General features: G+C 45.6%; 1 protein-coding gene and 1 pseudogene across 1 annotated transcript; one reads left to right on the top strand and one right to left on the bottom strand.

Moving 5' to 3' along the window:
* Positions 1 to 645: 645 nt before the first annotated feature.
* On the bottom strand, positions 646 to 26,211 carry Klf9 (KLF transcription factor 9). Its single transcript, XM_021151710.3, has 2 exons — positions 25,707 to 26,211; positions 646 to 2,174 (listed from the first exon to the last, which is right to left on the bottom strand). Exons 1-2 carry the CDS (start codon positions 26,209 to 26,211, stop codon positions 1,945 to 1,947), a joined length of 735 nt encoding a protein of 244 aa, XP_021007369.1. The 3' UTR covers positions 646 to 1,944.
* On the top strand, positions 26,210 to 28,350 carry LOC147000158 (uncharacterized; annotated as a pseudogene).
* The last annotated feature ends 43,739 nt before the right edge of the window (positions 28,351 to 72,089 follow it).

Below are 72,089 nucleotides of genomic sequence, written 5' to 3' on the forward strand. Positions count from 1 at the left end.
TTAAAAGCAGTTCTGAGAGAACTACTGATACAACTACATTGGTTAAACAGAAAACACTGCGCTAGTGATGGCTGTCGTATTGGAAGTCGGAGTCAGCTGTGCCCTGTGCCCACTGCAGGAGCAACCACGCTGAGATGGGGGTGAGCATGCGCTGGGTGAAATGTGGAGCTCACTGCAGGTGGGAACCCCAAGTTTACACACCATGTCCAAACTTGAGTGCACCATAGCTCCCTGTTTTAAATATCAGATAAAATCATCAGAAAGTGATATTTCTGAAGGAAAAAATGTAAACATTTCCCCATGATCACTGCTGACTCCCCTCAAATGAGGTTTTTGTTTTCATTTTTTTTTTTGTTTTCTTTTTTTGTTTTTTAACTATGAAAACTGAGTTTGTTTTTCTGGCCATGTAAAAGCCAAAATTCAGTTTTTCAGTAAATGGCAAAGGATGGATATAGTGGTTCAGGCCATTGTGTAGACACCTAGATACAAGCTAAGTAGTGGTAGGGATACTGATGCAGACAGTGATGTGATGCCATTCACGTGTGTTTCTTTGACCTACGTTCACCAGAAGGGACTGTTCTGTAGAGTGGCCTCTGAAGTCATTCACTGTGGCGTCTTCCTTCCCTAGACACTTACTACTTACAGGGGCAAACTTTTTTTTTTTTTCATATTTCAGCTTCCTTTGATATAACTCTTGCACCTCATAGTGGGAATTTCATAGAACATAAGGAGACCAAGAAGCACCCCCCACCAAAAGGGGGCGCACTTCCAGGCCTGGCGATGGCTATACACCCATTCATCAACCAATGCTACAAAGAGCCAGCCGACCGCTCTCTCTGTCCTAGTCCCGCGCATGGAACAAGACGGCGTTATCAGAAAGCATGGGGGAATACAAACAAATTCATGAAGTTAAAATTGTTTGCTCATTTTTTGTTATCTTTAAAAGCACTCCCCTCCTCCTCCCCCTCGTCAGCATGTGTTTCATACGTTCTGCCCTCCCATCTTTGCCATAGGTTCTCAGGGAAATGTGTATACTGTTAAAATAAGCAGATTATAACGTGGTGCCAAACAGAACGTCGGCTTCTACCCTCAAAGCATGTATTTACCGTATTCACCCTCGGTATTAGAAAATAAAAGTGCAGTTTATGTTCAGATAGTACAATTCATACGAAGCAAGGCTTGAAAAAGTTCCGGACTTAGCGTGACCCCCTCGAAGGTCTGTCTTGATTAGTGTAAATTCGGACTCTGCTTATCCATTGACTATAAGTAACTTTTTGTTGTTGCTGTTGTTTTGTTTTCAAGTCTTTAGATGACAAATCATGCTGGAGTAGGTGTGCTCTTGCTTGCATAAAAGACAGCTGTGCTATGGAGGGTTGGTTTGTTTGGGGGTTTTTTTTGTTTTTTTGTTTTTTTGTTTTTTTTTTTTAATCTCAAAAGTTAATGTGATTCAAGAGAGTGGTTCTGCTAAACAAACTGAAGCACACCGGTCGTTACATTAAATGAGAAGAAAACACAATTCTGAGAGTCAGCAAGCATCAAGGATCCAGAGTCACTGTGGGAGGCCAGGGGTCAACTCACCCAGTCAGACGTATGTACACCACCAGCCTGAATCTTCAGAATCCTACCCCTCGTCTTGGCCTTTCCCCCTCCCCCCTCCCCCAAAAACAAAGGAGAAAATACCAAAAGCATTTATTTGCCTGCCCTCCAACAGTCAGAGACGGTTCTGAGTTGCCTCTGCAAGGGGACCAAATATTGACTTTGATCTTAGGCTACCATGTGCTTTTTGGAAACAGTGCAGGGAGATATCAGAATATTGGCCAAAGAAGCCGTGACCTCCTGTGGCCAGCGCGCCTCTGCTGTGGCAGATTTCCATGTGTCCGTCTGTTTCCTGGGAGCTCTGTCCTTCCGGGGACCCATCTCTGCCTGGCTGCCGTGGGGAGCACCTCACAAGGGGCTGGCAAGAGCCTTTTTTGATCTCTTGATCATGCTGGGGTGGAACTCGGTGTGACGCCGGGCATGCTTGGTGAGATGATCGCTCCTCATGAATCTCTTCTCACACAGCGGGCAACGGAACTGCTTCTCCCCAGTGTGGGTCCGGTAGTGGCGGGTCAGCTCATCCGAGCGCGAGAACTTTTTAAGGCAGTCTGGCCACGTGCAGGGAAAGGGCCGTTCACCTAGGAGAAGGAAATCAAGACACAACACTGTTGAAAAGGGTATGTCAAAAACATTCCGAAGACCACCTATGGGTGACAGTCCCTAGGACACTCAGGATAAACTCTGTCGTATTCCCCCGCCCCACCCCAGACCCCCCACACTCTCAGTTGACATCCTTTTCCCAATACACACATCTCAGAATGTGACTGTATAGTTGTCCTGCCTAACCATGGGGTCAATATCTGGATTCAACTAATCATGGATGGAAAAATATCTGGAAAGGAAAAAGTGTCACATGTACCGACGTTTTTACTGTTACCTTCATGTCAGACTGCACAACATTTACACCATATTAGAAATTGTAGGCAATGTAGACACATTCATTCTATGCAAATACTTGAATTTTTAAAAATTAAGATTATACATGTGTGCACATAGGTATATGTGTGTCTTGACACTCACATGGAGGTTGAAGGACAAGTTTGTGGAACCAGGTCTCTTCTTGTTTTTACTGGGGCTCTAGGATTGAACTCTGATCACTAGACCTGCAGGGCAAGTGTGACCTGCTCAGCCATCTCACCAGCCTACTCACTGACATTTTTGGTTAGGACTTTGCACCTGAGAATCCTGGAGTAGAAAGGGGCTTGGTCCCCTAAATTGAGACCTTAAAGAGGTGATGGGAATTAAATGAGGTCCCTGCGGGGTGGATCTTCATCCCATGACCGGTGTTCTTGTAAGACGGGAACAAGGCAGGGGCGTGAGAGCACAGTGAGCAGCTATCCTGAGAGAGACCTTAGTGAGTTTCCAGACTCCCGGAAACTACTGTCCACTCAGTCAGAGGATGTCTGTGGTCCCTTCTGGCAGCCCTGGCGAGCTAAGCAACGGGAAATTGCTGAGAATTCTCTAAACAAAGAAGCGTGGTACTTTGTACCCAGTGACCACTCAGAAACTCTTTCCTCCTCTTCTTCCTCCTCCCTTCCCCTGCCCCTCCTCCTTCTAATTTTATCCTATACAATTGTCGGTTTCAGGAGATCTTAAGATCAGGCCAAAGGCCAAGACCTTTGCTACATTTCCTGGCATCACAGAGATGAAAGGAGAGGACTGGGAGGCCCCCCTCGCTCCCAACAACAGGCAATTTCCCTTAGCCCTTGCCAGCACTGTAGCTCTACCTGGGGAGGCAGCCTAGCAGGGCTTGAGAATACACTGCAGTGGCTGTGGACTGTGCCCTCCTGCAAAGCCATCTTACAAGTCATAGTGTCTCAGGACCCAGCTTACACTAGCCATCTCTTCCTCAGATCACATGACACCCCCCCCCAAACCTACATGTTCCTCCCATTAAATTAAGTACAGGGATCGAGCTAGGGCTACCCATTCACCATTCCACTGGCTTTTCAGAGTCCCACACACTGGCCATCGTACAGTGGAGAAAATGGAGACTTGGAGGGTTACATTACTTGCTGGAACATACCATTCAAAAGCAGAGCCATGAGCTCACTGTCTGCCTAATGTCAAGCCCTGGGCTCCTAGCTGCTCAGCTGTCCAACCTCTAGTGGGTCAGGAAGACTTAACACTCTTCCCATATCTCTCCTGGTTCTGACTGCTTTCCTTGGTTGGAGTCACACCATGCTATGTCACACACTTAGAATGCAGCTAAGTCCCATCTGGAACATATATGCTCCTGTAAGAGAAACCATTACACGCATGCACGCACGCACACACACACACACATGCACGCACCAAGATGCCAGCCAGGGGGATGGGACTGTGTCAATCACCCGAGGACACATACCAGCACAAAATCAGACTGTGCTGACACAGGGACCTCAATTGCTCTTGCGAGTACCTGTCATCACCTTGCTCTGGGACCACCTGCCTGCCCTTCACTCTGTTCCAAGCACAGCCCCAAACAGCTGCTTCCTACACACAGGACACACAGGCTCCACAGCACTCAGCAGGCAGGCTTTACTTTTGGTAGGTGTGAGGAGCGATCATTTTCTCACTCCTGTCCCTGGCTTGCTGGAAGCTGGAAAGACACTGCAGAGGCTGGGAGCTGTCCAGCTCGAGGCGTCTGAGTCATCGGAAAGTCACTCTCTCCTCTCTTCACCTGCACCAGTGAGATGCACAAATAATGGAGGCAAGCCAGGCAACTGTCCAGCATTGCAGGAATCTATACATGCGGTGTTTGCTAAGCCCGGGTCCAACACTGCAAAGCCTACTCAGTCTTGAGGAAAACTCTGCTGGGCAAAAAAGCAAGGCTATGTGCAAGCTTAGGGCTAAATCCTCACAGCTAGAGCGTCGGAGCCAAGCACAGAAGGTGGCCAGAGAGCCAGGAGAGACACTGCACAGCGAGTTCCTGAGGGGAGAGCCCAAGAAGAAAGGCAGCCAGAAAGCTTGCACTGAACAATCCAACAAAGTCGGGGGCTAAAACTCCTGCTGAACAAAAAGCTTGGCCCCGCTTCAGCAGATCTTTGAGCACGAGCTGAAATCCAGATTGTAAGAACTCTCTTATGACGGTGTCTTATGGCAAGGAAAATAACTTGATAAATAAAATTGTATATTTTATATTTCCACATATCATGAGCACATCGTATATGCTCTAAATGATCCCTAGGCTACTTAAAGAGCTGTTTATTTCATTGTTTAGGGACTAATGACAAGGGGGGGGGGAGTCAATACGTGTTTAGCAGAAACACATTCTTCTTGAATTTTTTTTTTTATCTGTATTTGAATCAACTGACCTCGAACCCACAGACGGGGCCAGGTATGTAGGTGTGTGTGTGTGTGTGTGTGCACGTGTGTGTTTTCAGACCATTAATATATGACCAAAACCACCTCAGAAGTTAGGTCACTAGAGCAGACTTCGAACCATTCTGGGATTGGCCTGCAGCAGCCCTTTCTAACCCCAAAAGACAATCTAAGGGAAATGTTTTTCTAAACAATGGTGTGTATTAAAGATGTCACGCTAACAGAGAGAGACGATAAAAATCAAGCTGGCCTGGTATCCCAGCAGCCAGGAGATTGAGGCAGAATTTAGAGCTCAAGGCAGCCTGAGCTACAAAGTGTTAATCCTGTCTTCCAAAATGTATACACACACATATATTATATATAATATAATACATACTTTATATGATGGGGAAATATGACAGAATCCATAGAATAAGCTGCAAGCAACAGGGACAAAGCTCTTGCTTTTACTCTTGGAGCCTCTATCCGTGGCTCAGGAAAACGATGAGAAGGCCTCGAGCAAAGCTTTCTTCTTCCCAGAGCTTGCTGGTGAAGTGGCTTTCTTTGCACTGTACCATACGGCTTAGCTTCCTGCCTGGCACCTGTAGTCACGAGTCAAGTCAGGAAAGGGAGGGGTGAATCCCAGTATCCCTATCTGGAGCCAGGGAACAATGGACCCCAAGGGCCACTCTGTTGGCAGAGGTGCCAAGGAAAAAGGGACTGCCCTCATTTTCAAAGATGGCTTCATATAAGTGTCCCAGTGGAGAGTGTCACAAAGGCCACGTCAGCCATGGATGCTCACACTGACATATAGAGAGAAGTTCAAGGATGCTTAGGGTTCACTCTCTGAGAACTCGATTCCAATTTAATTTATGGCCAGTCACTGTTTGTGATTGTTCCTAAGTTCAGGTACTGTCCCTGGGGAGCTTTCTCATCCCCGAGGGTTTCAGAGAAGAGAAAGGCTAGCCCGGAGTCCAGAGCTAGCCCAGAGCCAGGAAGAGCCTTCGTTGGGGTCATTTAACTTGTACACCAGAGCAAACAGTCTGTAAGCAGTTAGCAATGCTGTTGTAAGTAGCAGGTTTGAACCTTAGGGAGTACTTTGGAAAGGCATCAGGCAAAGCCGAGCCCCCTATAGCCCACAAGCCAAATCTGGCCTTGCCAGAAGCCAAGACCAAAGGGGTAAGAACAAGAGAAGAGCAGCTCATGGCAGAGCAAGTGGGATGAACTCAGGATTCATGGCTAACTCCATTCTGGGTTGTGGTAAAGTCCACAGTTCTGACAGCCATGCAAACTCAACACCAGCCAGGGGTGTATATGCAGGCCCGACTTTGCATGGGAACCTATTGTTTGTTTCCCTTCAGCCCAGGGAGAACAGGCGTACTACCTATTATGGGATATATAAGGATATGTGAATGGCAAACACAAGGTGTCATTGACAGTGATATAAGGTTCACACCTAAGAAAGTGTAAGACAGAAGCCCAGCATGGTGGACAAACCTGCAACCCTGACTATGAGGAGGCTGAGGCAGGAGGTTTGCCTTGAGTGAGGTAAGCCTGTGTTATATAACAAGACCCCATCTCAAAGAAAACAAAACAGAGAGGCAGAAGAATGGAAAATCATGCCAAGAGGAGAACGAGGCTGAAGGGAACAGAGACCTTGCGAAGAGAAGGGAAGAGGGCAGAGGAACTGTGAGCTGTCATGTCACAGTTCCAGTCTGAGAGGGACACTAAGTGAGGTCCACTCTGAACTCAGAGCTTTTGAGGTCAAAGGGCAATGGCCAGCCTTTTCCATGGCGTTCACGGCCAGGCAAGCATCAGTCAGAGAACCTTTAAGCCCAGTCTGCAGTGTTAATGAGAGTTATCATTCCTGTCGGGGAGAAAAGCAGGCTTGTGCTACAGTGTAGTTTCTGGCCTTCTCAGGAAAACGCACCCAGAGGCAACAACACCATAAACTCTGCCTTACTGGAGCAGAGCTGCTAACAACCCAGGCTCCGGAATTCTCATTATTTACGCTGCACTCCCGCCCCTAGCAGCACAGGCTAAGCACCTCTTTCCGACAGACTTTTTCAGAGTATAAAAAATAAACTTGACCAAGAAAGCGACTGAACTTGGCACAGCATGAGTAACAGACTTGCTCTGTGGAGACAACCAGGCCTCCGGAATGCTCCCTGGCCCACCAGGGCATGAGACAGGCCCAGCTGTGCCTTCCAACTACAGTCACAAAGGGCCCATATCTGGGAAGAAATTTCCCGGTTACTAGCAATTAGTCAGCCCTGATGGACCCGATTTCAAATGCCTGAGGCTTCCGTGTTGAAGGCTTGGTCCCTAGCTATAGAGCTGTGGCGGGGGGGTGGTGTCAGCTAGGAAATGGAGCCCCCTGGGGAAGAAGTTAAGCTACCCACAGGACATCCTTGAAGGGCATATTGGGACCCTGGGCCCTCTTCTCTCTCAGTTTCTTAGCTACTACAAGATGAACATTCTCCATAATCCCACCTTTCCACCATGATGCACTGCCCCACAGGCTCAAAGAAAGGAACCCAGGCAAGCAACTATGGGCTGAACCCTCTGAAATCAAAAGCCAAGATAAACGTTTTCCTCTTGAAACTGACATATCTCGAGTAGCATGTCCTGGTGACAGAAAGCCAATTGACACAGGTGAAGCTAAACATAGCTCATTCTTATTGGGAAAGTGCTGAGGTCAGTTGAACTGAGAGACTCCATACGTGACAGGAGGCCAGAGTGCTTTGTACCTGCTAAGCACTCAACTTCCCATGCAGGATCCCCTAGGTTCTCCGAGTCGAGGCTGCCACTGAGATCTGAACCCAGAGTTTTCAATACCTCATTCTTCCTGGTTTTTCTCACCTTCCTTCCCTTCCTTAGCCAGAGAGGGCTCAAAGGAGATCCAACCTGGTCACGTCAAGGTTCCAAATCCACAATCAAATAAATGCTCTTGCTGCTTCTGGCCAAAGCCAACCATTTTAGTAAGGAACAAATCTAAGGGAAGGAAGCTTTGGTTTCAGGAACAGAACTCTCCAAGCCTCAATCAAGAATCAATTCCTGCAACGGGGCAAAACCAAGTCTAAAATTCTATGGATAAAGAAAAGGGTTACTTTGGTATTGGAAAGCATGTTATTGCTTGTGTCCTTACCAATGCACACCTTAAATATATGTGAAACACTTGATAAAACTTAATATTCATCCCTAGTAAAGGAAAACAAAGATCATCATTTAGCATCAAAGAACACAAATCTGGGGGCTGGTGAGATGGCTCAATGGGTAAAAGCACTGGCTGCTCTTCCGAAGGACCTGAGTTCAAATCCCAGCAACCACATGGTGGCTCACAACCACCCGTAATGAGATCTGACGCCCTCTTCTGGTGCATCTGAAGTCAGCTACAGTGAAGTTATGTATAATAATAAATGAAGCTTTGGGCCGGAGCAAGCAGGGACTGAGCGAGCTGAGTTGACCAGAGCGAGCAGAGGTCCTAAAATTCAATCTCCAACATCCACATCACAACCATCTGTACAGTTACAGTGTACTCACATACATAGAATCAATCAATAAATAAATATTAAAAAAAAAAAGAAGGGGGCTGGTGAGATGGCTCAGTGGGTAAGAGCACCCGACTGCTCTTCCAAAGGTCCAGAGTTCAAATCCCAGCAACCACATGGTGGCTCACAACCATCCGCAACGAGATCTGGCGCCCTCTTCTGGAATGTCTGAAGACAGCTACAGTGTACTTACATATAATAAATAAATCTTTAAAAAAAAAAAAAGAAAACAAAAACAAAAAAGAAACATTTAAAAAAAAAAAAAAAAGAAAACAAATCTGAAACCCTCCTTCAGCAAGGTCAATAGTAAAATAAAAATAAAACTTCCTCAGCGACATCTGCCACTTACAAGAGGCCCAGTCTCTCTCTGTTCAGGAGATGGGGTGGATGCAGTTAGGAGAGAAAATGGAGTCTGTGATTGTCAGTTGAGAATCTCTGATTGAGAAGTCAAGATAACGGGGATGAGGGTGGGCTGCAATTCCCATATAAAAATTTTTAAAGAATTATTTATTTATTGTATGTATGTGAGCACACTGGAGCTGTCTTCAGACACACCAGAAGAGGGCACCATCGGATCCCATTACAGATGGTTGTGAGCCACCATGTGGTTACTGGGAATTGAACTCAGGGCCTCTGGAAGAGCAGTCAGTCCTCTTAACTGCTGAGCCATCTCTCCAGCCCTCTCCCATATACATTTTGAAAGCAGGAGCCAGGGTTTTGCTATGACCTGATCAGGAACATTTAGGGCAGGCCCAAGAACAAAGACTCAGGACCTTCACAACGAACCCAGAAGGATCAAAGAAAACACATGATGGATCAACAGTTCTAGTCTTCTTGGAGGGCGAAGCCTGGTGGTGGAAATACCACCGTTTGGCACAAACACATCCATCGATGACATTCACACATACTGTAAGAATTTTTTTTTTCTTAAACTTGACCAATTTCTGAAGATCATTTGGAAGAATAAACATGTCTGGCTTGCCAGGAAAACTCTGAAGAAAAAACAAGTACTTGTAAGACTACATATAAAATGTATTACTACAGCTAGGATAATGAAGATTGTGAGACCCTGGTTCAGCAGCGAGGAGAACTGAAAACAAACTCAGGAATCCATTGGGACTGAGTACACCGTAAGCCTAAGATTGCAGAGATTCTGTACATGGAAGATTTCAAATCGGTAAATTTTTTCATAATAACAGGAATATTGGGCAAAAAATCTGCAATCCTGTCCTGCGCTTTTTACTTAAATGAATTCTAAATGGGCCATAAAAGTAAAAACTAAAGAAAACACAGATAAATGTTTTTGAATCATGGTGGAATAGAGGAAGCAAAATTTAAGGATTGTTCTTTTTAGTTTTTGTTCTTGAGACAGAGTCTCTCTCTTGGTGTAATCTAGTCTGGCCTCAAGTTCACCATCCCGCTTCCTCTGATTCTACATGGCAATATGTATGTATGCAACCTTATACACATTATAAAACTTTATGAAACTTAAGAACTGAGTGGGTTGGAGAGATGGCTCAGCAGTTAAGAGCACTGAATGCTCTTCCGGAGGACCTGAGTTCAAATCCCAGCAACCACATCGTGGTTCACAACCATCTGTAATGAGATCTGATGCCCTCTTCGGGTGTGTCTGAAGACAGCTACAGTGTACTTACATATAATAAATAAATAAATCTTTAAAAAAAAGAAAAATTGTGGAACAATATGAACTAACCAGTACCCCGGAGCTCTTGACTCTAGCTGCATATGTATCAAAAGATGGCCAAGTCGGCCATCACTGGAAAGAGAGGCCCATTGGACTTGCAAACTTTATATGCCCCAGTACAGGGGAACGCCAGGGCCAAAAAGTGGGAGTGGGTGGGTGGGAGGGTATAGGGGACTTTTGGGATAGCATTGGAAATGTAAATGAAGAAAATGCCTAATAAATATATATATAAAAGAAAAATTGACCAATGAGTTTATGAAATTGCAGCATTTGATAAAGATTAAAATCTATAATACAATTAACAACACTTACTAATCAAACCGCAGGGAGCCGACAGGTTGGCTCAGCCAGTAACAGCGCTTGCTATGCAAAAATGGCCATCCAAACCAGAACCTAGTAAAGAAGATGGATGCAGCAGTGCACATGTGTGGTCCCCATACTCCCAGAGAGATGGGAGTAAAGACAAAAGAGTCTGTTGAAGCTGGAGGGCCACGCCGGGCGTGGTGGCGCACGCCTTTAATCCCAGCACTCGGGAGGCAGAGGCAGGTGGATTTCTAAGTTCGAGGCCAGCCTGGTCTACAGAGTGAGTTCCAGGATCAGCCAGGGCTACACAGAGAAACCCTGTCTTGAAAAACCAAAAAAAAAAAAAAAAAAAAAAAAAAGCTGGAGGGCCTGGAGTGTGCAGTGTGTGGAAACAACAAAGGAGACTATCTGCAACATGTTCAAAGAAGAAAACCACTCCTAAAAGATGTCCCCTATTCCCCACCCCCCCACACACTATACACACAATACTTATACATTTATTAAATTAGGCAACTGAGAAAGTCGGGGATGACAGATGAAATTCCCCAGGGAAGAGCACACCAACTGGTTTTCCAGGGCCAAATGGTTGGCCCTGAAAAACATACATACAAATAACATTATACATACTAAACAAGTTATATGTAGAAATATACATGCATTGCACATATACGCATATACATATATGTATATATACAACTAGTAAAAACAGAGGCCGTGGATTAAAAGGACAAAGGGGAGGGATGCATGTGAGAACTTGAAGGGAGGAAAGGGATGGGAGATATGTTGTAATTATATCACAATGAAATTTTTTAAATTAAAAAAATATATAATATCCTGATAGCTAGGCATGTAGATCAGTGATAAAGCACTTGCCTAGCATGTGCAAGGTCCTAGGACTGATGAGCAACACACACACACAAACACACACACACACACCTGTGTGACAGGTAGATAGTAAACTGCTTGCTATGTAAACATGAAGACCTGAGTTCTATCTCTGCCACACATGCTAAAACAAAACAAAACAAAAATCCTGGGTATAGCAATTTGTGTGTAAAATCCAGCACTGGGAAGGAGCTGATAAGAGGGTCTGAAGCTCCTTCGCTCACAGTCTCTGAGTTGGTGAACTCCAGGTTCACTGAGACATAGGTGAATCTGTGAATTCATGTCCAGCCTGGTCTACATTGTGAGTTCCAGGACGGCTAGGGATGTGTAAAAAGACCCCATCACAAAGTAGGTAGATAGACGATAGACAGACAGACAGATGGGAAGGGGTCAGGATGCACTGTATGAGACAAGAATAAATTTTAAAATGATAATGGGGAGAGTGATTAGGTATAGTGGTGAAGATCTATAACCCCAACACCAGGATGCTGACGTGGGAAGATAGCCATAAATTCAAGGGTTGCCTGGACAACATAGTGAGACCCTGCCTCAAAACAAAACACACACACACACACACACACACACACACACACACACACGTACATCTACAGTCCCAGTACTTGGGATACTGAGGCAAGAATACCACCATGAGAGCTGGAGAGATGGCTCTGATTAAGAGCACTGACTGACTGCTCTTCTGAAGGTCCCAAGTTCGGGTTTCAGCAACCACATGGAGGCTCACAACCATCTGTAATGAGATCTGATGCCCTCTTCTGGTGTGTCTGAAGACAGTTACAGTGTACTTTCATATTATAATAATAAATCTTTAAAAAAAAAAAAAGTATACCACCATGAGTTTGAGGTCAATTTGAGCTATTTAGTGAGATTCTATCCCCAGAAAAAAAGAAAAAGGAAGGAAGTAGAGAAGAGGAGAAAGGAAAGGATGGAAGGAGGGAGGAAGAGAGGAGGGAAGGAAAAGGAAAGAAAGAAGGAAGGAAGGAAGAAAGAGGAGGAAGCCAGGGGTGTGATGTGGCTCACCTAGAAGAAGATTATCTGCTTGCTCAGCATGCATAAAGCCTAGGGTTTGACCTCCAGAACCACATAAACCAGGTACAGGCTTGTACTCTGAGCATTTGGGAGACAGAGGCAGGAAGGTCAGAAATTCAAGCTCATCTTTATAGGGCGACCTAGAGCGCTTGCGGTCAGCAGAGGCAGAAAGGGGGCAACCGTCTCCATCCTCCAGTGCTCTCGTGTGCAAATGCCCATAGATACAGATTTGATAGAGACAGAAAGTTATCTAATATTTACAAAAGATGAACATGGTAACACATACCCATACCCTTCGCAATTTGTAAGCTACAACAGGAGGCTTACAAATGCAAAGCCATTCTGGTTTACCCAGTAAATTCAAGGCCAAAATGAGTTATGTGAAGACATTGTTTCAAAAACTAGTATGTTCTCATGTGAATATATAAACTTACTGAAAATAATGATGCATTTGAGCTTAAGTTATTCCACAGATTATCAAGTATTTCAAGGATGCTCACAGTAGTCCATGCCTATAAATCAGTATCTGGGTAGCTGAGACTGGAGGATAGAGTTTGAGGCCAGGCTAGGCCACATAATGAGACTCTTGTTGATGTGCGACTTGGTCTTCTCTTGGGTTCCCTAACAACTGGAGTGGGGCTCTCTCTGACTCTGTTGCCTGCCATTGCATTGGATCCCCTTTCCTATCTGGACTGCCTGGTTAGTCTCAGTGGGAGAAGATGGGCTTAGTCCTGCTGGGACAGATGTCCCAGGACAGGGTGGTATCCAAGACAAAAAAAAGCTATGGACCTTAAGCTTACTCCTCTGGATTCCCTAGCACCTCCAAGATCTTGAGTGCACATGGCCTCTGACCTTCAACAGCTGTGCTTGTTCATCTTCGTGAAAGTGCAGAAGCAGCAGGCTTCATTATAGATAGGAGAGGGTAGAGAGGGAGACATTTCTAAGTGCAGGACTAGGGGAAGAGAAGGGGGTGTGCGATTGGGATGTAAAGTGAATAACAAAAATAAATTATGGAAATATATATATATAGGGCTGGTGAGATGGCTCAGTGGGTAAGAGCACCCGACTGCTCTTCCGAAGGTCCGAAGTTCAAATCTCAGCAACCACATGGTGGCTCACAACCATCGTAATGAGATCTGACTCCCTCTTCTGGAGTGTCTGAAGACAGCTACAGTGTACTTACATATAATAAAATTTTTAAAAATCTTTTAAAAAAATATATAGAATAAAAAAAAAAAAAAAAAAGCAAAGGAAAAAAAAAAAAAAGATTAGATTTAGGAGTCTAAAGCCAGCTTATAGAGTGAACTCCAGTCCAGCCAAGAAGGGCCATGTAATGAGACCCCGTCTTAACACAAAACAAAAACCCACCCGAAACAATGTGTTCCGTGGGAGCAGAGATGTGTAGTTTCTATGGAGAAATTAATGGGTACTCAAGGTGTCGCTGACAAGAAAGGAAGTCGCTGTTTCTGACACAAACAACTCATTAGAAAGTGAAAAACCTTTCAGGATATACATCTGTCTTCTCACCACCAGCCCACCTCCTCTCCTCCTTTTTAATGACCTAGAAAAAGGCCCTAGCAAGAACAGGCAAAAAAGGCACCCCCTCTTCCTGAGCGATGCGTTGCGCACTGCATAAGCAGGGCTGTCCAACTACTGCCATCCTTCCTAGGAAATGGGTCAGTCCAAGAACACAGCCTCAACCACAGTGCTTGACCTGGTGGGTCCCACAAAGACCTGCTCGAATCCCTGGCTGTCCACTGCCACCTTCCCACCACCCGTAGTGGGTCTGCAGGGCAGAACAAACACCTCCATTCTCCAGTGTTCTCAAGGGCAAATCTAACGTAACAGTTTGTGAACATCCCAGACAGAATTCCACCATCCCTACCTAAGTCGTTTCCCTGAACCCTGGACTCAAAAATCAAGACGCGATAAACCTCCGGTTCACCGGAAGTATCGCCACACCCAAAGATGTTCTAAAGGAACGAGGAGGATGCCAGGCAGCCTCCGAAGGAACAATCCTGCCCCCCCACGGCTACCCATCCGAGTACCACCTGTTCTATCTCTCTCCTGTATCCTAGGTGGTTTCGCGATTTTTTTTTAAAAGAGATTTATTTTTGTATTATATGTAAATACACTGTAGCTGTCTTCCGACACACTAGAAGAGGGCATCTGATTCCATTACAGATGGTTGTGAGCCGCCATGTGGTTGCTGGGAAGTGAACTCAGGACCTCTGGAAGAGCAGTCAGTGCTCCTAACCGCTGAGCTGTCTCTACAGCCCGGTTTCACTATGTTTATGTTTGCCGTGTGACTTTGATGCTGAGATGCTGCTGCCGGGTCCCAGAGGGAAAGAAAGTAGCCTGTGCACTTTTTAAAGGGAACAGGTCTGTCCCGGGGCATACTTCACGCCCGCCATTTGGGATCTGTGGGGTACACAGATACCACTGCTACTGCTTGCATGGACACCCAAACTCCATAGATCTGTGAGAAACACACAGCCCTCCTGAAACTCCAAGGAAAGATGACAGACAAGATTCTTCTGGTACTCAGCACAGTAGGAACTGAGTCTCCTGGCCTCGTCTCAGAAATTCTAAACTAAAACCAGTGCAGAAGCAAACTATGGACCTCAAACAGCTATACGTATTTTTTTAAACACAAGAAAGGGCTGCCTGTTGGTACACCTCACTAGAAGGCACTGTTTAAGTCAGTCTGAGACCTTGGAGCTGGAAGCACCTAGCATGGAGCTTTCTAACTGGCCAGGTATCAGGAGCAGCAGCTAGCTTAAGAGGCACGTGATTCTCCCTGCCCCAGGGCACGGCCAGTTTCAAACCCAGCCTGAGTGCTTGCTTCAGTTGTATGCACACAAAGATGGGAGATAAGAGAAACCGGCCAAGGGTAGAACTGAAGGAACCTTACAAGCCAGCGGGTGGGGGTGGGGTTGCACTCTGTCTTCCTGGCCCTTCTTTGCATATACATTGCCTGGGGGTGGGGGCACGGTGCATTCATTGTTAAGACAGTTAAGTGATAGCTCCCAACTTTCAGTTTCTAAGTAATGGGTTTTTGTCTTGTTCTGCTTTGTTTCGCTTGTTTTTAATGTAGAATACCAAGCCAGGAGCTGTATGTAGCACACACCTGAAATTCCAATTCTTGAAAAGGCTGAGGTAGGGGGATGGTGTTCAAAGCCATCCTTGGTAGCCTAATAAATTTAAGTCTAGCCTGGGCTACAGGAAGCCGTGTCTCAATAAATAAAAAAGCTATGCACCTTAAGCTTACTCCCTCTGCTACTGCTTGCATGGACACCCAAACTCCATAGATCTGTGAGAAGCACACAGCCCTCCTGAAACTCTTGCTAACACCTCCAAGACCTTGGAGTGCACACGGCCCCTGACCTCTCTGCTTGGCCATCTTTGTGCAAGTGCAGAAGCAACAAGCCTCAGTACAGACTATGTCCTTGGATCGTTTCCTGGGCACGATGCCGGCCACCATCATGGACGAAGCCCTGCGGTCCATAGAGGGCCAGGCTGCTGCGTTTTGAGGCTTACGTGGGTCTTTTCTACTCGCTACTGTTATTTTCAACCTTATGCTTATGAGCCCTGAATGGGGCTGGCAGAACAGTGTCTGTGCAGATGTTAGAGGTCTCTAGGGAGCGCCAGAGCTCTGTATTTCCTCTTAAAGTCAGACCAGGAAGTGCTCAGAAAAGGCTGCTACCTCCCAGCCTCGCCAGACCAAGTGCAACGGAAGCCCAGGTTAGGAAGGTCCTACTGGAACGGCACCTGAGGGGCTGGCTTGTGGTCAAGTGGGACATGCTCTTAGGCAGACCTGGGTTGAGACAGGACTAGGTGCCGCCAGAGGAAAACAATGTCACAGTGCCTAGAATCTCACTCTTCAGCATCAGAGGTGGCATACAGTGGGTGTGTGACAGCCAGTGGAGACCACCAAGCTGCAGGGATGACCCTTCATGTTGCCAAAGCAGCCTGTGAATTTTGCTATTCCAGATATCAACCAGGGAAAGAAAGCGAGGAATCCCAAATTAGCGGGCTGTTTTGAGTTTTACCTCAGAAAGATAATACAATGTAATGTGTTAACAAGCTGTTTCTATAATTCCAGCACTTGCGAGGCTGAGGCAGAAGGATCACTGTGAGTTTGAGGCCAGTGTAGCTATAGAATCGTATCTTTACAAACTCACTGATCCTAAGAACTCTTATACAGCCAAGATAGAGCTTTTCTCCAACAGAGGGGGGTGGGGGGTGGGGTTAACTATGCCCACTCTAACAGCTAGCTAGGTTGTGACAGATGAGGCAGACAGGCAATGCTATGCCATCATTTGTCTCCAGCTTCCCCCCTGGGGACTTTGCATTGCTGGTACCAGGGTATGGCTGTGGTGGCAGAGTCTTACTCCACTGAACCACTCATATCTGCAACAAAATGAGTCAGAGATTGCCCTGATTCAGTGTTCATCAGCAGAAACTATGAAGGATGAGTCTGAGCTCTCCAAACATGAGGCGGCCCCTGTCTCCTGCCCACGATGGGATCTGGACAGGTGACCCAAGTTGGCCTTGGATGCTCTCAGAATTCATCCCTCCTGCCTAGCCCTCCCCAAATGCTCAGGTTAGAGGCATGCACTCCACGCCCAGCTTCATTCTGCTACTGTCTTTGAAACTGTAATGATACAAAAACAACAACAGAATTACAGCAAAAACTACAACAGAATTACGGCAGCCCAGGTGTGTGTGTGTGTGTGTGTGCGAGCGCATGCTTGCTTAAGCTCTGTTTTCTGTTTCCTGTATTTATTGTGGTGTTTCTGTTGAGTACGGTGCACATTGAAAGGACTTTGGAATCTCGATAGGAACCACTATATAAATGGCTCATCTTTACAGGGACCTTCTCTATTAAGTAGCACGTGGGATAATAAATGCTCACATAAATGTGATTCGTTTCATCCCTCAAAGCACTGGAACAGGTGATGTGAAAACCCTGAAGATCACACAGCTGCTTATAAAACTCGTCCCATGCGAAGCATTTGTTTGGTCTTGGTTCCCCAATCATCTCCTCAGGAGGGCCTGTGAGTGCATGAGCACTTGTAAAATATGTTGAAATCATCTGTACTCTGCCAGATCCTTTCTGTCCATTCGCTCAGAGCCTATCTTTTCTGGTACGCTCAGGAGAGCAGAGAAAATAAATGCTGCTCTTTGGCACAGTGTCTATTTGCAAGCCTAAGTGGACATCGGTGTTTGATTTGCCTTGCCTGGCCTCTATCTTCCTCTACTGGTAAGGCACAGGGCACCTTGCTTCCCTTTGCAGCCAGTCCTTTCTCTGAGCCCACACCTTCAGACCTGAGAGTCTTGGATGAATAAGTCTGTTTTCATAAGGGACACACCACTTCAGCTTAGCCCTGGCTTTCAGCCTGGGTTGTTTGCTGGGATCATTAGGAATGGGAAGTAGCCTTTCTGTGGGGCTTTGCTGAATTGGCAGGAAGTGAGTCTGGTGTTGCTTGGCAGCCATTTTAGTACCATTCAGAGACAGCCTGCTCATGAATGAAGCCAGAGCCAGCAAGAGGATGGCAAAGCCATAGAGTGGGGGGCACTGAATGTCCGTCCGCATTCAGCAACTCCTGAACCCGGAGCTCTATTTTTAATCTTTTTTTAAGTTTTGCTAAGTAGCCTAGTGTGCCCTCTAACACGTGGCGGTTGTCTGCTGCCTAAGCCTATCAAGTGTTGGGATTATAGGTGAGAGACACAACGCCCAGCTCAGAGCAAGTCCAAGTCTGGACTTTCTTGCTTGCAACCTATTTATGGATCCCAAACCCAGCCCCTGGCAGGTGTGGCTGCACTGGCCTGTCATCTCAGCAGTCTGGAAGCTAAGGCAGAAAGACAGCCTTAGATCATAGAGTTGCAGGGCTGGCATGAGCTATACAAGCCAGACCCTGTCTCAAAACGCAAAAGCAAACAAACAAAAAGAGCAAATCGAAACAACAATGACAAATTTGGTCTGTTTGTTTGTTTGTTTTTACTGTTTGGAAGGAAATAGTTTCAGGTGACACGGTCAGAAGCAGTAATTTTTGTTGACTTTCCTAACTAAAACTCATAAAAACTATCTTCCCATCAGAGCTGGGGCACAAGGAAGACAGCTTAAGATGGTGGCTCTAGGGCCAAACCCAAAAGAGCCATAAGAATAAATACAGAATCTCTTCTCACTGGGAACAAGCCACTCAACAGCCCCCATGAAACAGTAGGCATGTCTCAGCATAACCTTGGACTAGTCTGATTCCTCCTGTTTAAACAAGAAAAGCAGCACACTTCTATTCTATCTTATGGGATTGACATTTAACTGAAACGCATGTAAGCCACTTAGCTCAGGCTCTGAGACATACTACATGCTCAGTATGATAGTGCTCACTAAGTCTCAATGGCTGTCGCCATCTAACACACCTTTCACTTGGTCACAGTTGTTCAGTACCATCCTGAGTCCACCTAGAATTCTAAACAAAAATTCTAAGACTCTCAAAGGTGTCTGGGATATGTATGTAAAATATATATTTTTTAATGGTAGTAACACTCAGCAAAAGGTTAGCATGCATAATCTTTTAAATGACTCGTCTGAACGTGGCCTCATAACTTCATGAATATATATAATTATGGAACCCCATTTGACAGGTGAGAAACCTGAGGTTTCAGGGAGATAAAAGCTTTACCTGAGTCTTTGTGATGAGAGTTATGGAGTCAGGGTTAGGTTAGGCCTGGGCAGGCCCATGCTCCCATCACAGTACCCCTGTCTCCATGCTGAAGGTAAAGGCTCTTCTGGAAGCCCCTTACCTTAGCTAGAGCTTCTAAGAGGTCACGCACTACTCTGATGGGCCAGGACCTTGTCATTACTAACTGCGATCTTAGCAGAGCCGATCCCCTGGAAAGGGCAGGTGCTGAAGTTCCCCCACCTTTCCCCCATTGTTCTGAGCCACAATGATCTGCAGTGTTGGTATATGCCTTTAATCCCAGCACTCGGGAGTAAGAAGCAGGCGGATTTCTGAGTTCGAGGCCAGCCTGGTCTACAAAGTGAGTTCGAGGCCAGCCAGGGCTATACAGAGAAACCCTGTCTCGAAAAACAAATAAACAAACAAACAAACAAACAATTAATTAATTAATTAATTTCAGGGGCCCAAGACACAGTGCTAGCAGCACTCAGGAGGCCCAGGTTCCATCCCCTCAACCCCAGAAAACACTTTCATTCACTCAAAGACCCAGCAGCTCTGGTCTGGGATGATGCGGTAGGAACCCTTGGATCCCAGGTCCAGATTCTCAGTTCTTACCACAGGCTTCCAAAGCCCTGTGCACCTGGGAAGTGTGCAGCTAAGACAAAAGGTGGCTTGAAGACACACCTCACAAACGTGTGTGTTTAGGAACAAGTGGAAATGAATGTGGAGAAAGACCCAAGAAATAAAAAATAAAAATAAGGGGCTGGTGAGATGGCTCAGTGGGTAAGAGCACCCGACTGCTCTTCCAAAGGTCCGAAGTTCAAATCCCAGCAACCACATGGTGGCTCACAACTCCCTCTTCTGGAGTGTCTGAAGACAACTACAGTGTACTTACATATAATAAATAAATAAATCTTTAAAATAAAAATAAAAACATAATAAAAAACTTTGGGTTCCTCCCTATTCTGGTAGAAGACGCCATTCTCCCAATATCACTACACTTACTGAGGAGGCAAGACAGATACTTAAACTCTTGGCCTCCCAGGAAGGAAAAGGAAGGACTCTGAGCTTGGCCTGGAGCTGCCTCGGGACCTGAGGTTGGCTGGGAATGAGAGGAAGAGGCTGGGCCACTCCCCCAAGCCCCTTTACCTGATTAACTCATCTAAGCTGCAGCATCAGCATCCACCGGGCACAGCTCTAAAACAACAATATAAATAAAACCTCCTTAATCACAGATTCAAAGCCCCGGGAGCTCACCAGGGAGGGAGACATGAGCGATTTCAGAAGCCAGCTGAAAGTCACCACGGGCTTTAACATTTTCTACTGAAAAACTACGGGCCGCAGAAGATTCCAGAAGCTCAGAGTCACATGCTAGCGAAGGCTAGAGGGCTTCTGTATCCTGGCAATGTGCCTCCAAATCTCCAAAGTTCCTCCAATGCTCCTGCAGATCAAGCCCATCTCAGAGGGTGGGCACATGCTCTTTTACAGACAAAATGATGGATGAGATGACCTTTCAAGGTCACGTCCAACCTCCAAGGTCTATTCTTTTTAGACCAACAATTACCACCACCAAGTGCACTAGGCTTAGGCCTGTGACTAACTTCCAACAAAAAGTGGGGCGGCCTGGGAGCCAGGATTACCCACGACCACTGCTGGGAGGATCTCTCTTTCCCTTTTTAACATCTGTGGGTTCTTTTTTTCTCTCTCCCTTTTGCGTGTGTTGCATAGAAACAGAAAGTGCCTTTGTACCAATTACTAGGCATTAATTTACGCTCCTCCGTGGGCGCTGGGCTTTCTGGAGAAACACTAAGGCAGGGTGGGAGGGTGATGTGGGGGAGGTTTCTAGCTGTAAGCTAGCTTCCCCCAACCCTGAGAATAGATAAGGCAAGAGAGAAAGAGAGAAGAAAAGCCAGACTAAGAAACACAACAAGCCTGGGTGTTGTTTTTCAAAACCAACAAGGCTAATGCTCGGAAGGCATTCAGAAACCAAGCTGATGGGGCTGGGAAGGCAGGCTCTCCAAGCAGAGCTAGAGCCCTGTGGCTTTAGGGCCTGCAGGAAGAGCACGAGAAACCATCTGCCCCGTTTTCTTCCTCTCAATGAACTTATTAGGAAAGATCGTTGTCAGCCACTTTCCCAGCGTGCCCTGTGATGTTTCTCCCTGGGAAGTTCACTTAGGGAGTTTCCCACAGACGCTGCAGAATGACTGAATGGGTTCTTGGGGATAGGCATCAACAACCGAGCCAGGGATGGGGTCCCTCCTGTTATAGCACGGTGTCTAAAGGCAATGGATGCTACCATCCAGAGGGCTCTGCTTTCCCCAGCTCCTCCCTCCTCCAACCCTGGGCCCACTCACACTCCATGAGAGGGAAACCAGGGAAACAACAACCACGTGGTTTTCAAAATTGTACCCCATTTGCATTTCATGCTGTGAAGCAGGGATCCTCGCCAGCTTCTGAAGCTCCAAAGGCCACCCTGCTTTGTCAGTGCTGAGGCACAGGGATGGGGCAACTAAGAGATGAAGGAGGGCTCCTTCTCTTCCAGACTAAGGACAAACAAGCGCCACCAGAGCGGGTCTCCATCTCGAAGGGATTTTTCTGCTAGGCCAAATAACCCAAGGACTCAAGAGAAGTATACCTCGTCTGCAATTCACAAGCAAGCCCCCAAGAACCCAACAAACTCAAGAACCTATCTTCTCAACAGGAAGCCTCACATGGCTCTGCACTCACCTCGCTACGATCCACTCAAGGCACTTGAAAATGGGGCTAGACATTCCCACGGCGGGTGGGGTGGTTAACATCGTCCCCAGGCAGGCAAAAATTGGTTCTCTGATAGATGGAAACAATCTTAGGTAGGTATTAGAATGATCTGTGGCCTTCTAAAGGGGCACAGGTCCCTAAGCAGCTCTAGAATTCATGCTCTCAGTGTTAAGACACCATAGGGTGGGTACAGGATGGGCATTTGTAGAAAAACATCATCTCAAGTCTCCTTAGGGGACCTATAATGGGAAAACAGTGGAGACATAGTTCCATAGGCAAGTCGACCCCTCCCCACTCAGTGGGGTTTAGCTGGAAACGCATCTGGGAGGAAGGAAGCAGTTTATGAAATCTATCCCATTAACACCGTGGCAAGGGCTGGAGAGATGGCTCAGCGGTTAAGAGCATTGTCTGCTCTTCCAGAGGTCCTGAGTTCAAATCCCAGCAACCACATGGTGGCTCACAACCATCTGTAATGGGATCTGATGCCCTCTTCTGGTATGTCTGAAGACAGCAACAGTGTACTCATATACATTAAATAAATCTTTTTAAAAAACAAAAACAAACAAAAAAACAAAAAAACCACTGTGGCAAACAGCACGCCTCCTTAAGAAGGAGAACACAGGGTTTCCTTGTACTTACAAAAAGAGAAGGTGACAACACTTCCAGCCACTAAGGTCTCAAAGTCTAGGGCTTGGGGTCACTGCCAGAGCTGGCTCTGGCCCTGAAATCTAGACTCCCTGGACTTTTGTTTGGGTGCTAAGAATTGAACCCAGGGCCTTGGGCATGATAAGCATGTCTTTTGCCACTGAACATCTGTAGCCCCTGTAAGTAGCTTCCTATCACAATTCTGTGAGACAGGGTCTCACTATATAACCCTGGCAGCCTGTTAGTAGCTTGCTTGCTATGTAGACCAGGCTGACCTTGAACTCTGAAAGATCCATCTGCTTCTGCCTCCCAAGTGCTAGGATTAAAGGCATGTGCTACCACATCGACCATATCACATTTCTAATAACACTAGATTCTCCTTGGACAAACAATGACTCCAAAGCCGCAGAGAATAGTAAAAGAGGCTGACTACCTTGGAAGGTAACTTGTCCACTCAAGTTAGAATAGCCAGTATGGACAGTCCTTGGGGGAGGAGGAGGGGGGAGACAAAACTATTCTATTCCAAAACTGAAGGATGCTATACCAGCCCCTTCTGCCAGACACTCTGAGAAGCCAAGAAAAAAGTCTAAGTCTGGCATACATGCCTGTAACCTCTGCACTTAGGGGGAGGGGGGAGGGGAACATCTCAAATCCAAGTTCAGCTTATAGCAAGTTCAGCCTATAGCAAGGCACTGCCTCCAAAAACCAAAAGTAAAAAGATATAAATGAGGCCCTCCTGATAAAAAGTGGTTCAAACCAATTGTTGCTAGGCAAGAATCCGGCCCACTATTTGCCAGATCTTTCCAGAGAAGCTAGACATCTGGACTTATGCCAGAATCCTGATTTTTTAGATGCTGGTAACTAATGAAATTTTTATAAACTCTGTGCTGTCCACAGCAAACAAATCTGCAAAGCCAATTCTGCAGCAGGGTGACAGTTTGCAAACCCCCAATTACAAAGACCTGCTGTAGGGTCTCAGGAAAACAGAGAGGCAAAACTCGAGCCTCACTCAGTCACCTCCTCTGTGTCCTTCCTCGGGACATCATGGAAGGTGTTCCATGAATTAAAGGGGGCAAAAAATTGAAATGATGCAACTTCTATGGAAGCTGAGCTGTGTAAGACTCTATAAGGAAGTGAACAAAAGGGAGGGATTCTAGAGGGACTGTGTGGAGCAGTACTGAGCTCAGGGGGGTGTGGCAGGGACTTCAGCTCTTAAGATTTTCACGGAATGCAGATGATCCAAGCACCTTCAGGATTTAAGAAGGTGCAGAGAGAAAATCCGGAAGCTGCTTGCCCCACCCAACCACGAGCTAACCTGAAGCTGTCTGAGAATGGAAGCGACAGAAACTCAGCTTGGCATGCGCCTCCACACCAAAACACTTCGGGCATTATCTGTAGAGGCTGGCATTTCTGTCCACACTAGCAGTACTTATCCCCAACGCCCCCCAAAACATAAGTTAAGACCCCTGAAATCACCACACCACTAGAGCCAAAGGTATGACTGTAGCAGTTTAAAATGGGAAGAACATCTCCTTAATTTCCTTTTCGACTGTGATCGGTGTGAAAGGTTCTCCTGAAACAGCTGAGCTGACGTGCCTTATGGAGAATTAAAGAGCAGCACGCATGCACGCACACATGAGCAGCCATTTCTATAAATGCCCGAGAAAAGCACTCAGCTGAAATGGCCCAGAATGCTGGGTATCTTCTGCTGAGCCACAGTAGGCACTGCGGGCCTCCCCACCTGCATCATCCACTGGGCAGCCCTCCTGAAGGAGAAAATGCCTTTGCTCAAGGTGGCCATGGGTGTCCATGTGAGCCACTGAACCCTGGGAACATGGCTGACATGGCCAGGCCTGCCCAACAGCTGTGGAGAGTAACTCGCTGAGTTAATATACCTCTGTTCACCTCCCAGAGCCCTACTAAAGGTCACACCCCCCACTGAGGGTACAGGCCTGTCCAACTGCTATTATAGAGTCAAACTTACAAAGGCGCAGTTTCATATGGCAACCTAGACATGGACCCCAAATATCACCTAGCTTTTCATTATCACTAGGAAATTTAAGACTTATTCTGATGCTGGCAGCCACCTCCCAAAGACTCACTTTCCAAAAGATAATAAAAAAGGGCAGATGGCTACATAGTCTTTTCAAAAGCAAACAAACCCGAAAATCCCACCGAGTACCATTTTGAAACCAAAGAAAGGTTCCGGACCTCTTCTACAAAATGCCAAAGCCTCACACCAAACCCCTCAACACTTTTGTACACGATGCCAACAACTCTGAAACATGCTGTCTCAGGACCAGGTAAGGCCCGCTGCCTAATCATAACAACAGTTACAAACGACCCTTCCCTAGCTGATCACAACACGTGTCCATATGTGAACGCCTTCCACCTTTTTCTAGGCATGTTTAACTAGAACCACCAGAGCTAGTTGACCAGGGTCCTACTAAGCTCCTAAAACCAGTTCCCTAGAGCTGATGGGTTTACAGCAACGTTGGTGTGCAGCGTGGCCTACAGCTAAGAGGAACGCCCCCACACTCAACCCGGAGGCCTTGAACTCCAGCAAAGACCACACCTCTCTCCTAAGGCTTCAGGCATGAGACCAAATAAGTCACATGGGAACAGATCAGCACTGAATCACGTTCCTTAGGAAAGCTAACTAGTCAAGAAGTTAATCCACAATCCATTCCTTCATCAGTCTCCCCTGCAGCCTGAAGCAGTTTTATTTTAAACCTCTCAGGGGACTCTTAGCCAAATTTAAAACCACCTTGGCAAGCCCTGAAAAGTAGCCGCCATCCAGCTAAATGAGTCCTTAGTCATCCTAAAACGATTCACGCAGAGTGCGGCTCCCCTCCCAGGCCGACCCCTCCGCTGCAACCCCACCGGGGAATGGAATAAAAGCTGCGCCACCTGACTACCCTACCGGTAGCCAGTGTCTCCCCAGGTGGGGCGGCCCCGCAGCGGCGGGGTACGGAGTCCCGGGGGCGGGGCGGGTAAGGGAGGGGCGGGCCGGCTCCAGGCCGAGCCACGCAAGCCACTTGCTCAGAGCGGCGGTTGGGGGGGTGGGGGTGGTGGTCGGGTGGCTCCTAAAGGTTGGAGCCAAGTAAGGAGAGAGTGCAGGAGTTAAGCAGCATCTTCTCCAAAATGTTTGCAGCCACTAGGCCGAGTGCGGTGTCCTGGGCGCCCAGGAATGCTGGCCGGCCAAAGGTTAGCTAAAGCCCGGAGCGGGGGAGAGGCGACGCCGCTAACCTGTATGCACTCTGTAATGGGCTTTAAGATGGGAAGATTTTCCATAGACTTTCCCACAGCCACTGTACGGGCACTTGTGCCTCTTTTCGGAGGCGTGTTTCCCCTTCGAAGCCACTCCAGAGTGGAGGAGGGAGAGCGGGCTGGGCGCGCTGCCAGAATCCTGTCTCTCCTCCGGGCTGTGGGAAGGACTCGACCCAGATTCGGTGGTCACGTCGCTGTCGGATCCTATATCCTCATCGGGACTCTCCAGACTGTCGCTGCACACCGAGGGGGTCTGGATGGGTCGGTATTTGTTGAGGTCCAACAAGCTCTTGGCGATAGTGACCAGCGTGCAATAATCCTTCCAGGTGTCCCCCGGGTCACCGTGTTCCTTGGTCACCTCGCGCTCAGGTAGTCGCAGCCGCTCGGCTTCCGGAGCGCCCCCGTGCTCCGGCACGGCGGCGCGGTTGGAGATGGAAACCAGACACTGGGCAGCCACGAAGTCCATGTAGGCGGCCGCGGACATGGTGCGGGCGACGGCAGCCCGGGCGGTGCGGCCAAACTTGACGGTGGCTGCGGAGCTTCGGCTAGCCCTGCCCTGGCCTCGGACGACGAGCGCGGTGCGGCGCGGCCGAGGGGGCGGGGGCGCGGGAGCTTGCGACTCGCGGGAGCGCCGAGGCGACCTCAGCCCCTCATCTTTACGTAACCGGCAGCGCCTCCGCACGCAGAAGCCGCGGCCGGCTCCGCCGCTGTCGCCGCCGCCCTGCCCGGCGCCCCGCGCGATCCCACGATGGGCGCGCCCTCCTCCTGAGCCGGTTCCTTGGAGAGATGCCACACGTGGCGGTCGCAAGTTTATTCAACTGCAAACGTGTCGGAGTCCCAGAGAAAGCCAACTGCGAGCCAGGCGCACGTCCTCGACCGCCTCTCCGCCGAGCTGACGCCCCGGGGCATCAGCCGAGTACGCGGACGAGGGGGGCCGGGGCTGAGTGGGGCGCCGCGCCTACGAGACACTTCTTCCCGCGTCCGCCGACGGCCGCTGAGCCCCTGGTCCTGCCGCGCCGCGCCTCTCCGGCATTCTCCAGCTCAGTAACAATTTCGCAGAATCCCATCACGTCACAATCCAGGCCCCCTCCAATTGGCCAGTGGGGAGGGTGATTCAACTCTGTTTACTTTCTCCCCCTGCCAGTCAGAAGGGCCCTTCGGTGGAGAGGTGCGTCTAGAACTACGGCGCGCGGCCAATCCGACCGTTCCGTTCCGCCGCCGCGTGCTGCCCCTCCAGCCCCGAACGCTGACATTTAAAAGGGAAACTGCTCGGAGCCCGGCAACCAGCGGCTGCGCATCCCCGCAGATGCCGCCCAGACCGCGCGCGCGCCCACGCCTCCCGGCCCACGTGCCAGCTGGCGTGGCTTGGGACCGCATCTCCCCTAGGCAGTTACGCCCATCCCTAGGGACGAAACAGAACTTCAACTTCGGGTTCCCAGCCCTCAAACAGTTAAGTGACTTCCTGCAAACGCTACAGTCCCAGCAACGAGCCTTCCAATCAAAAGTAAGTTGGTTGATGTCACTGGCATTGGCTCAGCCAATCACAAGGGCGTTCCAAAAGGAAGCGCTCGACACTTGTAAACCTGCGGAGTAGAAGTGAAATCGGACAGATCTTTTCATATTTGTGTTGCTGGTGCTAACTCTAAAATATAGATGGAAGGACAGGGTGCTTAATAAACCAAGTGTGAGTCTATAATTTTAAACAAACCCTCGATATGGCAGGCCACGTTGTCCAAGGACAGACTCGGATGAGACAGCATCAATTCGTTCTTGTTTGGAATGCAGCACTTAGGAGATGTTTAAAAGTTCTTCCACCCCACACATTATCCAAGAGAAATTAATCTAAAAAATTTCACAGCTAACAAAAGATCCGGTTCCGTATTCAATGGTTCTTACACAAAAGCACGGCCATCTTGGTATTTTGCTAAACCTCATGGTTCCTACTTCCTTGGGCGCCATTGACTCTAAATTCGCTCTGTCTTGAAGCTATCTTAACCCATAAACAGAGACCAAGAAGACATTGCATTTGCATAACTTTAAAAAATCCTTTTCTTTTTAGGGGCTCCTCCCCGTTCCTGCTGGGCAAGCCTTTCCTTCCTCTTGCTTCACAATTGTGGAGAACAAGACTGGTCTACCTTATCAGGTAGACTATGGACAGCAGAACTCAAAAGAAAGCACAGGGTTCCCGATTCCTGACTCCGCTTTAGAGGAGCCACCCCTGTGAAATATTAACTGTGTTAAATAGTCCTGAGAACTGGAATCAGCCAGAGAGCCTTAACAACTGAATCTTGTGGCTTTACTTGGTCAACAATTAGTGTGGGGTTAGGAGTCTGATTAACTCAGCATGCTTTTTCCTGAGATGAATGCTGGGGTTGTTTTCCATCTTGATAGCTAAAGATCTATAGCAGGGCATACAGTCAACACTGTGGATTTAAAATCCCTCCATTGTGGGGCGGTGGTGGCGCACGCCTTTAATCCCAGCACTCGGGAGGCAGAGGCAGGTGGATTTCTGAGTTCGAGAGGCCAGCCTGGTCTACAGAGTGGGTTCCAGGACAACCAGGGCTACACAGAGAAACCCTGTCTCAAAAAACCAAAATAAATAAATAAATAATCCCTCCATTTATCCTGAGTAAGAAAGGCTCTTTTTTCTATGAGACACTAACTTCACAATATCTAACCCCAACGTTCCCACTCGTGGCTAACCCTTAATGTTTTGGATATCTCCACCGGGTTCTCTGGGGGTCTCAGAAGAACCCTTCCAGTTTGAAGGATAGGGTAAATTATTTTGACTTTTAAAGTTATGCAGGAAAGACACCACACAAGGTCATTTCCTGGGAAAAGAACAAATATGACAGGAAGTGCTAACCCATGGAGAAATATCACTGCTATCACATCACATCATGAGAGGACAGAGGACATGCTTCGTGCAGGACCCAGGCCCAAAGATCCTTATGACATCCATATATATATATATATATATATATATATAGAGAGAGAGAGAGAGAGAGAGAGAGAGAGAGAGAATATATATAATAGTGTATAGCAGGGAAGCCATCTTGGAAATCTTGCATTCTATTTTTTTTTTTGTTTTTTTTTTTTTTGTTTTTTGAGACAGGGTTTTTTTTTTTTTTTGTTTTTGTTTTTGTTTTTGTTTTTTTGAGACAGGGTTTCTCTGTGTAGCCCTGGCTGTCCTGGAACTCACTCTGTAGACCAGGCTGGCCTCGAACTCAGAAATCCCCCTGCCTCTGCCTCCCAAGTGCTGGGATTAAAGGTGTGCACCAGCACTGTCCAGCACTGTCCAGCACATTCTGATAATCTTAATTTTAGAAAAGAATTCACTGGTGCTGGCTATGATGGTGCAGACTGGAAGTCCCAGTACTCACGAGATTGAGGCAGGATGGAACATTTGAGGCATTTGAGGAGGCTACAGAATGAGATCCTGTCTCCAAAAAAAAAAAAAAAAAAAAAGGAAAAAAGAAAAGCATAAAAACATGAAGGAAGAAAAGAAAGAAAAGGAGGAAAGGGAAGGATTGGTTCTGCCTAATTTTGTTTTTTTCCCCCCTAGGATAAAGTCTGTCCCTAGGAATTTGCACCTCTGCCTGCCTCCCTAGGGCACAGCATAGGTGGGATCAGTTGGAAAGTCCCATGGTCAAGGCCTACACAGCCTCCCAGACTTGTATTTCCACTGGCATTAGTTATACTCATTCAGGCCTAGGTCTGAATGGCTACCAAAGATTACGGGCAGGTTATTCTGAGAAGGAGGTGGAGAAGGAGCCTCTATCTTCCCTTAAAGATTATGACTCTGAGTTTGAAGACAGTAACCTCAGGGTTTTTTAAAATGCAAACTTTAACTTCCCTTATATCTTGCTGCCTTCTTTCTAGTGCCCTTTAGCTTCACATGATTCCAACTGCACTCTCTCAATACTCCCAATTCAGTTATAAAGAACACCAAGAAAGCAGATCTCATTCATGTGAATTTCTCTTACGGATCTGCAAGCATAGTTGTTGTAGAGAGTCCCTTCAAAGTCGGCAGTTCTGTCATTGTATCCCGTGCTCCCCTTCTCTGACCATTCATTCTTGGTAATGAACTAAGTGTGAGGGAATACAGAAACACAAAGGGAGTCTGTCCTCTATAGGATGATAGCTACATGCACATGTTACGAATCATACGTGTGTTTGATAGATAGCACAGAGCACCAGAAGTGGTATTTCCCACATCATGATTTTTTCCTTGTATTTTTAAACAATATTTTCTATCTGTATTGCAATGTACTATAATAGTTTTATGATTAAAACCAGCTAATTTAGCCTGCATGTTGTTGTCTCAATTAAATTTTGGGCAAAATACCCTGTTAATATTATGGCACATAAATCTAAGAGGTCCGCTTTCCCAAGTTAGTCTTCATCCATTTCCACTCCAAATACTCCCACCCAGGGGAACAAGAGAACCCAAAGATTGTAACTGTTTCTAGTACATGTTATTTTCCTTTCCACCGTATCCCTACGCCTATGCTGTATCTTTCAAGTTCCCATGGCTATGGCTTATTAGCCTGTAGCCAGAACAGTGAGCCTTGTTTACAAGGCTTCCTAGTAGAATTAATATGATCTAGGGCAAGGTAGTACCTGAAGGCTATAGGCCTCTTCTGCCTTAAATGAGATCTGTGACCTCACCTCACCTCTCCCAGCCATTTTCTTATCTGCGGACTGGACTGATAGGATTAGATTTAACACAGTTGCAGTCTCTTCAAACTCCGGAGATTGCAGGGGTTTGTAAAAATTCCTAGAGGCCAGGGTGGGCTGTAGAATGCCACGCCTGTAGTACCTGAAGTCACAGAGCTAGGGAGGAAGAGAAAAGGAGATTATGGGGTGTGTGAGACTCTGTCTCAAACCGAAATGGAGAAGGGGGAACACTAGAGTAAGATTTGCTCTCTCAGAACAGTGCCTCATCCGCTTGTGTCACCTTACAGTGAAGGTTCGGGAACTTTAAAGCCAGTACTTAACGAGAACGCTTTTTTCCCCTCAAAATTATTTCTAAAAACAGGGCCTAGGCTAGCCTCCAACTCTAGATTTTCCTGCCGCCACCTCCCAAAAGCTAAAGTTAGCATGCCATTTTTTCCTAATTCATAATCTCACCTCTACCCCCTTCTTACACTGCTCTGTACGAAGTGGCCTAGAAGCTTAGAATCTGTTCTTTTTCCTTAGGTAAACCCCGGTAAGGTGTTTCCAGGCTAACGCTGCCGATTCTTGGGCCCCTCTTCTGGAGACATATTTAGACTGAGCCCAAAGCAGGGCTTCCCCCATCTTGTTGGGTGGGGCTAAACACCTGGCACTTAGTTTAAAACACAGATGGCCAAGTATGGTCCCAGCTCTAGGCCCGAAGTTCAGCCTAAAGTCACATGCTGTAGATACAGGTTTCTGCCGATTCTGGCTTTTCTCGGTCTTTTCCTGCTGAGAGGCGTGGACCTTGCCTGGACAAAGTTGCCAGGCTCCCGGCGGGAAGGAAAAAGAACAGATGGCCCGCTGGGGGTAGAGGATCACGTGTCAGACCTCACATTGGGATGGATCCTCACCTCGCCCTTAGCTCAGCAGCTTTAGCGATCTCACCCAAAGCACATAAAGGGCCTACTGGGGAAAGCTGTGTTCGTTTTGCTGAAAGGTGATGGGGTTCAGGAAGAATAGAGACAGGAATGAAGGGGTGGGCTCTTCACTAGAGCGACGTCCCTGGATTTGAAACAATCCGATAAAGCTGGATCTGGCGGACCGATTGTAGCCAGGTTGAGTTAACACCCAGTGTCTGGAGGGGGCGGGGAGCTCCGGCGCGAAAACTTCCACGATGCCCTACTTTACTTTTGCTCCACTAAGCAGCCTACCGCAAAACCCCAGGCCTCTCCATTGCGGAGCGGAAAGGCCATCCGTTCATGCATATGCAGGAGGATAAGTTTAGCCGGCAGCCCCCTGAGCTCAGAGCAGCCCCGCTTGGCGCTCGGGGCGGGTGCTCGGCTCCGGCCGCAGAGTGGCGGGCGGTTCAGCCACTTGCGCGCCGAGCGTCTGGGCCTGGCATCGCCCTTTTAAAAAGTCTTCCGCAGGCGGCCGCCGCCGCAGCAGCCGGAGGAGGCAGGTTCATTTGAGGACAGTCCCAGTTCTCAGAAATCCCTTCCCTGCTGGAACATCAAGCTCTCTTTGCTGCAGTTGAACAAACTGCCCTAGATTGGGGGACGAGGAACCCGCCCCAAACTCGTGCAAGGAGCTCCGGGCGCCCGCGCCCACGTGAGCTAACCTTGACATTAGCCCCCCCACACCTAAGGTGGAGGTGGAGCCACGAGGGAAGGTGGCTGGCCCCTGGGGCGCTAGCCACTGGGCTCGCACGCTCCACGTGAGCGCGCCTCCCTGTTTCGTAACTCTAGCGAGGTTTCTTTTCTTTTTTCTTTTTTTTTTTTAATCCCTGAGGTACCATGGGTGTGAGGTGTGCTGAGAAGGCAGGCTACTTTCCACCCCCACATCCCTCCTCGAAGATCAGGAAAACCTGCCCTGCGGTCCCTCTGGGAAGACTGCAGAGTAGGGTGTCGCGATGACATCAGCTTCTAAACATAGTCCATACCGCACCCCAACTTCAGGCCCTGCGTGCAAGGCGCGGGGATGGGGGAGGAAAAAAGAGGTGGGGTGGCTGGTGTTGCTGTCCCTGGGCGGGGCGGGCTGGCCGGCCAGGCTGTGCGGGTGGAGATGACTTTGCAGGAATCGTGCTCTCCACGACTGCAGCCACATCTTTCCTACGATGACCCAGCCACCCGGCTTAAAAAGAAAAAAAAAAAATTAATGTCGTTCCTTGCCCTCCCCTACCCCACAAGAGCTATGCACACACTCAAGCAGTATTTCGACCCGGTGTCCCTTTCATTTATAAGCAAGCCTATGCATCCCCAGCCCGAGCACCAGGGTTCGGTCCGGTGCTGGCGCCCCCCGAGTATGGTTCTGCCTCGAGGCTAAGGCTGCCCTGGGGTCGGCGCGGCCCTCTGGGTGAGTCAGAAGGGCTGTGTTTCCTGTGGTTGTTGTGGAACAGTTTGTCCTTTTTACCCCCCTCCCACCCGTCTCCACCCCCTTGGTAAATATAGCGCTCACGTTTCATCATCTCTTTGTCCAACGAGCGCCAGACACCCCGGCCCGCGGCCCACGCCGCCTCCCTCCTCCTCCAGGCTCTCGGTTACCTCGCATAACCCCGCGCACTGGCGGCAGCAGCAGCCGCCCCTCAGCCCCGGCGCCGTTCCCCGGTGCTTCCCACTGCAGGACACTCCCGCCCTCTGTCATCCCCTCCCCCTGCTTCCAAGTCCCCTTAAGCCCCTAGTCCCACCCATTCTCCCCGATGTCCCCCTAGATGTTTGGAGATAGTCACTCCCAGATTTTCCCAGTTCCCGGAGACACCCCACGCTCTGGCCCGTTGCTGGGTCCTCCACCCCCTCTCGTCGCAAGTCCCAAGTCTGATGCCATGTGCCCCTCCCGAGCGATCGCAGGTGACAGGCGGCTGAGACAGTTCTGATTCAGCGACAGTTGCTTGTACTTAGGGGTGGGTGCCTGGCGAGCAATCTCCTTCCCACCTCCTGCCACCCCTACCCCAGTAGGGACGTGGGCTGCAGGGTCGGGAAGACGAGGTGAGTGGATGACAGGCCAAAAAAAAAAAAAAAAAGTGTATGCTTGTTCTTCACTCTCCCTCCCACTCCCTGTTTCATTTCCACACATACAGCCACCCACCGGGACCGGAGGCGGCTGGTGTTCTCTGAACACCGGGAACTGGCTCTCTCCGTGGTCTCCTGTTTACTTCCCTCTTCTTCCCTCTCCCTCCCTTCGCCCATCACCCGGGACTGCCTCCCTTCTGCCTACAGCAGCTGGGAAACCTGCCGCAAAACACTGCAGTCATGGGACTTTTCTTGCGTCCATGTGCCTCCTCCAGTTTGCCCTGTTCTACCCTGCCCTGCCCTGCCCTGCCCTGTGACCGCTTGGGGCGCGTCTTCGTCCTGGAAGGGAAGGCTCTTAAGGCTCCTAATCCGGCAGTGCGTCAGCTCTCTCCTTCTCTCGTCTCCTCTACCCTTCCCCCCACCCCAAACCTTCCTGCAAAGGCTGGGCCTGGCAGCCTTTTTGGCTGGAATACTAGGCCACCCCCATGAGCGGCCACCTGTCTGGGGAGAGGTGGCGAGACAGCTGACAGGTCCTAAGAACTCTGTACCCAGGAGGCAAGACAGCTAGTTTCTTTGCCACCCCAGACTGTCGTTTGTGCCCTGTTTGTGCCAGCTGCCCCAAATTTTCCTAGTGCTCCCCCACCCCCGAAATCCATTCCCAGGGACACACCTCGAGAGAGGCAAACCCTTCTCTTTTTAAGCTTGCCACCCTGCAGGGAAGAATTCAGCTTTTCCTTACAGTTAAGCTGAATGGACAAAGGGCCCCAAGGAAGACAAGAGGTTCCGGCTCTGTTTGCCGCCTGTCTGAGGTTCACCCCCATTTTAAAAACCACCTCTTCACCACCCTCTGCTCACTGCCATGGTTACCACCGCCCTGTCCTTGAGCGGCACTGGTTGTTCAAAGGCAGAAACAACAAGGGCATTTTAAGTGTCCTTTTAAATATCCAAAACACTGTTGGCATTTGGGAAACAGAGAAAGGGAAATAAAAGGTCTGGTTGTTTCTCGTTTCCTTCCCAGTCCAGGACCCTGAATAAATCCTTTACCCTGGGTGGCCTCTTAGCCCCCCAAGGAGAGGACGAAGTTTATGAGGCCTCGGGAGTGGAATTTAGCACCTGTTAGCATTAGTGTTCGCTGTGAGTAGCCTCTTCCTTTCCCTCCCTCTGCTGCTTTAGACCTTGCCCCCAGGCTAAGCTAGCTCCACCCGGCGATTTATGAAAGTCTTCTGACTTTGGCTCACCTTCACGCTCTGAGAGTCCCCCACACTTGACTTGCAGCCTTCCCTCCCAGCTGTTAGTGGGGTTAGCATTCAGGTAGGCAAATGGCCCATCTGAGATTCCCAACCCTGAAACACTCCATTGTTATTTGGGTACCCTAGACCTTTGCAACACCAGAAACTACCTCCATTTCTGAACTCTTCGCCTTGCACCCTACTTCCCAGCCCTACTGGATGGTTTTGTGTGTCAACTTGACACAGGCTGGAGTTTATCACAGAGAAAGGAACCTCCCTTGAGGAAATGCCTCCATGAGATCCAGCTGTAAGGCATTTTCTCCATTAGTGATCAGAGTGGGGGGGGGGGGGGTTAGCCCCTTGTGGGTGGTGCCATTCCTGGACTGGTAGTCTTGGGTTCTATAAGAGAGCAAGCTAAGAAAGCAGGGGGAAGCAAGCCAGTAAGTAACATTCCTCTATGGCCTCTGCATAAGCCCCTGCTTCCTGACCTACTTGAGTTCCTGTCCTGACTTCCTTTGGTGATGAACAGCAATGTGGAAGTGTAAGCTGAATAAACCTTTTCCGCCCCAACTGGCTTCTTGGTCATGATGTTTTGTGCAGGAATAGAAACCCTGACTAAGACACCAACCAACACTTCTTTCAGAATAATTCTTGAACTGGGTTGTGGCCTCCAATTTCCTTTTTCAATGTTCAATCTTGTCCTTACGTCCCTCCTACCTAGCTGTGACATCATAGTCTCTATGCATGCACCCCTCACCTGGTTCCTGGAACTTCCTGGCAAGACGCAGTTTCTCTCCGACCTGCCATGCTGGACTAAAATATCGAGGCCAACTGTTGCCACTCTAAATTTATGATCATGAGTCTCTAGTGGGCTCACAACACTGTCCCTTTGCATATCCCCAGGGACTTTCCTTTCCCACACTCTGAAATAACTAGATTGCACCTTCTGTCCTCAGACACCCTCCTGGTTCCAAACACACTCTGAGCCAAAACCCCTGCTGTTTATTTCACTGAGAAAAGAAAGGCAATTTGACAAAACACCTCACCTTCCACCTACTGCCCCGTCATGCTGTCTTTCTGTTCAGGTGCTGCCCAGACTTCTGTCCCTTGGAGACCCATTTGCATTTCACACAGGGCACCAGGATGCCTCCCCAGGGTGCCTCCCCATTGTCTATTGCAATGGGTAGGATATTGTTTGATCCCAAGGTTTCTTGTATTGAAGTTTAATCCCCATTGTGAGATGGTAGAATATGCCAAGATCGATAAATTGGTCACGCATGAGAATATCATTTAATCTGGGAGTTCGAGGTTCATGTCCCTTTTCAGGGCTTTCCTTATGCTTTGTGCTTGCTGAGGGAGCCAGAGGACAATAGGCTGATCCCTAGAAGCCACGCTTGTCTACCTACAGGTTCCCTACTACTAAGACCCCGACAACAAACCAAGGCAGGCTTCTGCCTGAGTTCACTCTAAATACACCAAAGAAGTGTATTGGGCTTCCTTATAAAGCAGAAGTCAGTAGATTCTTACAGGGGCTTTGGAGCTCCTCCCTCTCCAACAGGTCACACCAGAAAAACCTTTACCCAGCAAGGATGGGAGCCATGTAGATTAAGCTCCCTCTTTATGTTTTTCTCAGCCTCTCTACTCTAGCCCATCCCTGAGATCACATGCTATTTAGGAAGAGTTGCATACAAGAGATAGTAGAGAGTGCTGGACACTCATGTGAGGGTCTCCCAACCCTTCCTACCTCTCTACATGAGAAGGTAAACACTCAATACAACTGGCATAATCTTTTGGCAAGGGGGTAGGTATAGCTGAACTCCCCAAAGAGCAGTTGTTTGGCCCAGAGGACAGTCCTTGGCAGATTCTAGTACCCTTGTCTCTTGCCAAGTGAAGCTCTATGCCTTCAATACTAGCACTGCCTTCCTAGGACTTGTATCACTAGAACCACCAAAACATGCCTTTCTTTTTAAAGCAGTCTGCTTTATTTTGTTATAGTGATTGTGATGGTTTGAATAGGAATGGCATCCATAAATTAATGAGTTTGAATGCTTGGCCTATACGAGTGAGTGGCACTGTTAAGAGGTGTGGTCCTCTCTCACCACCACCTCTTCTCTGTCTTCCCTAGACTTGAACCCTCTAGAGAACCGGAATCAGTGCAGTCAGTGCATGGTGGCGGGGGGGTGGGGGCATCTCTGGGATGAGATAGAAACCTAGGACAATGGAAACTCCCAGGAATCTATGAGGGTGACACTAGATAACACTCCTAGGAATGGAGAATATGGAACCTGAAATGACTCCCTCCTATACAGGCTTCCAATGGAGGCAGAAGTGGGAGGAGTGAGTACACCAATCCAGCCACAGAATTTGTCCTGCCTACAAGATGTGCAGGGATAAAGATGCAGAAATTGAGGGAATGGCCAACCAATGGCTGGTCAAGCTTGAGACTCATGCCATGAAAGAGAGCCCATCCCTGATACTATTAATAGTACTCTGCTGTACTTGCCGACAGGAGCGTAGCATAGCCATCATCAGAGAGGCTTCACCCAGCAACTGATGCAAACGGATGCAAAGGACAACAGCCAAACATTAGGTGGAGCTCAGGGAATCTCACGGAAGAGGAGGAAGAAGGATTGAAGGAGCCAGAGAGGTTATGAACATCACAAGAAAACCTGAAGACTCAACTCACCTGGGCCCACAGGGGCTCACAGAGACTGAACCACCAACCAGAGAGCATGCACAGGACAGACCTATGCCCCCTACACATAGGTAACAGACATGCAGCTTGGTCTTCATGTAGATCCCCTTGACAGCAGGAACAGGAGCTGTCTCTGACTCAGCCGTCTGCCTTCGGGTACTTTTCCCCTAACTACCTTGTCTAGCCTCAATAGGAGAAGATGCACCTGGTCCTACTGCAACTTGATATGCCAAGGAAGGTTAAAATCCATGGGAGGCTTCCCTTTCTCTGAAGAGAAGAGGAGAGTATGGGGAGGGGAGAGGAGAGTGGGGGTCTGGAAGGAGAAAAGGGAAAGGAAGTTTAGATCAGATATAAAGTAAAATAATTAATGAAAAGAAAAAAAGAGGCGTGGCCCTGTTGGAGTGGGTGTGGCCCTGTTTGGTGTAGGTGTGGCCCTATTGGAGGAACTGTGTCACCAGGAGGCAGGCTTTGAGGTCTCATTTACTCAAGTTCTGCCCAGTAACTCCTTCTGCTCCTGCAGATTAAGGTGAAGAACTCCTTCTGCAGGACCATGTTCTGCTGACGTGCCACCACATTTCCTACAATGATAATAATGGACTAAACCTCTGAAACTGTAAGCCAGCCTCAATGAAATGTTTTCCTTCATAAGAGTTGCTTTGGGTCGGGCGGTGGTGGCGCATGCCTTTAATCCCAGCCCTTGGGAGGCAGAGACAGGCGGATTTCTGAATTCGAGGCCAGCCTGCTCTACAGAGTAAGTTCCAGGACAGCCAGGGCTACACAGAGAAACCCTGTCTCAAAAAACCAAAAAAAAAAAAAAAAAAAAAAAAAGGTTGCTTTGGTCCTGGTGTCTCTTCACAGCAATAGAAACTAAGACAATAATGAAAATCAGGTGAATAAAACAGTTTTAACATTTGCATTATTATTATGTGTATGAATGCTGTGTAAAGATAACTGTGGGTTTGTGAGAGCCACATGTGTGTGTGTGTGTTTGATGATTTTCCTGAGTAGGCTTTATAGGCAAGGACTTATTAATAACTGCTGAACTTAGCCCCACCGCATGCTCATCATCAGAATAATTCACTTTAGTGCAGAAATGTATTCACTTGTTATGCAGTACCTTCATAAAACACACAGACTCTTAAAGCCAATAGAAAGTCTATTTGTGCCGGGCAGTGGTAATGCATGCCTTCAATCCCAGCACTTGGGAGGCAGAGGCAGGTGGGTTTTTGAGGCCAGCCTGGTCTACAGAATGAGTTCCAGGACAGCCAGGGCTATACAGAGAAACCCTGTCTTGAAAAACAAAAACAAAACAAACAAGCAAACAAAAGTCTATTTGCCTACACGGGGAACTTTCCCATATTATGTAGCTGCTAGCTACTGTCCTTGGATTCTATGCCTAACAATCAAATCCTGGCTGACACACTTCAATTACTCAGAAGAGTTAGCAGTAAGCAGAGCTATAGAAGCCAAAAGGCAAGGTTAGAACACACACGGACATTTCCAGAACCATGAACTGTGATGGATTAGGTCTTTATTCTTGTTTGTTTGGTTTTTGGGGGAGAGAGGGGTGGTGCAGGGGGAGGCGTTGTGGTCTACGTGCTGGGCTCTTAAGTCAAAATGGCGCCTTGGTGCCTCTAACATAGAATCAGTTGTGCTAAGGTGTGGAGGTTTGCTACATGCTCTCCTGTCTCCCTATACATGTGTATACATGTGTATGAGCATGATCTTGTATTCTCTGTAATCTTCGCTTATTGCTTTTTCCTGGCTGCACACACTCCTGCTCACACCCTGGGTTGGTGGCACTCACAGTCTGCACACACTGCTGCACACACCCTGGGTTGGTGGCACTCACAGTCTGCACACACTGCTGCACACACCCTGGGTTGGTGGCACTCACAATCTGCACCCTAGGTTGGTGGCAATCACAGTCTGCATGCACCTCCTATGCCCTCCCCATCTGACACTAGTCACACTTTCACCCCTATCTCTACACCAGAACTACTCTTGTCAAGGGCATAAATGACTCTCACCCTGAGAAATCTCTAGATGTTATTTCTATCCATTCACCCCCTCACAGCGGAAAAAAAAAAAGACAAGCATCAGGCAGTGAAGAATCACGAAGAGAACAGATCCTGATACCCTAGAAGCCAAGGCAAGGAGAGGCCAGTTCCTCAGTTGTCCCTCCAATGCCTCCATCGTCCCTCTCTTTAAAAAGATTTATTCATAAGAAACTGGAGAGATGGTTCTGCAGTTAAGATCGCTTTCTGCTCTTCCAGAGGACCCTTGATTCCCAGCGCCACATGACAGCTCACAACTGCCTGTAAATCCAGTTTCAGGGGATCTGACACTTTCTGGCCTCTGGGGCCATGAATGTGGTACAACAGACAGACATAAGTGCAGTAAGACAGCCACACACAAAAAACAAAATTGAAACAAACCCACAAAAAGGCCAGCCATGACTTTATTCCTAGCACTAGAGATAGAAACAGGTGGCTTTCTCTGAGTTCAAGGCCAGCTTCTTGTAGGTAGCAAGTTACAGGCCAGCCAGGGCTATATGGTGAGATCTTGTGTCATAAAAAAGGAAGAAAGAAAGGGGGAGGGGAGGAAGGAAGGAATGGATGGAGGGAGGAAGAAAGGAAGGAAAGAAGGAAGGGAGGTGGGGGAAGGAAGGAAGGAAGGAAGGAAGGAAGGAAGGAAGGAAGGAAGGAAGGAAGAAGGGAGGGAGGGAGGGAGGGAGGGAGGAAGGAAGAAAGGGAGGAAGGAAATAAGTATTGTATGAACATGACACTGTCTATAGAGGTAAGAGGACAAATTTTGGTAGTTCATTCCCTTCTTCAACTTTGTGCGTTCCAGGAATAAAACTTAGTTTGTCAGGCTTGTGTGGTAAATGCTTTTTACCTGCTTAGTTATTTCTTCAGCCCTCTTCTAACTCTCTCAGAGCTGAGTGAGCCTGGAGCTCTGCCTCCATCTTCCCCATTCCATTGGTGAGTTGATAAGCCCTAGAGACTTCACACCTTCTGTTTGTTGTCTCCCTGTATTGTTTGATAGCTTGGGTCAAAGCTGATGTGATAGATGCTGATTTAGAGACAGGACCTCACTGTGTAGCTTTGGCTGCTGAAGAATTCACAGTAACCTTACTGTCTCCACCTCTGGCCTGCTGGGGTTACATGTGTGCATCATTATCCCTGTCTTTATGTCCCATAGAAACTTCTACGAGTCAAGTTCCCCTGATGTCTTCACAACCCAGCCTTTCCCAGGACCTCAACTGCAGCCACCTTTGTCTCTCGCCACACTGAGCTTCCAGTGGGTCTCCTTGCCTTCACCTGACCCTGGTTTCTCTTCTCACACAACTCCTAGAGATTCCTTAATACACCAGGTCACAGGGCTTCTCTTGGTAAAACCTTGCATGTCCCACAGAGCACCTGCTACAATCTGCGCGATGGGAACAAACCCCTACAGGGGAGTGCCTGGACTAGCCTCCTGAACATGCTGAGCCCCTCTTCTACTGTGTTGCTTTCCCTCAGTCCACTCCAACCGTCTGCTCACCTTCCTTTCACGGGAGCTAACCAACTGCTCTCCAGTCCTAGAAGTGCATTTCTTTACCCTGGAACCCCATTCTCCCAGATCCTACCTGGCTCCCCTCTCCCATAACTATTTCTTATTCTTTTTGGTATTCATTCATTTGTTCATTTATTCCTTATTTATTTGTTTGAAGCAGGGTCTCAGATTGGCTTCATTCTTTATATGGCCAATGCTAGCCTTGACCTCCTGATTTCCCTGCCCTCACCTTTCAAATGCTGTGATTATAGACATCCAAACTATACCCAGCTATCCCCTCCTAAGAGAAGGCAGGCTGCCCTGGCCAGTTTATCATTACAAACACTGCAGCTTCCTATTGCCCCTGGCTCTGTTTTATATTTTCTTTTCCAAAGAAAACATTTCCTGTCTTTTTTTCTCTCTGTGTGGCTTTGTCTTCTCATTTGATATTAATTGTTAATTCTGGGTCTCTCTCTTGCTGGAATACAAGCTATTCTGCTCATTGACAAGTTCTTCGTTCCTACAACAATGCCTGGAAGATAATACATTCCCAGCAAATTTTGCCAAATGCCCAAACCAGAGAGAATAAAGCCCTGGAACATTTAAACTCTTATATTTTCCAGGCACCATTAAATTATGAACTTTGTGATTTGGACACTCCATGTTTATTGATGAGGAAATAAAGGTTCAAACCCAAGGTCACACAGTGGCAAAGCTGGAATTTGCTCTCAGGACCCTGCATCCAGAGCCATGGTTTTGAGCACTCTGTTGTCCTGCCTCTGCCTGTAAAGGGGTAAAAAAAAAAAAAAAAAAAAAAAAAAAAAAAAAAAAAAAAAAAAAACTGTAAACAAGTTCTTCCTGCTGTGGCTGCAGTCAGCTGCAGAAACACACAATGGCATTTCCAGATGTCATTTGTATGCGAGGGGGAGCAGAGTGTGTCACCGGGGCCATTTCTCCTACTCCAGACACAAACACTGAGAAAAGAGTGCCGTGCAGAGTGCGGGCATAGCTCTGTGTCTTGGCTGGCGTATCTGATTCCTTAGGAAGATGCTGAGCAGACTTGTGTAGATACATGATAGCAGAGTGGGAAAAGCTCCTAACCCAAAGGGCCCACAGACATAGCATAATCATCGTACGACATCTCTGCCATTGCAGCGTCGTCTTCCTCCTGGGCCAGTTCCTCACACTGTGGACAATGCCAGCCAGGAACAGTGGTATAATGTACTTTTTTGTTCACACTTGCCATAAAAAACAGGAAGACACCCATGGGTTATGCAAGCCTTCCCTTCAGCCTGATTGAGCTAACTTAAATGACTTCCATGGACCTGTTACAGAGGCTGGGGGATACTGGACGATTCTGGAGAGTCACCAGTCCTTTCTAGAAGGTTTCAGGAAGTGGATTAAAAAGCTAACCAGTGGCAAAATGACAATCCTTTCTTTGGCTAGGAAATAATTGTACAGCAAGCAAAAAAAAAAAGAGCACTAGCAATGTTCAAGACAATTTTGCTAACTCCTTCGAGAAGCACTGCAAAATAGGATACATTGGCTCAGACCTGTCACCCCAGTGATTCTGTTGGGAGGCAGAGGCAGGAGGATTGGTAATTCAAGACCCTGTCTTTAAAAAAAAAAAAAAAAAAAAAAGATTAAAAAAGAAAGGAGAGCTGGGCGTGGTGGCGCACGCCTTTAATCCCAGCACTCGGGAGGCAGAGGCAGGCGGATTTCTGAGTTCGAGGCCAGCCTGGTCTACAAAGTGAGCTCCAGGACAGCCAGAGCTATAAAGAGAAACCCTGTCTTGAAAAACCAAAAATAAATAAATAAATAAATAAAATAAAAATAAAAAAGAAAGGAAAGGAAAGGAAAGGAAAGGAAAGGAAAGGAAAGGAAAGGAAAGGAAAGGAAAGGAAAGGGAGGAAAAGGTAGGGAGAAAGGAGAGAGAGTGGGAGAGGGAAGGGGAGAAGGGGAGGGAGAGAGGGAGGAAAAAAAGGAGAGAGGAGAAGTGGGTGGGACACTAGAGAGTTGGTTAGATTATACTTCTGGATTAAGAAGTGGATTTTCCTTGCTGAGTACAATGGGGGAGGTGTGGCATTTGGGATTTTGTTAGGAAGGAAGGAAGGAAGGGAGGGAGGGAGGGAGGGAGGGAGGAAGGAAGGAAGGAAGGAAGGAAGGAAGGAAGGAAGGAAGGAAGGAAGGAAGGAAGGAAGGAAGGAAGGAAGGAAGGGGACACAGAACTGGACAGACAAATGGAGTTTCCTCAGCAGGGTGCCTCCACCTACTTTAGTTGCTGGCCTTCAGAGATTGCCTTGTGTCAGAGTTTCTCACTGAATGTGAAGTTCACTGTTTTGGCTAGACCGACTTGGCCTCTAGGATCCTTCTGTCTCCTCAGGCTTCTCCCACGGCATTGGGGTTACTGGGACACTCCACCATGGCATCAGGGTTACAGGGACACTCCGCCACCCCTGGCTTCTGGCTCTTTACCGGGATGCTGAGGATTTGAACTCAGGTCCTCATGCTATGCAGAAAGTGCTTTGCCAGTTGAGCTGTTGCCCCCACCCCCACAGTGCACCTCCCCTTTGAGACAGCTCTCGCTAAATTGAGCAGGCTGGCATTGCCCTGGAGATCTCAGTCCTCCCGCTTCAGCCTTCAGAGTAACTGAGGTTACAGACCCACCTCTGTCTTAATTATTTAATTCTCTTTGCCGGTAGTTTTAAAGTTTTACCTATTACCACCATGTGTATACATGGTGAGCATGATTGGAGGTTAGAGGGCAACTCTGTGGAGTTGATTCCCCCTTCTAGTTTATGTGGGGGCCGGGGATGGAGCGGAGATCAGCAGGCATGTGTCTTTATTTGCTGACCTCATTTTGAGACAGGGTCTCCTTGTGTAGCTATGGCTGGCTTAGACTTGTGACGGTCCAGCCTACTTTAAGCTGCTGACTAGTGGGTTAAGTGTATATACCAGGTCCCATTTGTTTTCAGTCTTAATATGAGAAAAGCTATGCAATGGGAACCATCGTGTGTTCTTTCCAGAGCGGTGCTATAGAGAGAATATCTTATGTCTGTATGGAAGTGACACCTGATAATAAGTCTGATGGCCTATGGCTTAGGCATCAAATAGGGGTGGGGGTGGAGGGGACATCTGAGAGGAGAGAGAATTCTGGGATGGCCAGGCAAGAGATATACTCTGGGAAGATGTGTGGAGACGGATGCATGATACCTGAGCACAGGTAACCAGTCATGTGGCAGAATATAAATTAAAATAAATGGGTTATCTTACGTTAGGATTCTAGTTAGAGGAGAACCTAGCATTATGGCCAAAGTATTAGTAAATGTATTTTGAGTCTGAGTCTTATTTCTGGGAGCTTGGGGCTGGGAAGAAGAACCAGACCAAAACTTGGACAGGTGCAGTACACTGAGTGTCAGGCTGAGGTCAAGCCCGCTGGCCATTATCAGTGGACACTACCGTTCATTATTCTTTTCAAGTTGGGAAACTTGTATTCTTTCTTTTAGGATTTCATGGATTTGGGGGGATTCTTATTTTGTTTGGTTTTGTTATGTCTTGCTTTTTTTGAGATGAGGCCTCATATAGACCAGGTTAGCCTAGAACTGGCTATATACCTGAGAATGGCCTTGAACTTCAGATCTTCCCACCCCCAGTTCCTGAGTGCTAGGATTTAAGATTCCTGGCAGTAGTACCATACTAGCTTTGATTGTATGTAATTTTTTTTTTTTTGGTGGATTCTCACTACGTAGCCCAGGCTGACCATATATATACATATATATATATATATATATGTGTGTGTGTGTGTGTGTGTGTGTGTGTGTGTGTAATATATATATATATATATATATATATATATATATATATATATATTTGGTTTTTTGAGACAGGGTTTCTCTGTCTCAAAAAAAATATATATATATGTGTGTGTGTAATATATATATATATATATATATTTGGTTTTTTGAGATATATATATATGTGTGTGTGTGTGTAATATATATATATATATATATATATATATATATATATATATATATATGGTTTTTTGAGACAGGGTTTCTCTGTATAGCCCTGGCTGTCCTGGAACTCACTTTGTAGACCAGGCTGGCCTCGAACTCAGAAATCCACCTGCCTCTGCCTCCCGAGTGCTGGGATTAAAGGCATATGCCACCACGCCCGGCCCTGACCTTATATTTTTGACAGCTCTCTGTATCTCAGCATGCCTGGGATAATAGTCAGGCACCAGGACATGTGGCTTGTGTCTCTTAAAATTTCATCTAAAAGGGGGTAAAAATGGTGCCGGGCAATGGTGGCCCATGCCTTTAATGCCAGTACTTGGGAGGCAGAGGAAGGTGCATCTCTGTGAGTCTGAAGTCAGCCTGGACTACAAATCAAGAGCTACACAGAGAAAGCCTGTCTCAAGAAACAAAACAAAATTAAAAAAAAAAAAATAGTGCCTCTTCACAGAACTGCTAAAGTACGACGTGCTATAAATGACATTCAGCGGAGGGCCTGGTGCTGAGTAAGTACCACCTTGGTGTTTGCTGTAGAAAGAACCCAGAAACAGCATCTCTGCAGTGGATCACAGGAAAGAAGAGCCTGCACTTGGGAACACAACTGAGATCCCTCCTATAGGAAACCTTACAATTATCCATCCCAAGGACGGAAAGCAAAGAGACTCCTCCATCAGTACTTCTTTCTCTCTGATGAGATTCTCTTTCAGGTTTATCAACCCCTCCATTTCTGGGCTCCTCAATTTTTAAGAAGGCTTGGGTGGGTGGGGGCTTGGGTGGGTGGGTGGGTGGGTGGTGGGGCAAAAAGTATTCAGGAATTAGCCCAAAATTTGCACTCCACAGAAATGTTTGGTGCAGCTGAGGTTAGAGGTGGGTCATGACCGCATGAGGCAGAGCACATATTGCAGAGTCGCAGTCTGCGTGTTCGCCATTGTTGTTAGATTAGATGACTCACACCAGCACAGCTCTTGCCTCAAGGTGAGAGGCCCACCTGGGGAGCTTGTTAAAATGAAGACTTGAGTTCAGTAGGTTTGGGGGTGGACCAGAGTGCTACATTTTAACGAGCTCCCGAGTGGTGCTAATGCTAATAGCAAAAAATTTGTTTAATTAATGCATACTTAGCAAGCACTTCCTCTAGCTGAGTTACTGTGTTAGAGAGACTACTCGAATATTGTTTGGTAGGCTGGCTATTAGTCTCCTCAAAACGACTGTATTTGGTTTCTCAGCCTTTGAATCCACAACCTTACATAGCAAAGGGAAGTTTTCAAATGAGGACCTTGAGATAGGACGTTTATCTTGGAATAACAGAGTAGGCATGGCATAGTCACTGAGATCTTATGAGATGAGGAGGCTAGAGAGATGACACCCCCCTCCCCACCCCCACCCCCACCTCCCCAGTTCTAGCCTTGAAGATGGTGGGAAAAAAACAGGCAGCTTTCAGAAGCCCAAAAGTTAACGTGATGTTTTCTTAGGAATGCAGCCCTACAGGCAGATTTTACACCTGCTGATTCTCAAAGCTGATATGCTTTTGTGATTTTTTTTTAATTTATTTTTTTTTAATTTATTTTTTTATTAGGTATTTTCCTCGTTTACATTTTCAATGCTATCCCAAAAGTCCCCCATACCCACCCCCCCCCAATCCCCTACCCACCCACTCCCCCTTTTTGGCCCTGGGGTTCCCCTGTACTGGGGCATATAAAGTTTGCAAGTCCAATGGGCCTCTCTTTGCAGTGATGGCCGACTAGGCCATCTTTTGTTACATATGCAGCTAGAGACAAGAGCTCCGGGGTACTGGTTAGTTCATATTGTTGTTCCACCTATAGGGTTGCAGTTCCTTTTAGCTCCTTGGGTAATTTCTCTAGCTCCTCGTGATTTTTTTTAATCCACAAAAGTTGTGGTTCATTGTCCCAGCAGCCCCAAGAACTGATGCAAATGAGAAGAAAATGAGAGGTGGATCAGTCAGGATAGGTTAGATGATGAAACCATGACAGTATATGACTCTCTGTGCTAGTTGCTTAAAAAAAAAAATGGTTTGCTTTTTGTTCAGAGTACGTTTAAAACAAAGATTGGGTGATGCGTCTGTCAATTCGGGGGCCCAGGTTGAGGGAAGAGCCGCCATGTGGAACACTCAAGGCAGAACTTTCAATCACATCTCTGTGTTGTCATCCCACCCTCAGGGAATAGAAAGCACGACCCATCCACGTGTCCAGAAGGCAGAGAGATGGAAATAGTCGCTGGGCCTATATCTAGCTATATATATAGCTGAGTAAGCTTCTGGTGGATATTCATCTAGATAGAAGAAAACACTCTGGATAAAATATAAAAATAAACTTGACGTGTGGTACAAGTGTATAATGTCAACCCCAAGGAGGCTGAGGCAGGAGGATTGCCAGTTTGAGGCCAGCCTCAAACAAAACAAAACAACTTATGTATCTCTCTAAAACAAAACTCTAGATGAAATCGAAAAACAAACAGAACAAAACAAACAACAACAACAACAAAAATAACAAAACAAAAAACAAAACCCAACTACTCAGGCCCCTGGAGGCTGGAGGGCAGGTAGAAGAGCAGGCAGTAGAAGAGAGTTGATACACACACACACACACATACACACACACACACACACACACACACACACACACACACACTGGTTTGAGACAGGGTTTCTCAGTGTAGCTCTGGCTGTCCTGCTGGAACTCACTCTGTAGACCAGGCTGGCCTCGAACTCAGAAATCTGCCTGCCTCTGCCTCCCAAGTGCTGGGATTAAAGGGATGCGCCACCACTGTCCAGCGAGAGATGATATTTTAAAGACTGGAATGACAGTGAAGAGGCTCACCTAGGTAGCAAGAAAAAAGACATTGATTAAAGGCACACTCTTTCACTTGTAAATCCAGTAAGTTCTGATATCTAAGGTGACAGGTGTGTTTATACATTTGGTTGTGGTGGGTAGTCATTGCTGTCATGTTGCATACATAATCTTTTTTTTTTTTTTTTGTCAATCAGATATCTACAGATTTAGGGATTCGGGGTGTAGCTTGGTGAGTTTCTGGATTTTACCCTAATATCACTGCCACAGACCACCCCAGCCGGATATGGGGGTCCCTGGGATGTGGGTTCTCCAGGCCAGGTGGGTAAGGACTCGGTGGTGACACTCGGATTCAAACTGCCTCCGTGTTTGTTTCTGTTTGTCACCACCGAATCCTTACCCACCTGGCCTCGAGAATCCACATCCCAGGGACCCCCATACCCGGCTGGGGTGGTCCGTGGCATATTACAAAAAATTAATGAAAAATGCAGAAATGTAAAAAGAGACCACCTCTCGATGGTAGCAGCTTTGAGAGTGAGCAGAGATTCCCTAGGATGTTGATTTGTTAACTTGACATGAACAAGGGTCACCTGGAGGAGGTGGTCCTATGTTGTATAGGAAAGCAGTCTGGAGGAGGAAGAAGCTGGTAAGCCTCTGTTCTCTGTGCTTCAGGAACTCCAGGGTCCTGCCCTGATGCTCTGACTTGCTCAGTAGTAGACAGTGACTTGGGAGCTGTAAGAAGAAAGAAAGCCTTTCCTTCACACTTGCTTTTGGTCATGGTGTTTCTCACAGCAATAGAAAGCCGGGGAGGACGGTACCAATCTGGGCTGCTTAAAGTGGCTAAAATGCAAACAGGATGTGTGTGTACACAAAGAATCTTGTTTTTCCCACTCCCCTACTTCTTTCTCTTGAGACAGAGCTTTACTCTGTGGCTTAGGCTAACCATGAACACACAGAAATCTTCCTGACTCTGCCTTCCAAAGTCTGGGATTGCAGTCCCCAGGCAGCACACATCTTGAGAGTCAGGAGACAAAGTCTGGGGTGACCTTAGCTGATGAAAAGCTAAGGAAGAGATTGCAGATAAGTGAGGGCTATAGAGGAGGAACTAGCCTGTGGCAGAGGCATTACTCAAAAGGCCCAGAATAGATTTTAAACTCAGCATGTGGACAGAGAATCACAGCCCACTACCACCAGAGAAGACAGTCATCAATAGAGGTTGACCAGATGTTGGATAGTGGAGCTACGGCTTCTAAAACAGCTATGCTATGTATAGGTGGAAAGGAAGAATCCACTGGTGATGAGTGGGTAGGGAACCTCAGCAGAGAAGTAAAACTCAAATGGACGTTCTAGATTTTGAAAACATATGCGAGGGGCCTAGAGATGTAGCTCAGTGGTAGAGTATTTTCACAGTAGGCATAAGGCTCTGGGTTCGATTCTCAGCACTACATGCAAAGAAAGAAGGAAAGAAAGAAAGAAAGGAAGGAAGAAAGAAAGGAGAGAAGCAGAGGAGCAGAGGAGGGAGAGGGAGAGAGAAATGAAGCAGGCATAGTATAGGTTTAACATCAGATGGCAATTAATGGAGACTCAATAAACTTGGCGATAGACCAGTTGAAATTATGCAGTCAGAGGAGCAGAAAGAAAAATAAAATGTTGAAAGGAAAACAAAACAAAGGACAAACCCTGGAAACTGGGTAGACAACATCAGAAAACCTAATGCATGTGCTGTGTAGGATCACACGTTATATAGGAGTGCGTGAGCTGGGTGGTGTCACTGAAGATGTATTCCCAGACATAATACCCACTGTCAGCCACAGGTAAGAAGCATTAACACAATACAATAAGATTGTGTTTATATATTTTTAATTACACTTATTCATTGATGCATTTATTGAGGTCATGCATACTATGGCATTTACGTAGAGATCAGAGTCAGTTCTCTCCTTTAACAGAGTGAGTCCCTGTGTTGTTAGACTTGGCGGCAGCTACCTTTACCCACTGAGCCATCTTGACAGCCCTACATATTTGAGAGGGTCTTGCTATGTACCATAGGCTGGCCTTCTACTTTGGCCTTTCTCTCTCTCTCTCTCTCTCTCTTTCTCTCTCTCTCTCTCTCTCTCTCCCTCCCTCCCTCCCTCCCTCCCTCCCTCTTTCTTTCTTTCTTTCTTTCTTTCTTTTTTCTTTTTGGGTTTTTGAGACAGGGTTTTCTCTGTGTAGCTCTGGCTGTCCTGGAACTCACTATGTAGACCAGGCTGGCCTTGAACTCAGAAATGCAGCTGCCTCTGCCTCCCAAGTGCTGGGATTAAAGGTGTGCACCACCACTGCCTGGCTGCTTTGGCCTTTCAAGTACTTAGATGACAGTTGTGCAATACCACACCTAGCTCAGCCCAAGATATTTTGAGACTGGCAGAAGAGGAAACGAAAGACTGAGAACTCATATAAATCATATAATACTTCTTTTTTTCCTTTGTGAGACAATGCTTTTTTCTATTAGTAGCCCAGTCTGTCCTGGACTCACTTTGTAGGTGAGTCTAGCCTCGAACTTACAGAGATCCACCTGCCTCTGCCTCCTGGGTGTTGGGATGAAAGTTGTATACCACCATGCCTAGCTCATATACTTCTTATTATGTTATATTGTCATAATTTTCTGAGGTCCAGAGGACCAAACCCATAATTAGCTACACAAGATCTCTATCACAAAGCTGCATCTACAGCTCATGAATATTCAATTATATAATTAGTTATTATTAAACAATCATTTTGCCTCGGAGCTCCATTTCTAGCCTTTAGTTATTGCTGCTGATCTCTTAATGAAACAATCCTTATCATAGATAGATATAAACACACAAAACATAATCTATCTATCTGTATAAACCACAAAATATAGCTATATTATATGTATGATTTGGTGCTATTTGTGGTCTCAGGCATTTCCTGGGAGTCTTGGAAGACACCCCCTGGAGATAAGGGGAATGATAGAGTAAGACATACATTGACAGATGCAAAAAAGAAAAAAATCTCAGTGAAAGCTAAGCAGGATTAGTACAAAGAAAATACTAAGCAGGCACATCACAGACACATCTGGGAATGTGAAGATAAAGTAGGAATTTTAAAGCTGTCAGAGGAGTAGTCATCCTGTAACTACAGGAACAGCATCTGAGTAGCTCGGATTTCCCATCAGAAGCAAGGATGGCATCTTACAGGACTGAAACAAAAACCTTCCTGTCAGCTGGATTTCTGTGGGTATTGGAGATTACTCTTCAGGGATGGAGGCAAAATAAAATACTTTCACGTTAAAGGAAAATGAGAATCTGCCACCAGCTGATCAATAGAAGTTTTTGAGGAAGGAAAAAGATGAATTCTGATTATAATGGAGAGAGTTTTTGTTTCATTTGGCTTTTTATTTGTTTCTTTCTGGTTTTGTTGTTATTGTTTCATTTTTTAAGATAGGGTCTCACTCTCTAGCCCAGGCTGGCCTGGAACTCTCAGCAGGGCTGCGATCACAGGCGTGAACCTTCATGCCTGCGGAGAATGGACTCTTTTGAAAAGAGAGTCAGGCTGGGCATGGTGGCGCACGCCTTTACCTTTAATCCCAGCACTTGGGAGGCAGAGGCAGGAGGATTTCTGAGTTCGAGGCCAGCCTGGTCTACTGAGTGAGTTCCAGGACAGCCAGGGCTACACAGAGAAACCCTGTCTCGAAAAACCAAAAAAAAAAAAAAAAAAAAGAAAAGAAAGAAAGAAAGAAAGAAAGAAAGAAAGAAAGAAAGAAAGAAAAGAAAAAGAAAATGAAAAAGAAAAGAGAGTCAGCCTTGGTGTGATAAATATGTGCATAAATGCAAATGATTTTAAAACATTTTATTTAAAATATGTATCAAGAAGCAGAGCATAGTGTCCACAAGCATTTAATTCTGGCACTGGGGAGGCAAAGGCAAGTAGATCTCTGAGTTAGAGACCAGCCTGGCCCACAGAGTGAGTTCCAGGATAGCTAGGACTACACAGAGAAACCCTATATTGAAAAACAAACCAAGGGCCAGGAGTAGTGGTGCACACTTTTAATCCCAGCACTTGGGAGGCAGAGGCAGGTGGATTTCTGAGTTTGAGGCCAGCCTGGTCTACAGAGTGAGTTCTAGGACAGCCAGGGCTATACAGAGAAACCTGTCTCAAAAAACCAGAAAGAAAGAAAGAAAGAAAGAAAGAAAGAAAGAAAGAAAGAAAGAAAGAAAGAAAGGAAGGAAGGAAGGAAGGAAGGAAGGAAGGAAGGAAGGAAGGAAGGAAGGAAGGAAAGAAAGAAAGAAAGAAAGGAAAGAGGGAGAGAGGGAGGGAGGGAGGGAAGAAAAGAAGAGAAGAGAAAAGAAACCCAAACACACATTAAGTACTTAAGTCCAAAATTATAGCCTTATAGTGTTTATAATAATATAAATACATTATATCCAGCAATTCTATCATAAGGGACAGGGTAAACCCATACTGTTGGTAGTTTTTGAAGTTGTCTGAGGAGTATAATGTGAACTGTGAGTAGATATACCTGATGCACAAATGACTGAAACAGAGATCTTCCCAAAGAAGTCATGGTATGATGAAGGAAGCTGAAGTTCAGACCATCACAAGACAGCTAGCTCTTCTCGGGAAGCTTCATCCCGGAGATTGCAGTAGTGTTGGACTGTGAAGGGCAATGAGAAGATGAGAAAAAGGCATCTTGTAAGTGGGCAACCACAGAAAGGAAGCAGGCAGTGCCATACACATTTAATGTCTGCAATAGTCACTGGGCTTGCCTTCTGAGAGTGGTAGAGACTAGGACTCTGCCATTGGTCCATGTGCTGCCATAGCAACGTGTCCAATATTCAGTCTTTATCAAAGGAAGTCTGGGAAGTAGATGACCAAAGTGCAGGTGGATCTGCATCTCTGCTTCCAAGTCGGTACCCTGGATGCTCTGTTCTCACACAGATGAAGGAATAGAAGAGAGAAAGGATGCAGAGTCTACCCCCATCCCCAAGCCCTTTTGTAAGCACCCTAATCCAGTCCTTAAGGGCCCAGCCTTCTGAGTGGGACTCTCCAAAGTCTCTTATCTTAATGTCATCACGTAGACACAAGGTGTGAATTTTGAAGGCATGCGGCCCGTGGCAGGCCTCCTGGGAGAAAATTGCTATGGAATAAGCTGGAGGATAAACTGAGGCAGACAGAGTCAGCAAGCCAGAAGCAAATTGCAAGAAATCTTGATTAAAGACATGAGAGCCTGAACAGGGGTCAGGGCAGGGGTGAGAACATGCTAGGAAGATGGTCAGAAAGCAGCAATGAGGGGCTCAGGGGAGGAGAGAATACTGAGAGGAACAGACAAGCCTCAGGTTCCTGATTCGGGGCGGGGGTGTAGGGGACGACTGGTATCAACTAAGACAAAGGAAAGGCAATGGAGGAAACGGAAGATATAGATATAAGGGAGATTATTGATTAAAGTACAGACGGGAACAAAAGTCAAGTGCTTGCGAAGGAAAAGGAGGGCCACACAGTCTCCCGAAGCAGAAGGAGGAAACTGAGCCTGTCTAGAAATGGGAGACGGCTGGAGATGAAGAAGATTGAGAAGGCTCGGACTTCACTGTTGGTGGTGTTTGTTTTCTCTGTTAAGCAGAAGGAGAGAGTTGGTGTAAGGTGTGTATGTGTGTGTGTGTGTGTCAGTCTGGAACTGGTTCCAGAACACTCTGCTAACACCAACGTCTAGATGTTCACGTGTCATAGATGAAGTGGCATACTATTGTCATATGACCTTTTCACATCATTTTAAATCATCTAGAGATGACTTGTGATACCAAACACCATGCGAGTCTCTGCAAATGGTCATTAAACTGTATCGCTTAAGGAATTAACAACTCAAAAGGTGTGTATATGTAAGTACAACACGCAACCCGCAATGAGTACCCTCTTCTGGATCCACAGTTGGGTCCCATGAATACAGATGACTGTGGCACTAAACATGAGGGTTGTTGAGCTGTAGCAGCTGTCTCCCTGAAAATGAAAACTTAATCTTAAAATTAATTTATTTTGTGTATTGTGTATATGCATTCACAGCCACAAGTGTGTGTGTGTGTGTGTGTGTCTGTCTGTCTGTCTGTCTGTCTGTTTATGGGCACAAGTGTAGGAAGGTCCATGCCATTACGTGTGCTGCCACCAATGGGCAGATGGGCAGGCAGTCCTGGGTTATATAAGAAAGCAAGCTGAGCAGACCAGAGGAAGCAAGCCAGTACCATTCCTCCATGGTTCCTGCTTCTGTTCTGCTTGAGTTCCTGCCTGACTTCCCTCAATATTGGACATGCAAGTCACATAAACCCTCTTCTGTCTAGGTTGATTATGTGCATTTGCCAGAGCAACAAAAGAAAACAAACTAGGACACTGCAAACATAAATAAATAAATAAATAAATAAATAAATAAATAAATAAATAAAAATAAAAGCTTGCTTGTTCCTTTTTTCCCCAAATATTAATTAATTTATTTTATTTATATGAGTACATTGTAGCTGTCTTCAGACACACCAGAAGAGGGCATCAGATCCCATTACAGATGGTTGTGAGCTACCATGTGGTTGCTAGGAATTGAACTCAGGACCTCTGGGAGAGCAGTCAGTGCTCTTAACCGCGGAGCTGTCCCTCAAGCCCTTGCTTGTTCTTAATATCCAGAGTCATGAGGTCATAATGGCGTCTTCATAAGTTTTGGGCTTGTTCCCCTCCCCTCACACGCCTCTTCCACACGCCTCTGCCTGCCCACATGGGTGCCCTTCCTTCCAGGAGTCCTTTCTTCTCCTTGTGTCCCATTCGACTACTGTACCCATTCTTTCCTTAAAGTCCTTCTCCCTTCTTGTGTTCACCTTTAATCCTGCTCAAGATATTCTGCAGAGCCGGGCAGTGGTGGCGCCTGCCTTTAATTCCAGCACTTGGGAGGCAGAGGCAGGCAGACTTCTGAGTTCGAGGCCAGCCTGGTCTACAAAGTGAGTTCCAGGACAGCCAGGGCTACACAGAGAAACCCTGTCTCGAAAAACCAAAAAAAAGAAAAGAAAAAAAAAAAGATATTCTGCAGATTTCTAAGCCAATATACTATCCTCCCAATTTTACAGATGGTCACTTTTATAAAGGTACCAAATTATCTTTCTAATGATAATAAATCTTGAAGGTTACTACATGAAGTTCAACTATATACTCATCTTTGATGTATAGTTTGCCCAGTTTTTTTTTTTTTTTTTTTTCGAGACAGGGTTTCTCTGTGTAGCCCTGGCCGTCCTGGAACTCACTTTGTAGACCAGGCCGGCCTCGAACTCAGAAATCCGCCTGCCTCTGCCTTCCAAGTGCTAGGATTAAAGGCATGCACCACCACCGCCCGGCTAGTTTGCCCAGGTTTAAAGGCTGCCATAGAATCCCAATAGGAATGTACATAATCTTATTTAACATGGTCTCTCCTGTGCAGCATTTAGGCCTTATTGAATGCCTTGGGATTTCAAAGATTATAACAAACAACCTTTCACACTGGAGCAATAGAACTTTAGGATAAAAATTCTAGAAACCCAACTGCTGAGCTAAAGAGAACATACATTGGTATTGTTTTCAGACAAACTGCATGAAAGCCAAGTTGGCTTCAAACTAGCCATCCCCCAGCCTCAGCCTTCAGAGTGCTGAAATTCCTGGCACACTACTTTACCCAGACCACGTTTGTAATCTTAGTAAATGTTACAGTGCCTTCCTTAGGGTTTGTATTAGTTGATGTTGTTTTTACTCTTTGAGGTGCTTTTGTTTGTTTGTTTGTTTTGGTTTTGTTTGTTTGTTTTTTTGAGACAGGGTTTCTCTGTGTAGCCCTGACTGTCCTGGAACTCACTCTGTAGACCAGGCTGGCCTTGAACTCAGAAGTCTGCCAGCCTCTGCCTCCCAAGTGCTGGGATTAAAGGCATGCACCACCACCGCCTGGCTGAGATGTTATTTTCTTTTCTTGTGTGTATGAATTGTTCAAACCCATGGGTTTCATTGTGATGTTTTCACACAGGCACATAACATGCCCGGTCACATTGTCTGCCATTACCCCCATCCCATCTCCTGCTAGCTTGTTTCCTCTTCAGTGAGTATTTTAAAACTCGGTTTGACTTTTGTTAGTTCAATTGATAAAAAATGATGTTTCTGAGGTGCTTTTATTCTGCCTCTTTTCCCTATGGGGAGGTTGAGGACTGAGTTGAGAGCACTGCTGATTTCCTCTTTAATCCATTTCTTCCCCATTTTCCTTGGATTGTATAGACACTTCCTCTCCAGAGTCCTTCTACATCAGCATAATATCCCTTTGTCTGTGACAGGAATCACAAATATTTTTTTTTCAACTTATTTGCCCTTTAACTTTTTTTTTTTTGTATTCTAGTCATTCAGGAGTTTAAAAAAAACAAATAGGAGAGGTAGCCCAGTGGTTAAGAGCACTTTTTACTCTCATTGAGAACCCAGGTTTGGTCCCCAATATTCACAGGGTAGTTGACAATTATCTGTAACTCCAGTGCTGAGGGATCTGACGCTGTTCTGACCTTTCTAGGCAACAGGCATGTCTGTGGTATACAGACATGCAAGCAAAATATTCCTACACATAAAATAAATAAAAGTGAACAAATTTTTACAAAAACTTTTGTTACAATATGTCTTAGTCAGGGTTTATATTCCTGCACAAAACATCATGACCCAGAAGCAAGTTGGAAGGAAAGGGTTTATTCAGCTTACACTTCCATACTGCTGTTCATCAGCAAAGGAAGTCAGGACAGGAATTCACACAGGGCAGGAACTTGGAGGCAGGAGCTGATGCAGAGGCCACGGATGGGTGCTGTTTACTGGCTTGCTCATCCTGAATTTTTATAGAACCCAAGACTACTAGCCCATTGTGGGTTGTGCCATCCTTGGGCTGGACTCTCCCCTCTTGATCACTAATTGAGAAAATGCCTTACACCTGGATCTCATGGAGGCATTTCCTCAAGAGAGGCTCCTTTCTCTGAGATAACTCTAGCTTGTGTCAAGTTGACACACAAACCCAGCTAGTACTCAATCTTTGTATTTGCTAGTCTATTATACTTCTAGATATTATTTTATAATGAGAATGCCTTCCACCTTCAGATGGAAACTGTTGCATGATGCTCCTTAGCCCCTTTAACTTTGTCTATTTATTAAAAATGTTTTCTGAGGCTGGAGAGATGGCTCAGTGGTTAAGAGCACTGACTGATCTTCCAGAGGACCTGAGTTCAATTCCCAGCAACCACATGGTGGCTCACATCCATCTGTAATGAGATCTGATGCCCTCTTCTGGTGTGTCTGAAGACAGCTACAGTGTATTTATATATAATAAATGAATAAATCTTTTAAAAAATAAAATAAAAACGTTTTCTGGTATAACGTATGAGGTGTGTGCCTTACTTACTTTTCTCTGGTTGATCCCCGATTGTTCCCATGTTTGATTTTACTTTTCTTGCACATGATCACATCAGCTCTGTAAGGACAGCTCTTCTGTTCTCACCTTTGTGCCTCTTATTTCTTTTCCTTTCCTCTGCTACAACTCTAATAAAATGTTGACTAGTGGGGAGATAGTGGGCATTGTGTCTTGTTTTCTACCTAACCTGTGAACACTGTCTGCCTGTCTTTGAGGGTTTTCCTTATTTGTTATCTATCTATCTATCTATCTATCTATCTATCTATCAATCAATTTTTCTATCTATGTACCTATCAATCAATCAATCTATCTATGTATCTATGTATCTATGTATCTATGTATCTATCTATCTATCTATCTATCTATCTATCTATCTATCTACCTATTGGATATATGTGTTTGCTTTTGTGTACATGGCAAAGTCAAAGGACACCTTGCAGGAGTCTGTTCTCTCTTCCCACTGACTGGGGATCAGCCTCAGTCCCTCCGGCATGGTAGCAAGCACCTTTTGTGGCTGAGCCATCTCCCTAACCCTGGCTAGGTGTTTTCAGAATGTTATTCACAATGGGTTTTTTTGTTTTTGATTTTTTGTTTTTTCCAACATGAACCATTCTTCACAATATGTGTTGCCTAGGAAACTATAAACAGTAATTATTAGTTTAGCTGTGGGTTTTTTTTTTTTTTTTTTTTTTTGCAGATGCCCTTTATCAATCAAATTGAGAATGTTCTATCCTAGTATTAGCCTGTTGAGAGTGTTTGTCATCAATTTTGACAAGTGGTTTTCCCACTTATCTGTGGAAATCATCTCATTTGAAGTTTGTCCTATTAATGTGGTTATTATTTATTTGTTTGTTCTTCTTCTTCTTTTTTTTTTAAAAGATTTATTTATTGGTTATATGTAAGCACACTGTAGTTGTCTTCAGACACTCCAGAAGAGGGAGTCAGATCTTGTTACGGATGGTTGTGAGCCACCATGTGGTTGCTGGGATTTGAACTCCAGACCTTTGGAAGAGCAGTCGGGTACTCTTACCCACTGAGCCACCTGACCAGCCCCTTGTTTGTTCTTCTTAAGACAAGGTCTTGCTATCCAGCTCAGGTTGGCCTGGAACTCAATATTTGGACACATTGTCCTTCAGCTCAAGATCCTCTTACCTTGGCTTCCTGGGTGCTGGAATTATAGGCATATAACACTGTGTTCAGTGGTTTTTGTCTTTTCTTTATTTGGCTTTTCAAGATAGGATTTCTCTGTGCAGCTCTGGCTATCCTGGGACTTGTTGTGTAGACCAGACTAGCTTTGAACTCAGAAATCTGCCTGCCTCTGCCTCCTAAATACTGGTACCAAAAGAATGTGCCACTATACTCAGCAGTGCTTATTTCTTTTTAACTATTAATTTGTTTTGGGAAGAAAGCCCCGCTGCCATTGCCAAGACCTTCGAGGTTGAAGGTTTGACCTAACTGGGACAAGAGGGAACGAAGAAACAACAGAAAATGTGGGACAAGCCTGTCAGTCGTGGCGCACGCCTTTAATCCCAGCACTTGGGAGGCAGAGGCAGGCGGATTTCTGAGTTCGAGGAGAGCCTGATCTACAGAGTGAGTTCCAGAACAGCCAGGGCTACACAGAGAAATACTATCTTGAACCACCCCCCCACCGCCCCACCCCCCCAAAAAAAAGAAAAGAAAGAAAATGTTGAACCAGGCTGAGAGTTGCAGGGAGGAGGTAGGTTAGCTTTTCTCAGTAGGAGGGCTCTGTACAGTAGAGGTCCCAGGTTGCCATCATTGAGAAGGAAAAAACCATGACTAATGGTTTCTGCATTCACTGGTTATGGCTAGAGGTCAGTAGTTCATAAATGTCTATACTGGGGCTAGAGGAAATGAGTGTGACCTGCGGAAGGCTTTGCTGTTCTCGTGGGTCTGAGGCACTGCTCCTTGACATCGTTGTATTTATGTCAACAACAGGCATCTACTCAGGACTTCATCCATTTCCCACAGCTCATGATTTATCATTCTTTTAATGGTTTTGTCGATTCTATTTGCCAATCCTTTGTTAATTAATTTTATGTTTTGTCCATGAGAGATATTGGTCTGTAATTTTCTTCTCCTGTCCTTGCCACATATTGAATTGAAAGACCATTTGAATTATATACTAAATTCCCATTTCTGGCCTCATGTTACACTTTGTCCCATTGAAATTTGTCTTCCCTATCTTACAACAACTGTATCGCTGGGTCTTAGGAATCAGGTTGCTTTCAGGCTCTGCTTTTCCAGCAAGGCACAGGAGACAAGATGCAGTATCAGTTTAGTTATGTGTCTTCTCACCGCACAGTCATATCCATAGAATGCATCCTTCCGAGTTTAGTACCTGGGTCAGTGGGGAAACATAAATTTAAGGACCTAGTCATTCTGTCAGCCAATGCCTCATCAGGAAAATAGAAATGGTACTTATTGCTTTAATCAGGGGACTTAATTTAAGGAATAATTGCTATTGTTGGAAGAGCTGCAGGAGCAAAATGGGAAGGTAAATAAGTGGAGGACAATGACTTCAGGAGACTGTTATTAACCTTGTGACTATAAGACTAAGGAGAAGGTAGTTTTACTAGAGCCCCAAAGCATTCTTTGTTGTCCCTGATGAAGACGGGGCCTGTTGCTGGGACCAATGGCAATGTACATTTTGTTGTTGTTGTTTTGTTTTGTTTTGTTTTTCAAAACAGGGTTTCTCTGTATAGCCCTGGCTGTCCTGGAACTCACTCTGTAGACCAGGCTGGCCTCGAACTCAGAAATGCGCTTGCCTCTGCCTCCCAAGTGCTGGGATTAAAGGCGTGCGCCACCACTGTCCGGCAGCAATGTACACTTCATGGTGGCAGCTGCATAAGGACATTATGATCAACACTGGACAACTGCACATACGCCAGGTTCCCAAAGATTATAACAAAGGTAAAGTCCCCTTATGCTTGGTGCCTCTCTAAGCATAAGAACATGAGTACCGGACAATGAATTTCTTCCCATGATAGCTCTGGTGTAAGCACACATACTATGTGGCCAGTGCTATACAAGAATACCATGTACCACTTGATCATGGTGATAAATGAAGATGCTCGTGGTCTTTATATTTACTATACAGCAGTCTAGTCATTACTAGAGAGTGGGCTTTTCTTATAAAGTGTTCTTACTGTTGGGCTGGAAAGATAGCTCAGCAGTTAAGAGCACTTGACTCTTCCAGAAGGCCTAAGTTTGGTTGCCAGCACCACATGACAGCTACAGTCATCAGTAACTTCAATTCTAGGGCCTCTAATGACGTGTTCTGGCCTCTGTGGGCACCTGGCATACCAAAGTGTCTAGACATACATGCAGGCAAAATATTTATTCACATAAAACAATTTTAATTTTTAAATAGTCCATGGTAGTAGATGCCTATAATCCGAGCACTGGGGGCTGGAGAGATGGCTCAGCGGTTAAGAGTACCGACTGCTCTTCCAGAGGTCCTGAGTTCAATTCCCAGCAATCACATGGTGGCTCACAGCCATCTGTAATGGGATGCGATGCCCTCGTCTGGTCTGGTGTGTCTCAAGAGAGCAATTGTGTTCATATACATAAAACAAACAAACAAACAAACAAACAAATAAATTTTATAATCTGAGCACTGTATAGGTAGCAGGAACATCATGAGTTCAATATCAGCCTTGGATACAGTCTTCTTGGATCAAAAGTCTTCTCTCCTCAGATCAGGCACCAGTGATGACCCAAAGAAATGATTCTCCGCAATTGCTTGGTAAACCATTAGATTTATTAGACTTACTTACAAGAGCATCAGTGAAATCCCAGCAGCCAATCAGTGAAAGTCCTACTCTAGCATGGATGATGACTTTCTGGCAGTCCCCCTTCAGTTAGCCCTCCACTCTCTGCATATTCTAGCTCGGAGGCAGACTCCTTTTCAGCTGAGAGAGAAGATCAGGAGGGAGTGGCTAGAATCTCAGGTGAGGGTGAATGCCATCTCTAATCTCTCCTTCTGTGAGGGAATATGAGCAGCCTATCCTGGTTGAGCAGCTCCTGGGGAGTAGTCATACAGCTGTAATCACACTATTGTGCTTATAAAACAGTATTCTACAGCACAGGGATACATAGGGGAACTGTCTTTACCCAATCCAAAAATATTTACTGTCAAGCCAGTTTCATGCAGCCACAGCTTCATACATCTCGAGTTTACTGTCCCTTGATTCTGTCACCTTCTCTCTTGATCGATTTAATCTAGGCTTTTGTTCACTGTAGCCTGAGGAACAATAGGCTGTGCCACACGTGTGTCCCACATGGTCTGGGTATGTTGTATGCTATACTGTCTATGTTTGTATAAGAACATTGTATGATGTTTGTACAAGGACAAAACCAGCTAATGAGCTCTGAGACTGTGTCTCCCTTGTAAAAACTACAGAAGCCTGCTTAGAATCCCTGCAGGATGTTGGAACCAGAGCCACCGGCTGCTGCAGCTGTGGAATCTGTGAAAGGATGCTCTGCTGTTATGAGAAGCTTCAGCAACAGCTGCAGAGGAATAAAATGCCTTCTTCCTTTCTGCCATCTAGTCAGCTCTGTCAGTGTCTTCTACCCAATGAGCATAGCCAGAAGTAAAGTGCAAAGGAGCCTATAGAGGGGTTTGCAGGGCCTAGCTTCTCAAATGCTGAGACCACTCAAATGCTGAGACCACCCTACGTGCACACTCACCCAGGGTCCCACCATTAAAAGAGCCCTATGCTTGGTTTAACGCTCCCTTGTCACTGCCTTGAATTTTCAATTTAAAGACGGAGTCTCACACTTTTATTTTGCACTCGCCCTGCAAAATTATGTGGCTGGTCTCACAGACTGGAACACGGAGTGGCATGAATGAAGGAGACAGCCAAGAAGAAAATGCCAGAGCTGCCTTATGCCAATTGCTATCCTCAAAGTTTATAACAACTTGAGTGTCTCAGCAATGTAGAGAGTTGCCTGGGAAACCATAAATGGATTTTGGTGCTGATAGACAAGTTTCTAAGATTTTTCCCCCCACACTGCCTGAGTGTAATAGTTCCGAAAGCAGCAGCAGAGACGTCAGCAAGCTGGCTCTTAGGTCTTCAACTTACAGAGCTGGGTTATAAAGCTTTTATGAGTCATTTTCCAGTCTCACTCCCTTAGAAAGAGACCTAGCTGGGAGCCTACTGGTTCTCAAGAAATCCATATATCATCATCACCTTGCTTCTCTATAGCTGGTGTATTTACATCTATCATACTTATTTGTTAGTGTCCCTCATTCTCTAGCATGTTGGGGTAGAGAACATTGTGGGTCAGACACTCACTACCACTTGGAGTCTGTGAGGCTCAGCAGATGCTAATCCCATCATAGCTTCTGGAAGAAGAAGAAGGCCCTTGACTTCAAGGCCTTCAGCCTTGACTTCAAGTTCCCCAGCAACATCTGGGGAAGGGAAAACACAGAGAAATCTTGGGAGAGTGGGTAAGCGATCGCAGGGACCAGGGCACAGTCACCTCATAGAAGGGAGTGGGGAGGTGACCAGGGGAGGAAGTAGAAGAAACTCATAAGGAAACTCAGAGTGCTGTGCCTTAAGCCCTTAAAGAAGCAAGAAAAGCTCCCTTTGAGATATCCAATGTTCAGAGACAACTACCAGTTCACTGAAACGTGCTTCTTGACAATCTGTTTCTTTGAATTGAACCACAGAGCCCATAGGCAGCTTCCTGTAGCTCCTTGTAAAAGAAGAGATTCATTTTTTTTCATCCCAGCTATCTGCCAGTGTGTATCTGGCTGGAGTTAGACACATTAGTTTCAGTTCCTAAGGGTAGACTGGATAGTAGAACAAGAATGACCCTGGCTCTCTCAGACCTACAGCCTGAAATGGAGGGATCTAACCAAGCACAGCAATGTGGCGTGGTTATTGGTACTGTGGCAGTAGAACTGAAGGATGCTTAAAGAAAACAACACCGTGTTAAAACAGCAGGGAGAGACTGGGAGAGTAGCCCCGTAGCATGAAACCAAGCAAGAAGGGAAAGATGAGGTGGAGGGTCGACATTCCAGGAAGTGGGAACAACCAGTACAAGGTTCCTGGGGCAACAGCTTACTCTGATGTAAAAATTGAAGAAAATATAACATGGAAAGATAGCAATGGAGCTGGGGAGGCCAAGAAGGCAGACACAGGTTAAATCTCAAAGAATTAACCTTTAAGTTTGCTTGCCTGTCACACACATACACACTAGGTGGGTCTCTAATACAGCAAGGAATAAAGGAAAGAGAAAAACCTGACCCCAGTTCAATATAGTTCTTTGAATACTCATGACCTTTACTTAAGGGCAATGGCAAATGATTCAGGTCTTCAGTCTCAGGAAAAAGACAGAAAGTAAGTGTGTTCATTTGTGCTGTGATCCCAGTACTCAGGAGGCTGAGACAGGAGGGTTGGGAATTCCAAGCTAGACTGGAACACGCCTCAAAAAATGTAGTGAGAGGGGTTTTTAGGCAAGCATAAAGAATTGCTTGAGTTTGAGGTCTCTGTGGGTGGATCGAGTAGAGTTGTCTAGTAAATGGATGTTAATTATTAGCCACTAACTGAGAACCTTAAATTACTTCAGGGAACTTAGCAAGCTAGTTACTTCGCAGATCTTAAAGGAATCAAACACAAATTCCTTTGTTTTTGCTTCAGGAGAGACTAAGCAAAGGCGTGGACCATCTCCCCATCAAATTCCCACATCCATCTGAAATCCATGGCTTCTTCCAGCTGCAGGGAAAGCTCTCTTCCAATCCCCACCCTCTCCCCATGTCGGTAGCATTTGTCTCCTTTGAGTGGTCTATTTCCCCAGTTTAAAAATCAGAGTACAGCCGGGCATGGTGGCGCACGCCCTTAATCCCAGCACTTGGGAGGCAGAGGCAGGTGGATTTCTGAGTTCAAGGCCAGCCTGGTCTACAAAGTTCCAGGACAGCCAGGGTTATACAGAGGAACCCTGTCTTGAAAAACCAAAAAAAAAAAAAAAAAAAAAAAACCAACAAAAACAAAAATCAGAGTACAATAGGTTATGAGCTGATTTCATCGTTAGATTCCCAGTGCTTAATAGGATTCCCTGAACACAATATACACATCTTTACTGAATGGTTTTAATTTGTATCTTAAAATTCATCAACTGAATCTAAAAGAAATTAACATAATCACACATTTTAAAGATAGCCAGTATTTTTTTGCATAAACAAAATATGTAAATGAAACAATAAAAACAAATTAAAAAATTTTTTTCTTTTGTTTTTAGACAGGATCTTAATATGTAGCCCTGGTTGTCCTACAACTTGATGTGTAGACTGGACTGCCCACAAAAAGCACATGGCTCCGACAGCCTCTGCCTTCCAAGTGCTGCGCAGTCAGGCTTTGAAAACAAATTTAAATAACAAACAGCAAACTTGAAAGTTAAGTGTAGTTCGGCTTTTTTTTTTTTTTTTCAAATAAACTATTACATTAAAATTTTGTACTTTTCCTCTTTTTCATTTTTTTTAAAACCTTTTGGTGACTCTTACACTCACACTGAACTAAAAATAAAGTCAGAACAGAGAAAAATACCTCTAGGTCAACATAAAAGCTAAACATGTGAGGCTTTGAAATGCTCAGCTATAGATACGCTTGCTTAGCATAGACAAGGTCTGGTCCCTTCTGCCACAAAACAGGCCGATAAACAGCCGCAATCTCATTACTGGGTGACTCTAAGTCACATTTAGATTTTAAAAAATTAAAAAAAAAAAGAACAGAGGAGGTAGAGTGAGGGGGAGGAGAACAGGAGAGGGGAGACAAAGAAATAATAATATTTGGAGAGAGACAGAGCATGTTTCGTGGAAAATGAATGAGCCACTAGACTAGGCATGAGTGTGTGTGTGTGTGTGTGTGTGTGTGTGGTCTCAGCTACTTCACAGGCTGATGAAAGATGCCCTGAGCCCAAGGGGCTGAAAGTCATCTTGTGCTTGCTTCAGAAATGACATAAAACCCTTGAATGAGGTTTTCGTTGCCTCAGCCCTTTGATTTGGCACAGACGTTCATGACATAAAATGTTTGGTGTCTAAGCCAAACGTGGTTCACAATTCATATTGTACCAAACAACATTCTCAACAGTTAGGTGCTTGTTGAGGAAATTGGTGGTGGGTTTGTTGTTTGTTTGTTTGTTTTAGACTTTATTTGTTTTCATTTTATGTGTATGAGTGTTTTGCCTGCGTGTATGTCCCTGTACCATGTGCATATGAAAACTTGTGGAGGCTGGAAAAGGATGTTCGATTCCCTGGGACTGGAGTTATAAGCAGTTGTTAGCTGCCCTGTGGGTGTTGGGAATTGAACCCTGGTCCTCTGGAAGAACAGCCAGTGCTCCTAGCTGCTGAGTCATCTCTCCAGCCACAACTGGTGATATTTTATTTTATTTTATCTTTCCAGTCCCAATTAATGAGATTGGGGGTGGGGTGCGCTTGGAAGTTCAGTGAAGACATATTAATTCTTGTTCACAACGTTGGTGAATATTTAAGTGGGAAGATTATTTATGCCAGAATAAACACACGATGAAAGGAAAAAAGAAAGCAGAGGAAACTGCAAATAAGGTGGCATAGATTTCCAAGGGCTGTTATATTGAAGAGTTGCCAATGTACAAGAAAATATAAAGGAAAGATGAATGAGGAGAGGTGGGTACAGGACTGGGAAACTGAACAAACGAGTAATTAATAGGACCCTCCGTTGGTAGGAAACGTTGTACTGTGAGGGAAGACCAAGAGTCAAGGAAGCATTTCATGATGGAAAAGATGATGGAAAAAGAAGCCAAGTTCTAGCCGGGCAGTGGTGGCGCATGCCTTTAATCTCAGCACTTAGGAGGCAGAGGCAGGCAGATTTCTGAGTTCGAGGCCAGCCTGGTCTATAGAGTGAGTTCCAGGACAGCCAGGGCTACACAGGGAAACCCTGTCTCGAAAAACCAAAAAAAAAAAAAAAAAGAAGAAGCCAAGTTCTGAGAACATCAGTATGAGAGCATCCCGGCTGTGCTGGCTCCTCTGAGACCCATTTTCCTGCTTAGGAGGAAAGCCCCTTGTCTAAGGTTAGACACAGTTCTGTATCTCCATCACTAACCTTCTGGTGGTATAAGTCTACTGAATAGACATCATGTGTTTACAGGACGGCCTTAATTTCCAAGATTCAGTTTCGTCATCCAATCAGATATGTGTTTAGTTTGAAGAATAGAATGAACAGTTAGTGGTTGGGGGTGCGCACTTATGGCTTTGCACAGCTTTGCAAGATAAAAAATTGTCTGAGGGGAAGACTAAACTCTCATGCTTTCCAGAGTTCTCAAACCAGGGGCTTGGAGGTGAGGCTTCCCAGTTGCAAAGCAGGAAGTCAGAAAGCCTGTGAACAGGTGGAGGTGAGCACTTTCATTCTGTCGCTACCTTTCAGATCTCACCCCGCTCGAGTATGATGGCTCCTGTTTATTCTTTACCAAATTACCTGGGCACTCAGAAGCCTGAAATTCTTAGGGTCGAAGGACTCGATGCAAAGGACACAGGAATTTTTCTGAAGATCTGTGTTAGTGTTATATACTCATTTAAATTAATACTATAGGTTTAGCATTATTTATATGTATACATATGTATACACACACACACATATATATATATACATTTATTTAAAGTAAAAATAACTTTCTCACCCCAAATTATTAATCATATGACTTGTTCAATATGGTGTATGTGAATATGGTGTATGTGAATATGGTGTATGTGGATATGGTGTGTGTGAATGTGATCTGTGTGAATGTGGTGTGTGTGGATATGGTATGTGTGAATATGGTGTATGTGAATATGGTGTGTGTGGATAAGGTGTGTGTGTGGATATGGTGTGCGTGAATGTGGTGTGTATGGATATGGTGTATGTGAATATGGTGTGCGCAGATGTGTGTGTGAATGTGGTGTGTGCGGATATGGTGTGTGTGGATATGGTATGTGTGGATATGGTGTGTGTGTGTGTGTGTGTGTGTGTGTGTATGGTGTGTGTGGATATGGTGTGTGTGAATGTGGTGTGTGTGGATATGGTGTGTGTGAATGTGGTGTGTGTGGATATGGTGTGTGTGGATATGGTGTGTGTGGATATGGTGTATGTGAATTTAGTGTATGTAGTGTCTTTCAAGTTAGCTCTCATCTCCGTTATTGCCACATAACCACATACTCATAATTCTGAGATTCACACCTTGACAAGTTCAAAGGTAAATTGACCCACAGACTTTGCTTTAACATTTTAAGTGTGTTGTTGTTGTTGTTGTTAATATCTCTGCAATTAGGCAATGGGTTACCCTGTAATGGCTGGTGGCTTGCCACTACCACTTCCTTTGATGAGGCACATAATTAGAAACAAGGCCAACAAACAAACAAATAAGCAAACAAAAATCAACACAGAATGTTACACCCTGCAAACCACAAACTTTGAATAAACATCAAGAACATTCTTGTTCCTTCCACAAATGTTAAGATTTTCCACCTAGACAAAGATTTCTGCATGAGACCCAACAGAAGAATTAGCATAAGACTCCTGTCAGGAATGCACTGTAAGTTTATGCCACAATTACTATCTTTGATCTAAGGTACCAAGGTAGACAAAATAAAAGTGAGGAAACAAAATACATATATATAGTCATGCTAAAAAAAAAAACACGATAAGAATTTGCCATTCAGAGATGGAGCAGAAAAACTAAGTAGTGAGGAGAGATTAACGAGCTGGCCTTCTAAGTCAAATAATCAGACAAAAGCAGTCGGCAAGTAAACTCTTGCTTGAAACAGAACCTAAAGAAGTGCAGGCAAGGCAAGGAATCAAAGCTGGATTCACTGCTTAAAAATGGGGTCCAGGGAGAAGACATCATCCCCTCTCTACATCTTTGGAAGGGGACTCAGGAGAAAAATAAACTGACTGCTGCCTACCTCACACAAGGCAGAGAAAATAAGAAGGCAGATAAAAGCAGATAGACTCTTGTGGCCAGTATCTAAATCAACTTACTTATAGCAAGAATGTATGTATTATCCTAGGCTACCTGCCATGAACTGTAAATTATAAAATCTAATTATGGTTTAGACGCCCTACAGGTCTGAGTTGAAGATTGGTAAGCAAAACATTTTTAGATTATATTGAAGGAAAAGTGTAGGCTCACGTAAGATGAGCTTGAAACCAAAAACTTAAGGAAGACAAAGACAATAATGAAGAGATTAATCAATTAATCTGAAAACAACTTAAAATACGTATGCTTAAGATAATCAATCAACAAGCTGCAGTGCCTCAAACCAATCATTCTAAAACCCAGGAACCTGAGGCAGGAGGATTTCTGAAAGTTTGAGGCCAGCCTGGGCTACACAGAAGAATATCCTGCTTCAAGAATATAAATTGATTGATTGACTAAAGAAGCTACACAGATAGCCGGGCGTGGTGGCGAACGCCTTTAATCCCAGCACTCGGGAGGCAGAGGCAGGTGGATTTCTGAGTTCGAGGCCAGCCTGGGCTACAGAGTGAGTTCCAGGACAGCCACGACTACACAGAGAAACCCTGTCTCGAAAAAAACAAAAAAACAAAAACAAAAAACAAAAAACAAAAACAAAACCAAGAAGCTACACAGTCTGCAAGTGAAATAGGGGCATGACTGTTATGAACTCAACTAACCTCATGCTCGTCAGAACACGAGCCCCTGGCCTAACCAACAGAAGGGAATTCATATCAGAGTCTATAGGCCTGGTCAAAAGCTGTGATTGGGAAAATCGGAAGCCATCATGGGAAAACTCACATTGTTGCTTTGCTAAATGGATGTAAGGTACTAGCCAAATTGCCTTTTAAATATTTATGTTTATGGCCATATCCTAGTGTTGCCATCAGCTTGGGTTACAGAACCTGCTTTGCCCAAGTGGGTAGTGGTGACTTTGAAATCGTGTAACTACACAAAAAGCTGAGAGTAAGTGATTGTTGAATGCTCAGCCTTAAATGAGACTTCCATATCATCCTCTCCAAGCATGGAAGACGGGCAGAAAGAATATGAGAGTTCGAAGAAGAGTTAGATTGTTATGGAATGCTGTCTTCTGGTCGTGATGTAGTCATTGTGCCGCTGTGACTACCTGCACAAGATGTGAATAATACTGGACCAGTCAACATTCCATCAGGATGGGAGGAATGGTCTCAGAAGGTCCCGCCCTTGCTTGGATGGCTGCTGGGAAGGAAACAAATATTCTCTCCAGTGTGTAGCCCCTGATAATTTACTCAGGTTCCTGTAACAAACCCACTACCTAGGCTCATATAAGTTACCCTAATGAAGTCACCTGTTTATGAAACAAACAAAACCCAGTTAGGAAACTGGAAGGGGGACTAGTTGAAAAGAGTGAGTGGGTCATAGAGAGTGGGAAGGGAACAAGAGAGGGTAGTGGGGAATGATTGTGTTCAAGTACATTATATATGTATAAGATGATATATGAAACCTATTGTGTGTGTAATTAATATATGCTAATGGAAACTCTAATAACTAATAAAGAAAATGGAAGTATTAGCTTGGTAGAAGAAACTATGAAATAGAAGAAGACATTAGGATCTAACTAGTCTCAAACTTGCATGGAAATTCCTGCATATCCCTCATTTACTAGGTTTCAATAAAACTTGAAAATATATTAGCTAAGTATTATGAGAAGGTAGTTTAAAATGGGGTAAATCTCAAGAGAGCATAATCAGGGTACTAGTAATGATAACACCAAAGTGAAGTAAAATAGAAATTAAGAAACTATAAAACTATGGTAAACAAAACTTCTTGGAAACTTGAATATAACTGTCATGTCTCTGGCAAGCTCAGTCCAGGAATAAAGGAGAAAAGCTGTAAGCAATATTGAGATCGTTCTAGATACTTAGGAATTAAAAATATAAAAATATTGTGAATGATGAATACAAACAAGCTTATGACACTAAATTTCTTTATTTTTTTTCTTTTTTTCTTTTCTTTCTTTTTTTTTTTTTTTTTTTTTTTTTGGTTTTTCGAGACAGGGTTTCTCTGTCCTGGAACTCACTTTGTAGACCAGGCTGGCCTTGAACTCAGAAATCTGCCTGCCTCTGTCTCCCAAGTGCTGGGATTAAAGGCGTGCGCCACCACGTCCGGCTGAAACTACATTTCTAAACTGGTAGAATGGGCAATATTTAAGAAAACATGCCACCCCAAAAGTGAATCTAGAGAGAGCTGTGATGTCATACATCTGTTATAGAACTGAAAAGCCTAGACAGAGCAATTGCTAGTTTAAATCAGCCTGGGCTACCTAGAGAGACCTAGTCTCAGAAAAACAAATAAGCAAGCAAGCAAACTAACAGTAACCATCAGTAACTATTAGCTATTGACTTGGGGAATTTAAGCATCATCATTTTAGTGATGCCAAACACAGAATCTTTGTTTAGGCAAGCTTTACTAGCTCTTAAGAAAGAGACAACCCCCTTGCTAAGATGCCACCGTAAGTGAAGACAAAAGCACCCACCCCTTCCAAAGCTGCAGCCAACACAAAGTCCTTAAAAGCCAGGAAGGTAGTGCAGAAAAGCATCCACAGACCAAAAAACCGATCTGCAAGGGATGTGCCTCCAGTCGGCCAGAAGGCAGTCCCTTTGCCCTTGCAAGAATACCCCCAGGTGAAACAAATGTGTCCTCTATGCCAGCATCAAGTTCCCCCTGGCCACTGAGACCATCATGAAGCAGACAGACAACTTGTGTTCACTGTGAATGTCAAGGCTAAAAAGCACCAGACAGGCTGTGAAGAAACTCCATGATATTGACGTGGCCTGATCAGGCATGACCGGAGAGAAAGCATATCCTAAACTGGCTCCTGATTGTGATGCTTTCGATGCTAGTAACAAAATTAGGGATCATCTGAACTTAATTCACCTGGCTAAGTCTAACCACAACCTTTCCTTTTAACCACTAAAAAGAGAGAGGGGATTGCTGGGTAGGTGGCTCAGTGGTTAAGAGCACTGGTTGCTCTTTCAGAAGATCCAGGAGTGGCAGCTCACAGTCATTTGTAACTTGAGTTCCACATGGTCTCACACCCCTTTCTGGCTTCTACAAGCATTCCACGAATGTGGCACACAGACATATATACAGGCAATGCCCACCCCCCACCCCACACCCCAGCCAAGTCTCCACAACTCCCCTCCAAAATCCTATACACAAAATAATGACATAATTTTAAAAGACAGAGAAAATTATATTTGAACAAACTGCTTATAGAACAGCAAAAGGCAGAAAGCAATTTATTTCATAATCAAGAAAAAAATCCATTAACTGCAGTCAGAAGTGACATATTAGCCTGCCACATTATTATGGGATATGAGTCTTAGATCCAGTACCACAAATGGAAAAACATTACAGATAAGTGCAACTGTCCAGAGGCAGAGATGATAGAGGCCACTTCAGAGGCAGGCTACCAACAATCAGAATAAAAGAGAAAGAGCACATGATCAATTTAATTGATTGACATTAGTTAGAACTTAAAATGTATTTGTGATAGAAGCCAAATTAGGAAGATAAGAAAAAAAATTATGCTGATATACAGCCTCCAAGAATTTACAAGAAACATGACGTTAAATGATAAAATTCCGAGAAGTGTTTCCATTAGACAGAGGAAACTAGATCACTTCCTTAATTGCATTTGGTCAAGATTATAAAAGTTCTAGTGTCGTGGCTACTTATGGGAAAAAGAGTTTATTTTGCCTTATAGTTCCAGAGGAATAAGAGTGTAGCTCAGTGGGGAGGCACAGCAACTAGTAACAGGCATGTAGCAGGAACAGGAAGCTGGGAGTTCACATCTTCAAATGCAAATACAGAAAAGGAAGTGGGGTGAGGCTCTGAAATCTCAAAATGTACCCCCAGAGATTTATTTCCTTCAGCAAAGCTTCACCACCATCTTAGTCAGGGTTTTAATGCTATGAACAGACACCATGACCAAGGCAACTCCTATAAGGACAACATTTAATTGG

The sequence above is a fragment of the Mus caroli genome, unplaced genomic scaffold (assembly GCF_978045245.1).
Source record: "Mus caroli unplaced genomic scaffold, Mus_caroli_1 scaffold_20, whole genome shotgun sequence".
In the NCBI taxonomy this organism is placed as follows: domain Eukaryota; kingdom Metazoa; phylum Chordata; class Mammalia; order Rodentia; family Muridae; genus Mus; species Mus caroli.

What these genes read in the sequence shown, in the direction of transcription:
- Klf9 (XM_021151710.3), bottom strand. Translation starts at nt 26,211, where the DNA reads ATGTCCGCGGCCGCCTACATGGACTTCGTGGCTGCCCAGTGTCTGGTT. An exon ending in CCATTACAGAGTGCATACAG is followed by an intron (nt 2,175 to 25,706) that starts GTTAGCGGCGTC and finishes TCCTTCTCCTAG; the next exon opens with GTGAACGGCCCTTTCCCTGC.